The sequence below is a fragment of the Anguilla anguilla genome, chromosome 4 (genome assembly GCF_013347855.1).
Source record: "Anguilla anguilla isolate fAngAng1 chromosome 4, fAngAng1.pri, whole genome shotgun sequence".
Lineage (NCBI taxonomy): Eukaryota > Metazoa > Chordata > Actinopteri > Anguilliformes > Anguillidae > Anguilla > Anguilla anguilla.
The window spans coordinates 65,512,744-65,582,363 of NC_049204.1; the positions used below are offsets into that span (position 1 = coordinate 65,512,744).

The window sequence follows — 69,620 nt, forward strand, 5'->3', positions numbered from 1 at the left end:
CATACCAATTATCAATCTGGAAGGACTTGTTCTTGGAGCAATAGCTGCCAACCTCAGGTTTAAACCATATTAAACCTCCACACCACAGAACTACACTGCAACTGGAACACCACCTTATCCTGCAAATCCGGAGGAGCTGTTCCAGTTTTGTGGTCTTGTGTTTTAAATTGCTAAGTTGGTGGGCTTGGGCCCTTGATTCCAAAATGAATCGTGGGTTTTTTTTTTTTTTTTTGTGCTCTGTTTTTAAACACAATGGCACAGAACTTTGTAGTTCAGTTGAGGGAAGTGAAAATCGAATCTCCAAAAAGCAGTATGATTTAGCAATGCTAAATTTATCAATGCTATATATATATATATATATATATATAGGCTGCTATTTATGAACTGAAAGGTGATGCAATAGACGGCATGAGTATAATTGCAGGGTCCGCCTGTTTTTGGGTTTATTAAAACAACAAAATTATTTTCAGTCTCCTAGCCTTGTAGCTACCCCATTCGCGGGACAGACACTACGCCAAGTTCTGGTGCCGGGGATATTTTTGGTACGTCTGCAGCGTCCTGGCGCGCTCCGACTAAACGACGGGTAAGGTAACGATCGCAGATCACCCCGACTGTGACACTATGAGACCAATGGAAGAGCAACAGCGCCTCCCAGTGGTGTGCGGTGGTGCGTGCTTGTCGAGGAATCGCTGTTCTACACGGAGACTTCAATCGAGGTTGAGAAGTTTTAATACATGATATCTAATATCATGGAGAGAAATACAGAGTCTGAAATTCTCTGAAGAATGCTCAGTTTATTCAACATGCTTTATGCTTTATACCTTCAATACTGGCAGAGAAACTTACAGTTCTTTGAAAGATAAGGAACAACATTAAATCGTTCTCTGAGGGAACTAAGTTAAAATGTGAGGTTACATATTTGGCAACATGCCCGAACTATATGTTGGGCAGCTCATAAACTGAGATAAGGAGCGAAACATAAAGATATACACTCGAAAAACAGTCCACAAAAGAAAAGACACGGTATGTTAAATGAATCCGCAGTGTTCCAGGAACACTCCTCTATCTGACAGTCACTGATGGTGAGGCATCTCTTTGTGTACTGTAATATCCTTCACATGTTCGTTTATTTATTCCCAACCTTCTCATGCTTCTTTTTTCTTCTTCTTCTTCCTTTGACATAATGTTTTTGTGTTTTTATGAAAAGAAAAAAAAGGCATTTATAGATCAATATAAGTGGATAAACTTTGAAAGGTTATTACACTCATTATTCACTCCTTTGCCCTTGTGTTCATATTCTTTCCCCCTCTCGCTCTCCTCCTCTCCTCTCGTTCGCTCTCTCTCTTAGGTCCCTTATTACCCTAACTGCCCCCAGGGGCAGGGGTAGCAGTATGCGGGCTACAGATGCCCCCCCCCCCCCCCCCAGGGCCAGCAGCAGCGGTCCTCTGGCTACGGCCAGGTACGACCGGACAGTTTGGGGGAGGGGAAGCCAGTGATGTGTAGTATAAAAAAAGTCAAATAAATTATTGTGATTTTTTTCATACAGCGTTGTGGTTTTGGTGCTTAATACTAGACATGTTAAACTTCGCACTGGGGTTTTTTTTTTTTTTTTTTTTTTTTGGTCGTGCTGTGCTGTCTTCATTGGGATGGCCACTAGAGGGAGTTACCTGGCCATTCAGGTTGACACCGGCTGATAAAATAACCAGACAGGGGGCGGCTCATTCCAGTCACTTATTTTGTCTGTCCCTGTCTCCTCTGTCCTCGCCTGACCCGGAAATTGATCGAGGTCCGCCATCTTTAAGGACATTCCAACTCGCTAAATGCTCCTTGACAGCTAGGAGCTAGGAGGCACCCCAGGGGGATACTTGAACAAGGAGGCACGAGTGCATCCTTTGCAGAAATATTTTTTTCGGAATGCGGGATCTGTAAGTGATCCGACCTTGTGTCCTTTCCTCGCATCCTTTCCTTGTGTCCTCTGTGGGGCGGAGCTAAGGTGCAGGAGAGGATGCTGGGAGTGAGGAAGTAAGAGGTGGGGTTGAGCAGTGGCTAAGAGACAGCCTTGGAAATGCCTAATCCATATTACACTTTCTGTTTTTGCAATGAATCCGGTTTCTCTGTGGGTGACCTGTCCTTGAGTAACTGTCTTTCTGTCGCTCTGTTGGTCTGTCTCAGTGAGGGCTGCAAATGGCATGTCGTGAAAGTTTTCACCAATTGCTGCCAGCGCTCTCTTGTACTGTGCGGACAGTAGGGTGCCACTGGCATGGAGAACGCCAGTGGGGAGTTCGGTTCTGCTTTTACAACACCACGGTCTCACAGCAAACCCGTGCGCACACACACACACACACACACACACACAATAACACCATGTTTAATTGTGTAACACGCTACACATATTTATGGTCTGTAAATGATATCTAGGTTGGGCCTGAGAGGAACAGGAAGTGAGAATCATACTAAAGGGAGCTGGACTCTCGTAACAGACATGCACACGCATAGACACCTGTCACACACGCATGGCTCCCGCATGGCGACTCTTCCTCTCCATCATCATCCTCACACTTCCCCCTGTATTACCAGGTAGGACTCGTTTCTCACACTGTATACTGAATACTGGTGCATTGTAGCAGTCTGTGCCATAAACTTCAATGAAGGAGTTATACTGAAGTCTCTAATTTACACGACTAAAATATGAGTATGATGTGATTGATAAATTATTAATTTTATTTATTTATTTATTTGCAATCAGAATATAACTCATAAACATAAACAGACCATATTTGGAATTCAGGTGCTTCTCTATTTGCTTACTCTTGGAGGGGGGGGGGGTTATTTTATTTTAATTTTTCAGACTTAAAAAAAATGCATTTTTCAAGAAACTTTGCAAAAAATGAACGATAAAAGCATGCCCACCTGCTGGAAGTGAGGACTTAGCCACAGGCAGTGAAGCTCTACTAAAATAATAATAAAACTGGAAGGAAACCTCAGGACGCTTGTTTGCATTCCACATTTTCTGCTGCTCCCCCTCAGAAATTGCTGCATTTTAAAGCCTCCACCTGTGACGGTCGTCCAGAGAGCGGGTTCTAAAATATCTTGGTGTCAGGTCGGGCGTCAAACTGTAATTTAATATTCATATTTAGCTGCCTTCCTAAGTTAGAGGGTCTGCTAGTTGACTGTAATGTAAAACTTCAACTGCAGAAAGCTGCTTTCAGTTACTAGAATCCGTGGTATTGGAACACAGTCCTGAACAAACTGGATCACTCATCTCAGTGAATGATTTAGAAAGCAGGGTAACTGCAATACAGGAACTGAAGTGTAAATGCTTTTAATCTCTGTTTTTTTGTACCATTGCTTTTACGCTGTAGCGCTTTACTGTCGTGTGTGTCTGCAGTGATACTGAGTGTCTGACTTCTGCTTCTTTATCTGGCCTCTGTTATAAATAGATTTTAATTTTACCCGGAAACACGTATCAAAAAAGGAAACCGCGACCGCTTTTCAGGGTTCCGCTCGCAGCTGGCAAACTTTTCCTCGGACCAGCTCCTTCGACTGTTCAGTGGCAGTTTACTCCGTCCCTCACAAGTCACGGCGAACAAAACTGAAACTGAACTAGACGAAAATCGAAACTCGGTGTGTGCTCCCAATGGCTTGAGCCAATTAACTCAGGGTAGCCATTTTGAGGCGACCATTTTAGCTGTGTTTGCGTGGGTGTGGATGAGACCGCCCTTCTTCATGACTTTCCACATAGGAGACATGGCCAGTTAGCATATATTTTTTTGGTGTATTAGAATGAATGAAAGGGGTAACTAACTAAATGTGGAAACATTGAGCAGTTTTTCAGAGTGTGCAACTTTTTACACATGGCACCCCACATGATGAAGTGTGTGTTTCTGTCTGCAGGTGCTGATGCTGACGCTGTGTCCACAGTGAGTAATGTAGCAGTACAGAGCGGAAGATCTGTCACCATCCCATGTCACTATGATAGGAAATATGAAAAGCATGTGAAATACTGGTGTTGGGGGAAAAATTGGAATTTCTGTCGTATTGTAGTGCGCACTGACTCTCCAAAAGTTAAAGGTGAAACGTCAATCACTGATGACCCCGACAATCATGTGTTCACTGTTACCATGGCGAAGCTGAAGACAGAGGACTCTGGATATTACTGGTGTGCTGTAGAGATCAGGAATAATTTGACTCCAGATAAGCGCAAATATCTGTATCTGTCTGTCACCGCAGGTAAGATGGCTGCCGCACACCCTGCGCTCAGCGAGGCCGTCTTCCTCTTAATGACACCTCCTTCATCTTCACTTTTCCCAGTGTGTTCAGACCATAAGCTGCACCATGCTTTCTAATGTAGACTGAGATACATTTTCTTTTTTCAAATCTTGTGAAAGTGCAGGCCTGTAAGATTAAAAATATCATTGTTGCTCTGCCAAACCCTTGGTTGACTACACGTAAAAAATGACAGTGTGGTGCCAACATTATTTGCCATTTTTTGAAGCCTGACTCCCAGTATATATCCATGAGAGCATGAAATTTATTTTAGTCTGCAAATTACTTTTTACTTTGGATTTGGGGATTTCGGGGGTAAATTCAGAGATGCAATGCTTTATATTTTTGTTTTTATTCTGTGGTGTTCAGGCACTCCTGGACTCTGGGTTGACCAGCAGGAGGTGACCGGTGTGGAAGGGGGCTGTGTCAGTGTGCAGTGCCACTATAATGAATCGAGCAGCATGAAGAAGTGGTGCAGGGCTGAGGGCTCCTGTGTGGAAGTGAATTCTAATAAATCTGAAAGAGCAGAGATCAAAGATGACCTCTTTAAAAATGTCTTCAATGTGACGATGAGGGAGCTGAACAGGGAGGACGCAGGCTGGTATTGGTGTGCTGCTGGAGAACTACAGATCCCTGTTCACATCAATGTCACTGAGGAGACTACAACTCCCACTGTCACCAGACGTAAGGAACTCAAAACAAGCCTGTATAAGGATGCATTCTGTCATAGAATTTTAAATGTCTGTTCTGCCACTCTCTCTGAGAGTTGAAAAGCAGAGGGAAGTAGATTGCATGTTGTGGAGTTTTTTTCACCAACTGCTGCTAGTGCTGTCTTGCAGTGCTGTGCAGACTGTGGAGTGCCACTAGTGCGTAGAGAGCAAGTGGGGAGTTCTGTTCTCCTTTTGCATTACCACAGTGCTACAGCACACACTGTCATACACGTACACACACGCGCACACACACGCACACACACGCACACACACACACACAAATTAATGCCATAAAATATGGAGAACAACTCCATTGAAACATTCATTGTTTAATATACTGATTCCAACGATAGGTTGCAACCATCAGAATTTTAAATGCAAGAAACGAAAATGATTTTTTTCTCCGCACTGCATCTGCAGCGCCGTGCACATCTCTTCCGGTTGGCTCAGCAGTCACACCAGCAACATCCACTGAGCTCTCATCTTCTAAGCGGACCACAGCCACAGGGTCTCTCTCATCTTCACCACCAACGGCCGCTAACGATAACAAGTAACGTTCATGTAAAGGAAGCGGCTAAATGCTCAACTTCACGGAAAAAAATAGTTGAAACTACAACAACAACAATAATAATAATAATAATAATAGATTGTAATAAGCCTTCTTCATCATCTTTAACTTATTATTGTTATTGTTGTTGTTGTTGTTGTTGTTAGTAGTAACATGTGACATGGTTACAATTTTTTTCTATTGCTAAGACACATTTTATGAAACAATTCCCCCTTTTCTCAAAACTATTAACACAATCCCAAAACTACACATCAGCCAGTACAAACCTCACACATCCATGCCAAACTCAAATTCTCTTCTCAAAAACATATACTCTTCCATCAAAATTAAACTTTGACTTCATATGGCACACTTAAGCCATCAAAATTACAGACAATGTAGATTACCCATAACACACCAATGAGTCAAATTCAAAGCACTACTGCAAAACCATTTATAGCAGTGAGTCTGGAGTTGCAACTTTCCAAATATTTTATTTGCAGTACTGAAAAGTGAAATACTGTACAGTATACAGTACACATCACAGTTGAAGGAACAAAAAAAGTAGTAATTTCAAGAGAGTAGTATTCAAAAAAAGGAACTCAAAAGTATGTGCAGCACAAAAAAACAAACTGCAATTTAGAGAAGTTGACGCACTACTCAGCATTGTCAGCTTGATCACCGTCTCGTCTCTGGGCTGGGTCAGGCCACAAAATTTCATCCACAAATGATGTTAGCTTGTGCAAGGCAGCGTGGGAAATATGCCCTGGTATGCCTAATCCACCTTGGATGGATTCAAGTGCAATATCTCCACAGGCCTCCTCCATGGCCTGCAGTGTTTGGACCTTGAGAAAGGTGTGCTACCTGAGTTTAGGTTGTGATGACTTGAGTTAAATGTTTTGAGTGCTAGTGTTTGTTGCATGAGCACAGTGTGTAACCAGTGATTCATGAGGGCATTTGTTTGTAGAGATTTGCAGAAAAAGTTTGACAATTTGCAGCATGTGTTAAAACAAGTGAAAAGTGTTTTTGCTAAAAGATCCAGTTTTAGTGTGTTAGCAATCGAGAAAAACTGTAAGAAATAATGCAGTTTTGGACCACCATTATTATTTTTTATTTAAAAAAGTAATGTATCGGCATCAGTAATGCTGGCATGCTGTGGCGTGCTGATGTGACAGAGAAACATCCCGCTCCGTTTAAATCCCCCCCCCCCCCCCCCCCCACCCCCCCCCCCCCCATCCCCCCCCCTGCTGTTGTTGCTGCTGTTGTAAGTTATTCTGAACTCACAGTGGTCCTGATGACATCCGAGGCACTGTTGCTGCTGGTGGTGGCTGTTGCCGTGGTCATCTGGAGGCTGTGGAAGAAACACGGTGAGCATCCACACAAAGCATGCTGGGTGTCAAGGAACGCTGTGGGTGCTGCATGCGTGATCAGTCAGCACAGCGTTAGCGAATCGCGGTACGCAGAGTCACAAGAATTTCACAGGAAGTAGGGGATCTCGTGTGTGTGTGGGGGGGCGGGGGGCGGCGTTGTCTTACACCTCTTGTCACGATCGAGTGCTCTTGTCACGGCTCGTTGTTCGTCTCCTTCGCAGGAGAGAGCGCCCAGGCGAACGCACGAGCGAGAGAGGGCGGGACGAACGAGCTGACGGTGCGTGGCTTGAGAAGGCCGGCGGTCGAAGGCAGTCACTGTCCGCCAGTCTAAAGTCAATCGGGAACGCGAGCCGAACCACAAAACAAGCTGCAGAGCTGCATAATGGACAAGGCTGAGCGCTGACTCTGATCGTGTGGAAGAAATTACTGCCCACAATAAAACGTCTAAGTTGTGTATTCAGGTGAAAGAAGCCCATGTACAAACATTCTGCACTTACCAAGCTGAACTCAATTCTGACACTAACTTGTTCCCCATGACCTCAGTTTTCCAACAATACAAAACATCACTACATTGTATTATGGAGAACCGAAGTTTCACATAATGCTGACACAATCTGATATTTTGCAACCGACTTACTACCTCTTCTTCACACTTGTTGACTTCTGTGAACAGTAGCTTGATGCTGCTTCACGATTACGTGGAAATGAGCTCGCTTGCATGTTCCTGGTCCACCAGTCGAATGGCCCTACTGTACGATGTGAAAGGTCTTTGCAGATGGACCAGCCATTATGATGAGTTCCACGTTGTGTCTCTCTCCTGGCAGACCGTCCACCCTGAAGAGGAAGTGACCTACAGCACAGTGTTGTGTCAGTCATGTACTGCTCAGTCATCCTGCAAAATCCACAGGTGAGGCTGTTCACCGTATTTCAGCATCAGGACACATAGCCAGCAGGTGTCTGTAGATTAGCTGGCGCCCACTGGGAAAGGTGAACACGTGCGTATGATCACCAGTAGCTCAATGTTGATTTCCTGCTTTTCCGTGCACACCCGAAACACACGGTATGCTTACCCAGAGTTTCAGCATCCACAGAACTGCATTGCACCTGGAACAGCTATCTAAACCCGCGAAATAAGGATTAGCCGCTCAAGTTGCAATGCAGTTCTGCGGTCCATGCGTTTGAACCCAAAGTTTCGACTCACTAAGTCGAAACTTTGGGTTTCGACTTAGCTAAGCACACTGCTGTCGAGAACGTCAGTCGTATTAATCTGTTACAGAAATGCTCCTTTTAGTGTTACTGAAATGTTGTGTTCTATATAAATAGTATATATGTCCTGTTCTGTACAGGCCGCACGTCCTCTACAGTAATATTGTGAGTCCTCCAACAGGCCGCACGTCCTCTACAGTAATATTGTGAGTCCTCCAACAGGCCGCACGTCCTCTACAGTAATATTGTGAGTCCTCCAACAGGCCGCACGTCCTCTACAGTAATATTGTGAGCAGAAAATACTGCCATACTCAACTTTTACCGTGCTTTACCCCAAACCTTTCAGCACAGACTGGCACGGAGTGGCTTCAGTAAAGGGTTTGCAACTGCCGTCTAACAAAGAAGGATGTTAGTCTGTTACTCTGGGTCTGGTTCCTGAGTATCGGAACTACAGTAAAGCGGGAACTTCTTGCATGGCAGACTCTCTCTACATCCTCATATTCCACAGATGGGTCACACAGAAAATTAAATTAATCATTCAGTGATTATACACTGAATACACTTGAATCACGTATGCTATTATTACAGGAATAATGTGTCGGGGAGTACAGAAACGGTTGATCTGGATGCTTTTGGGTGCTGATATGGGGGCATTTATTCTTCATGCCATTCATGGGCATTTCTGACATAATGCGGCCTCAGGATAAATCATTCCTCAAAAGACAACTGAAGTTTCCAGTTAAGAGTAATTAACGGCCTGTTGTGGGATTAAAACAAATTCTGGGTGAAATGCCTTGCAGTTTTGCCCTTCACCCAAGAAATATCAACCCCCTGAATGGAATGGAATACATATCTTAGGACTCCTGCGTTTATGTTCAGTCCGTCATATCTTTACATACTTCTCTTTATTTCTCTTTTTATAATTCGTTTTTTTTTTTTAGTTGTTGCCTTGAATGGTGCTCATATGAGGACTGAAATTATCTTGGATGTCTATGTGTGAGTGTTCCATATCTGTTCAGTAGGGGGCAGCCACGCGACTAAAGATGATAGTCCCAACAGGAATTCTGTCGACGCGCACAAGGAAAAATGGGCCGTGTTCCAGAACGTCAAGCCCTTGCCCCCCAATTCAAATGTTTGACTCTGCTGACCTCTGCTGGACGAAAAAGACACCTTCAGTTTCATCAATAGATGATATACATTGATGCCCTCTGCTGGACCTCTGCTCAAATCTTTGCTAGGAGCAAAAAAAAAAACAAAAAAAAAAAACATGGTGTATGTTACTGGAACTAAAGAGAAAAACAGGAGAGATCAATATTTACGATGTACGTTACATTACATTCCATTGCAATAATTTGCTGGACACGGATGTGCGTCGCCCTCAGGAATACAAGAATGTGGTTTCCCCAAAATGGTACCGGGGCCCATTCATAATCACAAAATGTAATGTAAACCCAGAAGACAATAATTTGTGTCGTAGCAGTTAATATATTTTTATTTAAAAAATAATAAAAGCATGACCATGTCCCAAATCTGTCTGCGTGGTATTCATTGACCTGTTCGTGTTTCACATACTTTCCGTGATCAGAATAGCTCCAGGTTTCACCAGAAAGAGAGGTTGCTATAAAATTGTAATGTACAGTATGTGTACAGTAATGCTTTCACAGAAATGGCTTCAAACCGTCAGTACAATTTACTGTGTTCTTTGCTGTGTTTAGGAGAGGACTTAACCTAGGGGTGGAAGGAGAGGCCAGTATTTATTATATTTATTTGTATCTGAATTTGTTCAAACGAAAAAATTATTTGCATTTGTCTTTGTATTCGGACGTGGGTGGAGTTTAACACAGAAGCTGTATTAAATGCCGAAAATCCAATATTTTCACCATTACAATCACTGGCACTGCTATTGCTGAGATATTAAGGCACATTAAAGTCATGGTTTAACAATGACATCAATAATAATCTAGTTTAACAACAGGTGATTTGCTTTTTAAAGCTGCATTTAACAAACAATGACTGATATGTGATTTTTTTTAAAGCATTTTATTACATCGCTTTTCTTATGGTGATTCTGAATGAGGGAATTACGGCAGATCTATCCAGGAATAATGGCAGAAATAATAACGTAATTCGGAAACTGAGAAAGGAAGAGTCGTATGCAGGATTTATAGGACTGGTGTATTATTTATGCTAGCTGATGTTTGTCAAACCTCAGCAATCGCAATAAACTAGTTTGTGGATATTTCCAAAAAAACTAAAGGAAGGCAATGGAGCCTTTGAAGCTATTAATTTTGCGTGGTATTGCGTACGTCAATGCTGACGAAAAATATCCCTTTAAAAGCGTTTGCGGATGACAAATTAATTAAATACATGTTCAATTAAATGCATTTTTGATCGTTGTTTCCCTGCAGCGAAGTAGCATCGAACACCACACAACACCACGATAGTTCATTCGTCGACCTTCCACTATAACTTATGAGCACGCTGATGTTCATCACACTTCAGCGGGAAAACAACGGTAGCACATGGAGTCATATTACAGTTTCGCACATTTGACCCTCTCACTGAGAAATCAAAAGCCTTTAAATTTGCTTTCTCAATATACGGTATGAAACTGTTTTTGAGTATAGTTTGTTTATGATTAACTGTTGCTCAGTAGAAATGATGCTGAAGATTCTATTTCAGACGTTAGCGTTCCACCATGCAGCGAGCCGTCCCTTATGACGTCATCTCTACCTGTGTGTGTATGGGCTTCGCTCTGTGACGTAACACTCCCAATGCCAGTATTCGTATATATGTGCCACGACGCAGGCCATTCCATTTAGATTGTTTTCTGAAGTCGCTTGGGATTGCATTACTGAACTACAATTGTACTGAAATACCTGAAATCCGGTTTTTGAGTTCACATCATGGACCCAAAAAATAACCCTCTCCATGGGGATTCGGAGGTAAATTCATAGAGTCCGGTGGTAACTTTTAAAGCTTGTAATATGTATTATATTAAATCACGAGTTTCCCACGAGTCTAGAATAACGGTGTTACAAGTTAAAAAATCTAGAAATAATATACGAATTCACAGCTGCAAGTAAGAACTAATTTATTGACACAACCTTAAAAAAGAAAAACCAACTTAATATAAAAGGTGTTTAAATCATAATGAATATTTTGCAACGATAAAACAAGGAACCCTCGGTATCTGCAAATTTTGTCATTTTCAATCAGTTTTAATTTAGGCCTGTGAAATATGTATATGTGGACATATGTGGATTCTTTGAAACTGAGCACTTGAAAAACTGACCAGCAGACACTGTGGCCCTCCAAGGTTTCAGTTTTGAGACCCATGGTCTTAAATCCTAATTTGCGTTTGTGTACCTGATGTAGGCTAGTCGAACGTTATGATTTCAGGATTTTGGGTGGAGTCGGGCAGAGGCGCAGTTGGAGCACGCTCTGACCCTGCAAGCACAGTCTCTGATGATGCTGGAGGCCTTCATCATTGGGATGGTGGAAAAGGAGGTTGAGGGAAAAATGGCCACCATCTTTGAGAGAAATTGTAAAACTGAAGACCTTGGGAGTTCTGAGGTAACTATGAAAGCTAAGCTTTACTATATATTCATAAATGCATCTTTGTGCCCATATTTCCCATCAGTCAGTATTGAGTTATGGTGTTACATAAATGAGTACAAATAGCCAAATTTCGATGTTGGAAATCAATGAGCTGAGCACTTGAAACAAGACCCAAAGACCAGCAGACACCGCGGCCCTCCGGGGTTCGAGTTTTGAGTTTGAGTTTTTTAATTTGCGTCCGTATGCCTGATGCAGTCAAACATTTCTGATTTCAGGAGCAGGATTTTATTGGCAGCTGGGAGGCGCAGCAGCGGGACCGCGCTCAGTCCCTGGCTGGACCATCGCCGAAAGCGCTGGTGGCCTTCATCAGGGCGCAGGTGGAGAGGGCCGTCGAGGCGAAACTGGCCAGCGTAAGCGCGCGAATTCAGGAAGCCGACTTCGGCTGGGAATCGCGGGCGTCCTCCTCGCTCGGGTCGCTCCTACCGCAGCGGTTCAGCTTCACGGAAGACGACATCATGTCGTCCGCGTCCGTCCGGACGCCTGCCCCCGCGGGGTTCGAGTCGCTCCTAGCGCAGCGCTACAGCTTCGCGGAAGACGACATCATGTCGTCCGCGTCCGTCCGGACGCCTGCCCCCGCGGGGCTCGCCCCGCCCCTGAGCGAGTTTGACCTGGTCTTCCCGCCGATCCCCTCCGCTGGGTCGCCGAGCGTCGCGCTAAGCGCGGGCTATTTCAGGGGCGCCCCCAAGTTCCCTCAGGCCCAGGTCCAGCCCTCCCCCCCCAGGCTGGCCCCCGCCCGGCCGCGTGCCAGCTCCAGCCTGTCGGACAGGTGGCTGAGCCCAGGCTCGGGCGGCTCCGTGAGCTCCTCCGTCTCCGCGGCGGACAGCTTGCGCGTGTTCTTCAGGGACCTGCTGTCGCACGGGAGCCGCGAGCGGGACGCGGAGCGGCGGGTGGGCGGAGACAGCCCGAGCACCAGGGAGCGGCGCGGCCGGATGCCCGGCCTGGCCCGGGCCACGGTGGTGCTGGACCGCTACAAGGTGATGCAGGCCGAGCGGGAGCAGTCGCGGCCGCGCCCTCCCGCCGAAATCGCGGCGGAGGGCCGCGGCGCGCCCGCGTCGGCGGGGGAGCGCTCCGCCACGCCCCTCCTGGAGAGCGCGGGGCCCGCCGAGGAGAGCCGGAGCACGCCCGTGCCCGAGCGGCGGTGCGCGAGCCCGTCCCCTCCGCCCAAAACCGGCCCCGTCCCGGAGACCAGGAAGCTCGCCGCGAAGCCGGCAGCGGGCCAGAAGAGCGGCTTCTTCCGCCGGATGAGGCTCGGGGCCGCGAAGGTGGCGCCCGGGGCCGCGAAGGTGGCGCCCTGCGCCGCGGCGGCGGAGAGCTCTGCTCGCGGTGAGTCCTCCCTACCTGGAATGCATTGTATTTATCGTCACGGTGACAGATCAAATATGTATATCTGTACCCATATCATCTCTTGTAATTGGTTAAAGAAACAAAAAAACAAAAAAAAAAACACCTATCGTCATGTAAAGGAAGGGGGGGGTCTCTCAAAAGAATTTTTCCATCCGTGTATACATTCAAAGATTTTCATCACCGTCTGCTCAAAAAAAAAAAACTAAATGTCCAATGAGCAGTTGCCAATGAAATTCTAAACAGCCAAATGAGCAGAAGATGACAAAGCAACACAGCCAATTAGCAGACAGGTACATACATGAAGATAACCAATAATCAGAAGATTAAACAAAGATATCCAATGAGCAGATGGTAATAAAAACTAAACAGCCAATGAACAGATGGCAAACAAGACAGCCAACGAGCAGACAGATTGAATCAATGTCAAAGAAAGGAAAAAGAAGCAGAGGCTCAAAAGGAAAAAAGATGACAAAGATTTTGAATGAGCAGATGGTGATGAATACAAAATGGCCAATGAGCAGAATGCATTTTAAAACGTACTAATAGAAGACTTGCAACATATATTCCATTCCAAAGGCAAATGGTACAGAGGGACTGGTTTAAGGCAACAGAAATGGTATGCTCAAGTCTTTTGTTTTCCTGGTGTGACATCACTCACTGGTCATGTGTCCCCCCAGATGAGCCGTCATTGGGCGCTCCTACTGAGATCAAGGAAAAGACATTCTTTCCCTTTGCCAACCCCGAAGCGGCCTTGGACCAAACTTTCCAGCTGCTCAGCTCAGACAACTGGTAGGCACATTAAAGTATATTTTCATGATATTCAGACATTTCACAATAATAATGGCATGTGCAAGTTAATCACACCTCCAGATATTGCAGTATGTGTGTTATGTGTGTTTAATGTTTTCAGTAACAGAAGCGTGATTTCTTTTATTTCTTTTGCAAGAGGATAAAAACACAACCACCGTTACAGAAATGAAATACAACAGTTTATTGAAAATGCGTGGAATGATTTAGGAAAATATAGCCGTATTTATTTAATGGGCAATTGAAACTCAGTGTCTACGGCTGCCAGTCAGCACTGCCATTGGAGGAGATTGTCGTGGTGCAGCTTGACATTTGGTGCCTGATTTTTCTCCGTGAGAATCCAGCACTGGAGCTGGTTATTCTGACTGGTGTGCCCTCCCCATGCAGGGAGAAGAGGGTAGAAGGACTCAACTCCATCCGTAGGCTGGCGCAGTGCCACCCCGAGATGCTGACCCCAAGGATGCACAACATCTGCCTGGTGGTGGTACAGGAGGTACGCGGGCTCTTCCATCTGACGCTGTCTGCTGTGTGTTTTGATTTTAGTTCTTCGTTGCGTCGTGTTTGTGGTTCTGAGTGACTTCAGTGCCCATGAGCCTTTGCGGTACATTCCTGCGGACGGAAGGTGTGTCGCGCCGGCTGAAACGTGTCCGCACACCTGCGCCCGCGTCTCCAGGTGCAGAACCTGCGGTCCCAGGTGTCCCGCGCTGCCGTGGCGACGCTGGGAGACCTGTACCGCCACCTGCCGCGCGCCATGGACCCGGAGCTGGACTGGACCGCCAAGGCGCTGCTGCAGAGGGCCGGGGAGACCAGCAAGTTCATCCGGCAGGACGTGGGCGTGGCCTTGGGCCACATGGTGCGCGGCTGCAACCCCGCCCGCTGCATGAAGGCGCTGCTCGGCGGGGGCCTGAGGTGGGCGCGGCAGGGGGGCGGGGCCTTACCTCACACACATTTCGGCGGGACACCGTAGAGGAAGTCTAACGCCGTTTTTTTGGCGTGCAAAAAGGATTTTAAAAAAAATAAATGTTTTAATGTGTTTTTTTCTCTCGCTAGTGACCGTAACGCGGCCATTAGGGACTGCAGTGCCCGCCAGCTGCTGGTCCTCATTGAGACTGTGGGGGTGACGCGCCTCCTGGACTTCAAAAAGGAACTGCTGAACAACTTCCTGTCCGCCGTCTGCCGACTCCCTCGCGACGCCTCACAGGAAGTCAGGTGGGCCGGGAGCATCCTTACCCCGCCGGCTGTCTCTGTCGGTTCTTCTGCCTCCGGCGAAGGTGCAGCAAAGGCTAACGCAGGAACCCCCGTCTGATGAATGTAACCCACCGTCTCTTCCCCCCAGGACCTGCGGCAAGGCGATTGTCCAGGCGCTGTCAGCCCACAAGGAGCTGAAGAAAAAGCTGGCGAAGTTTCAATAATGAATCCTCCTCTTCCTCTCCAGCCGTTTCAGACTTAAGGTACAGACCCGTTCCAGGCATTTAGCCGCCCTGTAGTCGATTCTGACTGTGAGTGGAGTAATAGTAGATGGGCATCGAGCTGTTGTCTAAGGTGCAATTTCCCTGAAGGGACTGGATTGTGGGTAATATTGTGAATATTTTTCTCCCTTTTCAGACAACATTCATTGACTGCACACACATGACGAAGACTCAATTGACTAACATTAATTTTTAATTGACCGCCCCTAAGCCCAACCCTTAAAACCAAAACCCAAGACATGCATAAATAATCACACCCTCCATAAAACAAGACAGCCAATGTTCAGGATATGACATTACCAAGACAGCCAATAAGTAGAATATGACATTACCAAGACAGCCAATATTCAGGATATGACATTACCAAGACAGCCAATAAGTAGAATATGACATTACCAAGACAGCCAATATTCAGGATATGACATTACCAAGACAGCCAATAAGTAGAATATGACATTACCAAGACAACCAATAGGCAGAATATGACATTAACGAGGCAGCCAATAAGCAAACAACTACATAAATGACAGAGGCGATAAGCAGATGTCAAATGAAAAAAGGAAAAAAAGATGAAAAATGAAATGAGCAAATTAACAAAAGATGACGAACAAGACAGCCAACGAGTGGGCAGTGACACGAGAAAGCTGTTTGGCCATTGGACGGAAGATGACAAGGAAGAGGGCCAATGAGCAGAGAGCGATGAACAAGAAAGCCAACAGGCAGATGACCAGGCAGTTATTTAGGAGATGAGGACATAAATGAGAAAACTAATGAGCGTACGTGGGACAGATCAACAGTTCTCCAAGCCCTGAGGGACGCTTACATTCTGAAGACATCCTAAATGATATCCTCTTTCATCAAGGGGTCCCCCCATGTTCCCAAACACCACACCTCGAAAAAAAGAAGAAAAAAAAAAAGAAAAAAAAAATTAAAAAAAGAAAAAGAAAAAAAGAAGCCAGCTTGGGGCCCAAGGCGAGGCTTGAAACCTCATGAAAAGAAAAGAGGGGGGCACCCCCCAAGCAGCCCGTCAACCCAAAGGGCACCCCTGGATCGGAGAGCCTCAGGACGCCCCCAGCAGGTCCACATCCCCAAACCCCCAAACCCTGCAGCAGCGCAGAAAGAAGGATGGATCTGCCAGAAGAGGCTCTCCCGTTTATGCCCTGGAACACAGACGCCAGGTCAGTCCGTCAAAAACATTTAACAAAAATATTTCTTCACTTTAATGATCTTTTCAAGTTAAAAACGTGAAGAATTCAATAACTATCTTGGCAGGATAAATATTCAAGCATTGCCGTAGATTGTAGTACATAATACAGGGAATCTTTAGTGTAAGCTTTAAAGCTTTCAGATACCTTTAAGGTGTGATTTAGCACTGGCAGTTAAAGGTTTCAAAAGCTCTTTATGTTTCGAGTTGTAAATCTTGATCATTGATAATTCAGAGAGCATCCTTACCCCGCCTGTCTCTGTCGGATCTTCTGCCCTGGAGAAGGTGCAGCAAAGGCTAACACAGAAACCCCCGTCTGATAAATGTACCCACCGTCTCTTCCCCCCAGGAACTGCGGCAAGACGATCGTCCAGACGATGTCAGCCCACAAAAAATAATCACACCCTCCATAAAATAAAATGACATGAACAAGACAGCCAATACACAGAATATGACATTCTAACACCACACCTCAAAAAAAAAAGAAAGAAAAAAAAAGGAAAAAAGAAAAAAAGAAAAAAAAGAAAAGAAGCCAGCTTGGGGCCCAATGCGAGGCTTGAAACCTCATGAAAAGAAAAAAGGGGGGCACCCCCCAAGCAGCCCGTCAACCCAAAGGGCACCCCTGGATCGGAGAGCCTCAGGACGCCCCCAGCAGGTCCACATCCCCAAACCCCCAAACCCTGCAGCAGCGCAGAAAGACGGATGGATCTGTCAGAAGAGGCTCTCCCGTTTATGCCCTGGAACACAGACGCCAGGTCAGTCCGTCAAAAACATTTAACAAAAATACTTCTTCACTTTAATGATCTTTTCAAGTTAAAACGTGAAGAATTCAATTACTATCTTGGCAAGATAAATATTCAAGCATTGCCGTATATTGCAATACATAATACAGGGAATCTTTAGTGTAAGCTTTAAAGCTTTTAGATACCTTTAAGGTGTGATTTAGCACTGGAAGTTAAAGGTTTCAAAAGCTCTTTATGTTTCGAGTTGTAAATCTTGATCATTGATAATTCAGAGAGCATCCTTACCCTGCCTGTCTCTGTCGGTTCTTCTGCCCTGGAGAAGGTGCAGCAAAGGCTAACGCAGGAACCCCCGTCTGATAAACGTACCCACCGTCTCTTCCCCCCAGGAACTGCGGCAAGACGATCGTCCAGACGATGTCAGCCCACAAAAAATAATCACACCCTCCATAAAATAAAATGACATGAACAAGACAGCCAATACACAGAATATGGCATTCTAACACCACACCTCAAAAAAAAAGAAAGAAAAAAAAAAAAGGAAAAAAGAAAAAAAAGAAAAAAGAAGCCAGCTTGGGGCCCAAGGTGAGGCTTGAAACCTCATGAAAAGAAAAAAGGGGGGCACCCCCCCAAGCAGCCCGTCAACCCAAAGGGCACCCCTGGATCGGAGAGCCTCAGGACGCCCCCAGCAGGTCCACATACCCAAACCCCAAACCCTGCAGCAGCGCAGAAAGAAGGATGGATCTGTCAGAAGAGGCTCTCCCGTTTATGCCCTGGAACACAGACGCCAGGTCAGTCCGTCAAAAACATTTAACAAAAATACTTCTTCACTTTAATGATCTTTTCAAGTTAAAAACGTGAAGAATTCAATTACTATCTTGGCAAGATAACTAATAAAAGCATTGCCATAGTTTGTAGTACACAATCTAGGGAGTCATTAGTTTAAGCTTTAAAGCTTTTAGATACCTTTAAGGTGTGATTTAACACTGGCAGTTAAAGGTTTCAAGAGATCTGTCTCCACTTATTACTCTTTATGTCCTGAGTTGTAAATCTTGGAGTTGTGAAAGGCCTGCTCGTACATGTTAACAGCAGTGATAATTCAGAGCAGGGTCTGCACATTCAAACCCACAGATTACTCATTAGCTGACCTCTGGCAAGTGCATTCGTGAGTATTATATATCCAAAAACGTACATAATTTGACCAAATGGCACTGTGTCCCTCTGTAGATTGACCAAAAACCTTCAGATATGGGAGTCCAGTGGCCAAATGTGTGTTTACATCGCCACCAGTAAATATTTTTAAAGTTGTGCGATACAGTTTGCTGTAGAAAGTCATCAGAGAACGCGATGACCTCACACACCTTTTCCACACAGGAAGCGAGATAACGATGGCCATGAAAACTGGACTATTGAACCTCGGAAGCCGCCGTGAAGATCGTCGGTAACGTGAATAATGTGCTGTCGCTCACTGTGTGTACGCTTACGTGGCTATGCAGCCAGATAAACACACTTCTAATAAAGGTCCAGAAGCAGGAGTTGAGTTTCTGAGTTTCCTTTACTGGAAGAAAATTTGTAAAACGGCCAAACCAGAATGGGACAGACACTGAGTTTAGCAACAATGGTCAAATGCTATAACATAAACAAACATCAGTGACTACACACAAACAGTACCACTGAATCACTAGGTCCCTCAAAGCAACGGAGTTGCTAATGTTTCTCACGCGTAAAACAAAACATAACACTTGGACAACTATGTAGCAAGTGTATCATTTGTGAGGTAAGTATTACTTCATTCCTTAATATGTCAGTCTAACGTAATATATATGCGCACATACTGTAACTCTTATTAATTGATTATTCCGAGATAGTGCTTCAAAAAGAGCTGTTACGGAGAGGAAGAAAGAAGGTAGACTTCGCTTGCTCTTTTTCATGTTTGACGAACAATTGCAAAACGACAATGCATGAAGCACCCGCTTAAGATGATAATAAACTTAACCAGCAGAGGGCGCCAACAACATGTAACGACAATTCAGTCCGTAGAAATGAAACTTAATGTTTGGGCAGAATACTCCCTGCCTGGCATCTGTAAGGTGTCGAAGTCCAAACGTAAGTACGAAGGTGTGTGCACTTGTGCGTTCTTTAAACAGTCACTTCTATTCATCTTTATGAAGCAGGAGAATGACCTCAGAAACCGGTCCAGTAGAAACTTAGGTGTACAGTCCCATTCTGTTTTTATTTCCACTTTTCAGACTTTTCTGTCATCACTGGGAAAGGCTTTGCTGACTAACCCAGCTGGCCAGTCATGTTGCTTGATTTAGTTGTCCCTGAGCAGGACAAGGTCTCCTACTGTCTTAGGCATACGCTTACCACAGAAACAAAATGAAATCCCTAAGGGGGGAAAAAAGCATTGGAAATCTGCTGAGGGAACTCATGACAGAAGAAATGTCCAGGTCGGTCTATAAAAAGACGTCATCACTGTAACAGTCTTTATAGGCCACGCCTTCATCGCCAAGGCCTCCCGTCTATTGAATGGTGAACAATTTACACGTTGGACATCAAATCTGATTGCGTGTAGCCAAACTGTCAAACTTGTCACTCCAAAGTAGGCTGGCCAGTAGAGACGCATCACCATCGGCTAAACGTAGATCCCCCCGAATGGATTACTACTCGCGAAAGAACTTAACCTCGCAAAAAAAAATTTTCCTAACTGCAAAAGCCTGACCTCACGAAACATTTCAACTCGCCAAAACTTGAACTCCATAACTTTATAGACTGAGAGCAGTGAACAGCAACACAGCCGTGCACTGAGAGAGGCTGTGTGTTTCACGAGCTGCTGAAAGTCTGCGCTTTGTCTACACTCCCTGATCTGCTCAGCCTGGTCTCAGTCCAACACCACACACCCTGTAGCTGTGGGAAGAACCAGAATGTCAATCCCACTCTCTCTGTCACGCAGTTTCAGAGAAACAAAACTTAACTCAGTCTCTGTCAGTGTGAGCAGTAAAATGGCCGATGCCAGAGTTTCACTGGATCAGGACCAGTTCAGCTGTCCGATCTGTCTGGATCTACTGAAGGATCCGGTGGCTATTCACTGTGGACACAGTTTCTGTATGGGCTGTATTAAGGGCTGCTGGGATCAGGATGATCATACTGGTGTCTACAGCTGTCCCCATTGCAGAGAGACTTTCACTCCAAGGCCCGCTTTGAGAAAAAACACTATACTGGCTGAAGTGGTGGAAAAACTGAAGAAGACAGGACTCCAAGCTGCTCCTCCTGCTCACTGTTACGCTGGACCTGGAGATGTGGCGTGTGATGTCTGCACTGGGAGAAAGCGCAAAGCCGTCAAGTCTTGTCTGGTGTGTCTGGCCTCTTACTGTGACACTCACCTCAAACTTCACGATGCACTCCACCCAGGAAAGAGACATAAGCTGATCGATGCTTCTGGAAACCTGCAGGAGAAGATCTGTTCTCACCATGACAAACTGCTGGAGGTTTACTGCCGGACAGATCAGCAGTGTATCTGTTATCTGTGTACGATGGATAAACACAGCGGGCATAAAACAGTTTCAGCTGCAGCAGAAAGGACTGAGAAACAGGTAAGCACTGAAACTGCTACACATTATTACATTACATTACATTACAGGCATTTAGCAGACGCTCTTATCCAGAGCGACTTACACAACTATTTTACATAGCATTTTACATTGTATCCATTTATACAGCTGGATATATACTGAAGCAATGCAGGTTAAGTACCTTGCTCAAGGGTACAACGGCAGTGTCCTTACCCGGGAATCGAACCTGCAACCTTTCGGTTACAAGTCTAGTTCCTTACCCACTGTGCTACACTCCGTCCTCACATAATACTCAAGCTTTTTTACAGTAATGATAGACATCATTTTGACTTATACCTCCAATATGTAGGTTTATGACACATGTTTTATATACTTTGTTTCAAATATTTATGAAGTGCATTTGAAATATTTTATATATTTTGAAAAATAATCGAACAGCACAGTTATTTTCAAGCAGAAGTCCACAGTGATAAAGCAGTAAGAGCAGGAAGTGAACCCAAGTCAGCTCTCTGTGACAGCTCTGTTCACACCCTTCACCCCCCTATTCACTCCCTGAATGGGAATCAACATGACTAGAGCAGCTAGTTCACTCACACAGTTTAGAAACATTAACTGTAAGGCCAGTTCACTTCTACACACTCACCAACAGCTGTCAGCATACAGCAAACATCATAGAATTAGTTTAATTTGGAGTAATTTGTGTAATGTGATATGAAAAAAAATTCTGTCTGTAGAAGCAGCTGGGGGCGACACAGAGTAAATTCCAGCAGAGAATCCAGGAGAGAGAGAAGGAGCTGCAGGATCTGAGACAGGCTATGCAGTCACTCAAGGTAGGTACTGACCAGAGGAGAAGACAGCAGCTGGCTGCTGGAAGAGCCATTTCAGGGATCAGTCTGGGCTCTCCTCCAGTCAGCCAGTGAGGAGTCCAGTGTTGGGCCACTTTTCAGCCCTGTGGGGCTCAATCCCCCTGAGCCACACTGTGGAGAACAGGCTGTCTGGGGTCCCAGTAAGAGCTGAGTGAAAGGCCTTGTTAAAATGTACAGCCCCCCTCTCTCTGTCTCCTAACAGCGCTCTGCACAGGCAGCAGAGGAGGACAGCGAGAGGATCTTTACTGAGCTGATCTGCTCCATTGAGAGAAGGCGCTCTGAGGTGAAAGAGCTGATCAGAGATCAGGAGAAGGCTGCAGTGAGCCAGACTGAAGGACTCCTGGAGCGACTGGAGCAGGAGATTGCTGAGCTGAGGAGGAGAGACGCTGAGATGGAGCAGCTTTCACACACAGAGGATCACATCCACTTCCTCCAGGTAAAATCATTTGCTCTCTGACAGTCTGCACTATGTACATTGCACATACAGTACATGGAGAAGTGTGTTCCTCAAGATCTAGCATCTGCACAGGAATCTGAATCTGAATTGTGATATTTGGAATAAATTCCCTGTGATCAACACTGTTTGATTGTACAAGTGTGACTCTAGCCCATAGTTAAACTAGCTTTTTTCGGGAGTTGATCTTTTAACTCTCTTGAAGAGACTTTTCAGGCAGCAGGCCCTGATGGCATATTCCCAAGAGTAATCAAAAAGTTAGGTGAGATCATCTTATACCACTGGCAGGTATTTTAGACAGTCTTTAGAATCTGGGAAATACCTGAGGACTGGAAGCAATGTAGTATAATACCAATATATAAGAAAGGCGACCATACTGGTCCAGGAAACCACAGGCTTGTCAATTTAACTTGCATCACATGTACAATATTGGAATCTATAATTAGAGACAAGTTAGAAGTGTTTCTTGAAAATAACAACATCATAAGGGATAGCCTGCATGGTTTTTGCAAGGGAAGATGCCTGACAAACCTTCAGGTATTCTTTGAAGATGCTACCAAGTCTTTTCATTATAACAATACTTATGATATTATTTACATAGGTTTCCAAAAGCCATTTGATAACGTACCGCATGACAGACTTCAAGACAGTAGGATATTAGAGGAGGTATTTCAGAGTGGATTTGAAACAGAACACAAACAGTAGTGGTAGGAGTAATAGTAGCTGAGTAGGGAACTGTGGGAAGTGGAGTCCCACAAGGATCAGTGCTGGGACCACAGCTGTTCCTCATTTAAATCACCTTGACAGGGACATAGAAAGTACATTAGTCGAATTTGCAGATGATACAAAACTAGGAGGCCCAGCCAATAGTTAGGAATCTACCAAAGTCATCCAAGAAGATTTAAAATCCAGAATTTGGCAGAAAACTGGCAAATTAAATTCAGCATAGCTAAATGTAAAGTTCTGCATGTGGGAAATAAAAACATTATGCAGTATTATTTTATGGGAGGAAGAAAACTGGAATGTGCTCAATTTGAAAAAGACTTGGAAGTAATACTTGATCAAAGCCTTTTAGGTTTTAGGCACTGTGCTGTATATAGCCAAAAACACTGAGTATAAACCAAGAAAGTTATACTCACCTTATACAATACATTTGTTAGACCACACTTGAAGCATTGTGTGCGGCACTGGGGGCCGCACTAAAGATATAGGGGCTCTGGAAAAGGTTCAAAGAAGGGCAACCAAATTTCTTCCTGGTATGAAAGATAAAGCTATGAGAAAAGATTTAGGATGCTTAATCTCTTCAAGATTAGTAAAAGGAGACTTGATTAAAAAGGATGATTTGATTGAGGTCTATAAATTCATAAAGGGGATCAACAAAGCGATCTACTAGAGATCTTTCAGATTGAGTTCTGCCCTGTTGATTAGGTCAAGAGTTTACAGTGAATCCAATGAAAATGAGGTAGTTTCAGAAAGTATCGCGATAAAGCTAATATAACATCTAAGTGCATATACTGTTTATGTATGAAAACAAGGGTTTCTGAGCAATACAGGGTTAAATGTTATGCAAATTGGCATAATTGTGTGCCTGACATTGTAAAGTATACAACTATAAAATGGACAGCTAATTGGTCAAAGACAAATTTTCAAGTCTTACTTGCCTAACCACACAAAAACCCATTGAAATTTACTGGCCACAGCATAGCACCAAGTGTGTAATCAACACCGGTGTGGAGTTGAATCAGCCTCCTATATACCTAATAAATCAACACTAAAATAATTGATTGAAAAAGATTAACCCTGAACACACAGGTACAGGTCTGAAAATACCCTTTTCGCATGTCTCACTCCAGATTTTTTAATCCCAGTAATTTTCTGTGTTGAGACTGTTCTCTGTCTGTCTGTCTGCAGACCTTTCAGTCTCTCTGTGCCCCTCCTGGACCTGGAAACGTACCCAGCATCACTGTCAGGCCACACGTCTCTTTTGAGACTCTGAAGAAATCTTTCTCTGAACTGAAAGAGCAGCTGGAGGATATCTTCAAGGTGGAACTGGTCAAAATATCTAAATCAGGTAGTTAAAAGCTTTATGGAGCAAAATAATTTTTTTTCTAGTTTTTATTCCATCAAAAACAATGGTCACATACAGCAAAGTGATTATAATTATCTGTTAGACTCTACAGTACATACTGAGAATATCTGAAATCCATCTCAATGTAGACATTATCCTCAGTCTCCATCCTGAAATTTCTCTTTGTCCCTCTCTATATATGCATGTATCTTTCTTTTTGACATTTTCTCTCACTCTGTCTCTCCAGTGAAAGAAGTCTATACTGTAGAGCCCAGCACCAGAGAGGATTTCTTACAGTGTGAGTACTCACTCTCAAACTCAGCTGAGACACACACACAGGAAGAGTGATCACTGCCATGCAAACACACACACACACACACACACAACACACACACACACACACACAAAAACACACATGCACACACACACATACACACACACACACACACGCACACTCACACGCACACACACACACGCACACACACGCACTCACAAAAAGAGACATGCACACACACACATACACACACACACTGATCAGCCTGGTTGCCTTTCATTACCTTGCATGGTGGGGGAACCATATTTTATTTCAGGAAAATACGGTCTGAAATGTTTCAGAAAATTCAAAACCAAGTGTGTGAGTTTCAGTTACATGTGTATGGAGATTAAACTAAAATCACACTGTCTTGTATGAATGGAGAAAATAATGAATTACAGACGGACCCTAGGTGGACCTGTCCTCATAATAATTCATAACCTTCTTATCCATCAGATTCCTGTCAGCTCACTCTGGACCCTAACACAGTGAATCAACACCTCTGTCTGTCTGAGGGGAACAGAAAGGTGACCCATGTGGCACAGATCCAGTCACATCCTGGTCATCCAGAGAGATTTGAGTGCTTGCAGAACACTTCATATCCCCTGACATGGGATCCAAATGCTGGATCATACATAGAACCCTATACAGGTTATAATAGCTACAGAATGAGTGGGGATCAGAAGAAGTTACAAATGGAGAGATTAAAAATGTATGCCCAAGTGCTGTGCAGAGAGGGTCTGTCTGGATGCTGTTACTGGGAGACTGAGTGGAGCAGGACTGGGGAGGTTTCTATAGCAGTCTCATATAAAGAGATCAGCAGGCAAGGGCAGGGTGATGAGGGCATAATGGGAAATAATGACAAGTCCTGGAGTTTGCGCTTCTCTAACAGCAATGGCTCTTTCTGGTACAATAATGTGAGCACTAGAATCCCTGTTCCCCGCTCCTCCAGAATAGGAGTGTACCTGGATCACAGGGCAGGAACTCTGTCCTTCTACAGCGTCTCTGACACAATGACCCTCCTGCACAGAGTCCAGACCAAATTCACTCAGCCCCTCTATCCTGGGTTTTGGGTCTGGGGAGTTGGATCTTCAGTAAAACTGCGTAATCTGGAAAGAGAGAAAGGGAAGATCAGCTGTAATTAGAATGAGAGATAAACACACTACATTGAGACAGAGAGGAGAAGTAAATAAAATATAAGATTAAATTTTAGGTTCTGATGAGGTGCTCAGTCAGTAAAGGCCCCCACCATGAACACAACTTTACACCTCTACCAGCACTGGGGTCAGAGGGGCACATTTTACACAGTTCTACACCTCTACCAGCACTGGGGTCAGAGGGGCACATTTTACACAGTTCTACACCTCTACCAGCACTGGGGTCAGAGAGGCACATTTTACACAGTTCTACACCTCTACCAGCCCTGGGGTCAGATGGGCACATTTTACACAGTTCTACACCTCTACCAGCACTGGGGTCAGAGGGGCACATTTTACACAGTTCTGAGAGAAGCCAAGGAGTGTGTGGAGGTCTCTTCTCCATAGACTGTCCCAAAATCACTGTGCAGGATCCCATCTTGGGAGGTGCAGTGAGTAGCACTGTCACCTGACAGCAAGAAGGTTACGGGTTCGAATCCAGCCTGTGCCCTTCTTCTCTTTGAGTTTGCAGCAAATGTTTTTTTTTTTGTTTTCTTCACTTTATCTTTATCTTTTTCTGCAACATTTACACTTGATTTTCATGATTTATAAAATGTGTACACGCTCTTAAACACGAGATAAAGTAACGCTTACAGTACTGATGCTTCTTGTCTGTAACCTGCAAGAGAGCCTCCCGAATGGGAAGATGTAAATGCTGGTGTAGAAACTTAGAGGCTCAGAGAAACCCTCTTCACTTCAAGAGAACAGAGTGAACACTGAGCTCTAACCGTATGATACTCGTACTATCATAGTTAGTATTTACATTAATCAAACTATTAATTCTTTTATTTTCAGTTTCTCCAGTTTCCTCTTTTTTGATTATCTATTTTCACCTGTACACAAAGCAGTGACATAGCTTATATTACAATCATAGAAATCATGCCATATATTCTTTCAGATCAATAGGGTCAGCATCTGTGTGATCAGTAGAGGTCACTTGTAAGAATCTTTTATTTTTTGCTTATGTTATGGAAACACCATATTATAGACCACCCAGACTATTTTTATTGAAAAAAACTGTGTAACAATCCATTGGGCACTGATGACTTTATTTGTGGGTTTGTGGATTCAATAAAATGTGCAAATGCTTCATTAAGAACTGTGGCCTGGTTTTGGTGTCTGTTAGAAATAGAACCTTATTGGTGTAGGGCATCAGGCAATAACCTGCATCTCGTCATCATCATCATCATCATCATCATCATCATAAAACCTTTATTTAAATCTCAAAAGATCAGTGCCCATCATTTACAGTGATGTTCAGCTTAAACATACCAAACACAAACATAAACATCTCGCACAAACCTACCAAACATCCCTGCTTACCTGGGGAAACAGGTGGTGGCTGCTTGAGATTCACCTCTGATAGATGCTGACAGAATTCCTCAATGTAAGAGATGATTGGCTGAGTCGCAGTATGAATAACTGCCACCATTTCTTTTTTATTTTTTCTCACCACTCTTTGAGTGTTTTTTTTCTTCTCTTTTCTTTCACAGACACCTCCTGCTCTGTATTAATGCAGTGCAAAAAAGTTTTTTTATTAAACAAATTTATCACAATTAAGAAAAAAAAAACAGAATTCCTGGACTTGCTGATGGCTGCACTCTAGTTAAAAGTAAAGCAAACATTTGCAAGCTGGATCAGGAATAATTACACTTCCATTTGCTAGACGCTAGATAAACTAGCTTCCTGGCTCCTGTGAATGCTGCAGGAGACAGCCACGGAGACAGTTAATCAGCCCAGTGCTAGCCAGGAACTGTGATTGGGGTGGCTAGCGGCATTAGCCCCGCAAGTTGGCTAGCTGGCGAGCCATATTATGTTCTTAATCGCAGGTGTGCTTAACAAGCTAGCGTTAGCTAATTAGCATGCTATGTGGCTAATGGCACAATCACCGGCTGAAAAATGAATAGAAAGTTAGGCGAACTTTTGCAGGCTGGATCAAAACAATCACGCTTGAAAGTTGGTAGTTGCCTGTTAAACCGAATGCCGTATTTGGAAATGCACAGAAATTGTCTCGTGTGCAGCTGTTTTTTTCGTCCTGACAAAAAAAAAAATTCCTAACTCCAAAAGCCTGACCTCACAAAACATTTCAACACGCCAAAACTTGAACTCCATAACTTTATAGACTGAGAGCAGTGAACAGCAACACAGCCGTGCAGTGAGAGAGGCTGTGTGTTTCACGAGCTGCTGAAAGTCTGCACTTTCTCCACACTCCCTGATCTGCTCAGCCTGGTCTCAGTCCAACACCACACACCCTGTAGCTGTGGGAAGAACCAGAATGTCAATCCCACTCTCTCTGTCACGCAGTTTCAGAGAAAGAAAACGTAACTCTGTTTCTGTCACTGTGAGCAGTAAAATGGCTGAAGGTGGAGTTTCACTGGATCAGGATCAGTTCAGCTGTCCAATCTGTTTGGATCTACTGAAGGATCCGGTGGCTATTCACTGTGGACACAGTTTCTGTATGGGTTGTATTCAGGGCTGCTGGGATCAGGATGATCATACTGGTGTCTACAGCTGTCCCCATTGCAGAGAGACTTTCACCCCAAGGCCTGTTTTAAGAAAAAACACCATGCTGGCTGAAGTGGTGGAGAAACTTAAGAAGACAGGACTCCAAGCTGCTCCTCCTGCTCACTGTTACGCTGGACCTGGAGATGTAGAGTGTGATTCCTGCACTGGGAGAAAGCGCAAAGCTGTCAAGTCCTGTCTGATGTGTCTGGCCTCTTACTGTGACACTCACCTCAAACTTCACAATGCACTCCACCCAGGAAAGAGACATAAGCTGATCGATGCTTCTGAAAACCTGCAGGAGAAGATCTGCTCTCACCATGACAAACTGCTGGAGGTTTACTGCCAGACAGATCAGCAGTGTATCTGCTATCTGTGTACGATGGATAAACACAAAGGGCATAAAAAAGTTTCAGCTGCAGCAGCAAGGACTGAGAAACAGGTAAGCACTGAAACTCCTACACAAAACACTCAAAGCTTTTTTACAGTAATGATATACATCATTTTGACTTATACCTCCAATATGTAGGTTTATGACACATGTTTTATATACTTTGTTTAAAATATTTATGAAATGCATTTGAAATATTTTATATATTTTGAAAAATAATCGAACAGCACAGTTAATTCCAAGCAGAAGTACACAGTAATTAAGAAGTAAGAGCAGGAAGTGAACTCAAGTCAGCTCTCTGTGACAGCTCTGTTCACACCCCTCACCCCCCTATTCACTCCATGAACGGGAATCAACATGACTGGAGCAGCTAGTTCACTCACGTATTTTAGAAGCTTGAACTGTAAGGCCAGGGCACTTCAACACACTGACGTGCTATACAGACAACATCATAGAATTTGTTTAATTTGGAGTAATTCTTGTAATGTGATATGAAAAAAAAATTCTGTCCACAGAAGCAGCTGGGTGTAACACAGAGTAAATTCCAGCAGAGAATCCAGGAGAGAGAGAAGAAGCTGCAGGATCTGAGACAGGCTGTGCAGTCACTCAAGGTGGGTACTGACCAGAGGAGAAGACAAGAGCTACCTGCTGGAAGAGCCATTTCAGGGCTCAGTCAGGGCTCTCCTCCAGTCAGCCAGTGAGGAGCCCAGTGTTGGGTCACTTTCCAGCCCTGTGGGGCTCAATCCCACTGAGCCACACTGTGGGGAACAGGCTGTCTGGGGTCCCAGTAAGAGCTGAGTGAAAGGCCTAGTTAAAATGTACAGCCCTCCTCTCTCTGTGTCTCCTCACATGCTCTGCACAGGCAGCACTGGAGGACAGCGAGAGGATCTTTACTGAGCTGATCCACTCCATTGAGAGAAGGAGCTCTGAGGTGAAAGAGCTGATCAGAAATCAGGAGAATGTTGCGGAGAGTCAGGCTGAAGGACTCCTGGAGCGACTGGAGCAGGAGATTGCTGAGCTGAGGAGGAGAGACGCTGAGCTGGAGCAGTTTTCACACACAGAGGATCACATCCAGTTCCTCCAGGTAACATCACTGGCTCTCTGACAGTCTGCACCATGTACATTGTACATACATGGAAAAGTGTGTTCCTCATTTACAAAGAGCAATACAGGGTTAAATGTTATGCAAATTGGCATAATTGTGTGCCTGACATTGTAAAGTATCCAGCTATAAAATGGACAGCTAATTGGTCAAATACAAATTTTCACTCTTGCTTGTCTAACCACACAAACACCCATTCAAGTTTACTGGGCACAGCACAGCACCAAGTGTGTAATCAACACTGGTGTGGAGTTGAATCAGCCTCCTATATACCTAATAAATCAACACTAAAATAATTGATTGAAAAAGACGAACCCTGAACACAGGTACAGGTCTGAAAATACCCTTTTCGCACGTTCATCTCACTCCAGATTTTTTAATCCCAGTAATTTTCTGTGTTGAGACTGTTCTCTGTCTGTCTGTCTGTCTTTCTGCAGAGCTTTCAGTCTTTCTGTGTACCTCCTGGACCTGGAGACATACCCAGCATCACTGTCAGTCCACACGACTCTTTTGAGACTCTGAAGAAATCTTTCTCTGAACTGAAAGAGCAGCTGGAGGACATCTTCAAGGTGGAACTGGTCAAAATATCTAAATCAGGTATTTAAAAGCTTTATGGAGCAAAATAATTTTTTTCTAGTTTTTATTCCATCAAAAACAATGGTCACATACAGCAAAGTGATTATAATTATCTGTTAGACTCTACAGTACATACTGAGAATAGTTGAAATCCATCTCAATGTAGACCTTATCCTCAGACAGTCTCCATCCTGAAATTTCTCTTTGTCCCTCTCTATATATGCATATATCTTTCTTTTTGACATTTTCTCTCACTCTGTCTCTGCAGTGAAAGAAGTCTATACTGTAGAGCCCAGCACCAGAGAGGATTTCTTACAGTGTGAGTGCTCGCTCTGAAACTCAGCTGAGAAACACACACAGGAAGAGTGATCACTGCCATGCAAACACACACACACACACACTCACACACACACACAAAAACACACATGCACACGGACACACACACTCACACAAACACACACTCACGGACACACACACTCACACAAACACACACTCACGCACACACACACACACACACGCGCATACACACACATACTCATGCACACGGACACACACACTCATACAAACACACACACATACACACACACACACACTCACACACACACACACACACACAAAAACACACACGCACACTCACACACACACAAAAACAGACATGCACACACACACTCACACCTATGCACACACACACACACTCTCTCACACACACACATGCACACACACACACACACACACTCTCTCACACAAACACATGCACACACACAGACACACTCTCTCACACACACACACACACACACACACACACACACACACACTCACACACTGATCAGCCTGGTTGCCTTTCATTACCTTGCAGGGTGGGGGAACCATTTTTTATTTCAGGAAAATACGGTCTGAAATGTTTCAGAAAATTCAAAACCAAGTGTGTGAGTTTCAGTGACATGTGTATGGAGATTAAACTAAAATCACGATGTCTTGTATGAATGGAGAAAATAATTAATTACAAATGGACCCTAGGTGGACCTGTCCTCATAGTAATTCATAACCTTCTTATCCATCAGATTCCTGTCAGCTCACTCTGGACCCCAACACAGTGAATAAACACCTCGATCTGTCTGAGGGGAACAGACAGGTGACCCATGTGGCACAGATCCAGTCACATCCTGGTCATCCAGAGAGATTTGAGTGCTTGCAGAAAAATTCATATCCCCTGACATGGGATCGAAATACTGGATCATACATAGAATCCTATTCATCTTCAGGTTATAACAGCTATCAAATGAACGGGAATGAGAAGAAGTTACAAATGGAGAGATTAAAAATGTATGCCCAAGTGCTGTGCAGTGAGGGTCTGTCTGGACGCTGTTACTGGGAGGCTGAGTGGAGCAGGACTGGGGAGGTTTCTATAGCAGTGTCTTATAAAGAGATCAGCAGGAAAGGGCAGGGCGATGAGGGTATAATGGGAAATAATGACAAGTCCTGGAGTTTGCGCTTCTCTCCCTCCAGATACCAATTCTGGCACAATAATGTGGGCACTGGAATACGTGTTACCTCATCCTCCACAATAGGAGTATACCTGGATCACAGGGCAGGAACTCTGTCCTTCTACAGTGTCTCTGACACAATGACCCTCCTGCACAGAGTCCACACCACATTCACTCAGCCCCTCTATCCTGGGTTTTGGGTTTGGGGAGTTGGATCTTCAGTAAAACTGTGTGATCTGGAAAGAGAGAAAGGGAAGATCAGCTGTAATTAGAATGAGAGAAAAAAAAACACTACAGTGAGACAGAGAGGAGAAGTAAATAAAATATAAGATTAAATTTTAGGTTCTGATGAGGTGCTCAGTCAGTAAAGGCCCCCACCATGAACACAACTTTACACCTCTACCTGCACTGGGGTCAGAGGGGCACATTTTACACAGTTCTGAAAGGAGCAAAGGAGTGTGTGGAGGTCTCTTCTCCATAGACTGTCCCAAAATCACTGTGCAGGATCCTATCTTGGGAGGTGCAGTGAGTAGCACTGTCACCTGACAGCAAGAAGGTTCCGGGTTCAAATCCAGCCTGTGCCCTTCTGTCTTTGAGTTTGCAGCAAATGGTTTTTTTTTGTTTTCTTCACTTTATCTTTATCTTTTTCTGCAACATTTACACTTGATTTTCATGATTTATAAAATGTGTACACGGTCTTAAACACGAGATAAAGTAACGCTTACAGTACTGATGCTTCTTGTCTGTAACCTGCAAGAGAGCCTCCTGAATGGGAAGATGTAAATGCTGGCGTAGAAACTTAGAGGCTCAGAGAAACCCTCTTCACTTCAAGAGAACAGAGTGAACACTGAGCTCTAACCGTATGATACTCGTACTATCATAGTTAGTATTTACATTAATCAAACTATTAATTCTTTTATTTTCAGTTTCTCCAGTTTCCTCTTTTTTGATTGTCTATTTTCACCTGTACACAAAGCAGTGACATAGCTTATATTACAATCATAGAAATCATGCCATACATTCTTTCAGATCAATAGGGTCAGCATCTGTGTGATCAGTAGAGGTCATTTGTAAGAATCTTTTATTTTTAGCTTATGTTATGGAAACACCATATTATAGACCACCCAGACTATTTTTATTGAAAAAAACTGTAACAATCCATTGGGCACTGATGATTTTATTTGTGAGTTTGTGGATTCAATAAAATGTGCAAATGCTTCATTAAGAACTGTGGCCTGGTTTTGGTGTCTGTTAGAAATAGAACCTTATTGGTGTAGGGCATCAGGCAATAACCTGCATCTCGTCATCATCATCATCATCATCATCATAAAACCTTTATTTAAATCTCAAAAGATCATTGCCCATCATTTACAGTGATGTTCAGCTTAAACATACCAAACACAAACAAACATCTCGCACAAACCTACCAAACATCCCTGCTTTACCTGGGGAAACAGGTGGTGGCTGCTTGAGATTCACCTCTGATAGATGCTGCCAGAATTCCTCAATGTAAGAGATGATTGGCTGAGTCTCAGTATGAATAACTGTGCCACCATTTCTTTTAGATTTTTTTCTCACCACTCTTCGAGTGCTTTTTTTATTTTTTATTTTTAGCTTACTTGCTAGTTTTTGGGAGTTCAAGCTCAGTCTTTCCCAATTTCCTATATCCTGAATAGTGTCTTTGTAAAAATGCTCTACTCAGTTTTGGCAGTCTGAGAGGTGCATTGGTCTCGGCTGGTGGAGAGAGCACACACACCTGGGCTGCGTTACCTAATCAGCCCAGGTGCTTAAAGGTGTGCTGCTCTCCACAGTTCGGCACCGAGACTGGGAGCTAACACCGAGAGTGTGGGTATGATTTTCGTTTTGTATTATTTTGAGCACGAAAGAGAAAGGAAGGAATCCTCAGCTGGGAGGCTGGAGGAGCTGGACCTGGCCAGGAAGGCGGGTCAGCTACAGAGTGGGCGAACTGAGAAGTGGCTGCTCTGTTTTACTTTCTTTTGTCTTTTGTTATTTTAGCTTGTTGTTTTAGTTTATTGTTTTTGCCAGGAACCCGTGAGGTGGAATGATGAAGTGGGCCGTTTATTTTATTTAATGTTTGTGGGTGTGCGCTCTCTCTCTCCATGCGATAGACAACGGTGTTCCCCGGTACTGTCGCATCTTCCTGCCTGGTGTGTCACGCTTGGCGTGTGACATCAGTATATAGGCTACATCACAGGATTATATGGCCAGTGCTTAATACTGTGCAGAATTCAGGACCTCTCAGATTTGGACTGCCTGCAGTCCAGGAACCATTTCAATGGATCCAGTAACCTCCTGCTGTCTATTAATGCACAGGCACCTAGTGCTCTGCATTAATGCACGGGCACCTCCTGCTCTGCATTAATGCACAGACACCTCCTGCTCTGTATAAATGCACAGGCACCTCCTGCTCTGCATTAATGCACAGGGACCTCCTGCTCTGCATTAATGCATAGGCACCTCCTGCTGTCTATTAATGCACAGGCACCTCCTGCTCTGCATTAATGCATAGGCACCTCCTGCTGTCTATTAATGCACAGGCACCTCCTGCTATCTATTAATGCACAGGCACCTCCTGCTCTGCATTAATGCACAGGCACCTCCTGCTCAGCATTAATGCACGGGCACCTCCTGCTCTGTATAAATGCACAGGCACCTCCTGCTCTGCATTAATGCACAGGCACCTCCTGCTGTCTATTAATGCACAGGCACATCCTGCTCTGCATTAATGCACAGGCACATCCTGCTCTGCATTAATGCACAGGCACCTCCTGCTCTGCATTAATGCACAGACACCTCCTGCTCTGTATAAATGCACAGGCACCTCCTGCTCTGCATTAATGCACAGGCACCTCCTGCTCTGCATTAATGCACAGGCACCTCCTGCTGTCTATTAATGCACAAGCACCTCCTGCTCTGCATTAATGCACAGGCACCTCCTGCTCTGCATTAATGCACAGGCACCTCCTTCTATCTATTAAAGCACAGGCACCTCCTGCTCTGTATTAATACACAGGCACCTCCTGCTCTGCATTAATGCACAGGCACCTCCTGCTCTGTATTAATACACAGGCACCTCCTGCTCTGCATTAATGCACAGGCACCTCCTGCTCTGTATTAATACACAGGCACCTCCTGCTCGCTTAATGCACAGCAAAAAAAAAAAACGTTATTAAACACATTTATCACAATGAATAAAAATAATTAATAAAAAAAACAGAATTCCTGTGCTTGCTGATGGCTGCACTCTGGTTAAAAGTAAAGCAAACATTTGCAAGCTGGATCAGGAATAATTACACTTCCATTTGCTAGACGCTAGATAAACTAGCTTCCTGGCTCCTGTGAATGCTGCAGGAGACAGCCACGGAGACACTTAATCAGCCCAGTGCTAGCCAGGAACTGTGACTGGGATGGCTAGCGGCATTAGCCCCACAAGTTGGCTAGCTGGCGAGCCATATTATGTTCTTAATCGCAGGTGTGCTTAACAAGCTGGCGTTAGCTAATTAGCATGCTATGTGGCTAATGGCACAATCACTGGCTGAAAAATTAATAGAAAGTTAGGCGAACTTTTGCAGGCTGGATCAAAACAATCAAACTTTAAAGTTGGTAGTTGCCTGTTAGACCGAATGCCGTATTTGGAAATGCACAGAAAATGTCTCGTGTGCAGCTGTTTTTTTCCTCCTGACAAAAAAAAAATTCCTAACTCCAAAAGCCTGACCTCACAAAACATTTCAACACGCCAAAACTTGAACTCCATAACTTTATAGACTGAGAGCTGTGAACAGCAACACAGTCGTGCAGTGAGAGAGGCTGTGTGTTTCACAAGCTGCTGTAAGTCTGCACTTTCTCCACACTCCCTGATCTGCTCAGCCTGGTCTCAGTCCAACACCACACACCCTGTAGCTGTGGGAAGAACCAGAATGTCAATCCCACTCTCTCTGTCACGCAGTTTCAGAGAAAGAAAACGTAACTCTGTTTCTGTCACTGTGAGCAGTAAAATGGCTGAAGGTGGAGTTTCACTGGATCAGGATCAGTTCAGCTGTCCAATCTGTTTGGATCTACTGAAGGATCCGGTGGCTATTCACTGTGGACACAGTTTCTGTATGGGTTGTATTCAGGGCTGCTGGGATCAGGATGATCATACTGGTGTCTACAGCTGTCCCCATTGCAGAGAGACTTTCACCCCAAGGCCTGTTTTAAGAAAAAACACCATGCTGGCTGAAGTGGTGGAGAAACTTAAGAAGACAGGACTCCAAGCTGCTCCTCCTGCTCACTGTTACGCTGGACCTGGAGATGTAGAGTGTGATTCCTGCACTGGGAGAAAGCGCAAAGCTGTCAAGTCCTGTCTGATGTGTCTGGCCTCTTACTGTGACACTCACCTCAAACTTCACAATGCACTCCACCCAGGAAAGAGACATAAGCTGATCGATGCTTCTGAAAACCTGCAGGAGAAGATCTGCTCTCACCATGACAAACTGCTGGAGGTTTACTGCCAGACAGATCAGCAGTGTATCTGCTATCTGTGTACGATGGATAAACACAAAGGGCATAAAAAAGTTTCAGCTGCAGCAGCAAGGACTGAGAAACAGGTAAGCACTGAAACTCCTACACAAAACACTCAAAGCTTTTTTACAGTAATGATATACATCATTTTGACTTATACCTCCAATATGTAGGTTTATGACACATGTTTTATATACTTTGTTTAAAATATTTATGAAATGCATTTGAAATATTTTATATATTTTGAAAAATAATCGAACAGCACAGTTAATTCCAAGCAGAAGTACACAGTAATTAAGAAGTAAGAGCAGGAAGTGAACTCAAGTCAGCTCTCTGTGACAGCTCTGTTCACACCCCTCACCCCCCTATTCACTCCATGAACGGGAATCAACATGACTGGAGCAGCTAGTTCACTCACGTATTTTAGAAGCTTGAACTGTAAGGCCAGGGCACTTCAACACACTGACGTGCTATACAGACAACATCATAGAATTTGTTTAATTTGGAGTAATTCTTGTAATGTGATATGAAAAAAAAATTCTGTCCACAGAAGCAGCTGGGTGTAACACAGAGTAAATTCCAGCAGAGAATCCAGGAGAGAGAGAAGAAGCTGCAGGATCTGAGACAGGCTGTGCAGTCACTCAAGGTGGGTACTGACCAGAGGAGAAGACAAGAGCTACCTGCTGGAAGAGCCATTTCAGGGCTCAGTCAGGGCTCTCCTCCAGTCAGCCAGTGAGGAGCCCAGTGTTGGGTCACTTTCCAGCCCTGTGGGGCTCAATCCCACTGAGCCACACTGTGGGGAACAGGCTGTCTGGGGTCCCAGTAAGAGCTGAGTGAAAGGCCTAGTTAAAATGTACAGCCCTCCTCTCTCTGTGTCTCCTCACATGCTCTGCACAGGCAGCACTGGAGGACAGCGAGAGGATCTTTACTGAGCTGATCCACTCCATTGAGAGAAGGAGCTCTGAGGTGAAAGAGCTGATCAGAAATCAGGAGAATGTTGCGGAGAGTCAGGCTGAAGGACTCCTGGAGCGACTGGAGCAGGAGATTGCTGAGCTGAGGAGGAGAGACGCTGAGCTGGAGCAGTTTTCACACACAGAGGATCACATCCAGTTCCTCCAGGTAACATCACTGGCTCTCTGACAGTCTGCACCATGTACATTGTACATACATGGAAAAGTGTGTTCCTCATTTACAAAGAGCAATACAGGGTTAAATGTTATGCAAATTGGCATAATTGTGTGCCTGACATTGTAAAGTATCCAGCTATAAAATGGACAGCTAATTGGTCAAATACAAATTTTCACTCTTGCTTGTCTAACCACACAAACACCCATTCAAGTTTACTGGGCACAGCACAGCACCAAGTGTGTAATCAACACTGGTGTGGAGTTGAATCAGCCTCCTATATACCTAATAAATCAACACTAAAATAATTGATTGAAAAAGACGAACCCTGAACACAGGTACAGGTCTGAAAATACCCTTTTCGCACGTTCATCTCACTCCAGATTTTTTAATCCCAGTAATTTTCTGTGTTGAGACTGTTCTCTGTCTGTCTGTCTGTCTTTCTGCAGAGCTTTCAGTCTTTCTGTGTACCTCCTGGACCTGGAGACATACCCAGCATCACTGTCAGTCCACACGACTCTTTTGAGACTCTGAAGAAATCTTTCTCTGAACTGAAAGAGCAGCTGGAGGACATCTTCAAGGTGGAACTGGTCAAAATATCTAAATCAGGTATTTAAAAGCTTTATGGAGCAAAATAATTTTTTTCTAGTTTTTATTCCATCAAAAACAATGGTCACATACAGCAAAGTGATTATAATTATCTGTTAGACTCTACAGTACATACTGAGAATAGTTGAAATCCATCTCAATGTAGACCTTATCCTCAGACAGTCTCCATCCTGAAATTTCTCTTTGTCCCTCTCTATATATGCATATATCTTTCTTTTTGACATTTTCTCTCACTCTGTCTCTGCAGTGAAAGAAGTCTATACTGTAGAGCCCAGCACCAGAGAGGATTTCTTACAGTGTGAGTGCTCGCTCTGAAACTCAGCTGAGAAACACACACAGGAAGAGTGATCACTGCCATGCAAACACACACACACACACACTCACACACACACACAAAAACACACATGCACACGGACACACACACTCACACAAACACACACTCACGCACACGGACACACACACTCACACAAACACACACTCACGCACACACACACACACACACGCGCATACACACACATACTCATGCACACGGACACACACACTCATACAAACACACACACATACACACACACACACACTCACACGCACACACACACACACAAAAACACACACGCACACTCACACACACACAAAAACAGACATGCACACACACACTCACACCTATGCACACACACACACACTCTCTCACACACACACATGCACACACACACACACACACACTCTCTCACACAAACACATGCACACACACAGACACACTCTCTCACACACACACACACACACACACACACACACACACACACACACTCACACACTGATCAGCCTGGTTGCCTTTCATTACCTTGCAGGGTGGGGGAACCATTTTTTATTTCAGGAAAATACGGTCTGAAATGTTTCAGAAAATTCAAAACCAAGTGTGTGAGTTTCAGTGACATGTGTATGGAGATTAAACTAAAATCACGCTGTCTTGTATGAATGGAGAAAATAATTAATTACAAATGGACCCTAGGTGGACCTGTCCTCATAGTAATTCATAACCTTCTTATCCATCAGATTCCTGTCAGCTCACTCTGGACCCCAACACAGTGAATAAACACCTCGATCTGTCTGAGGGGAACAGACAGGTGACCCATGTGGCACAGATCCAGTCACATCCTGGTCATCCAGAGAGATTTGAGTGCTTGCAGAAAAATTCATATCCCCTGACATGGGATCGAAATACTGGATCATACATAGAATCCTATTCATCTTCAGGTTATAACAGCTATCAAATGAACGGGAATGAGAAGAAGTTACAAATGGAGAGATTAAAAATGTATGCCCAAGTGCTGTGCAGTGAGGGTCTGTCTGGACGCTGTTACTGGGAGGCTGAGTGGAGCAGGACTGGGGAGGTTTCTATAGCAGTGTCTTATAAAGAGATCAGCAGGAAAGGGCAGGGCGATGAGGGTATAATGGGAAATAATGACAAGTCCTGGAGTTTGCGCTTCTCTCCCTCCAGATACCAATTCTGGCACAATAATGTGGGCACTGGAATACGTGTTACCTCATCCTCCACAATAGGAGTATACCTGGATCACAGGGCAGGAACTCTGTCCTTCTACAGTGTCTCTGACACAATGACCCTCCTGCACAGAGTCCACACCACATTCACTCAGCCCCTCTATCCTGGGTTTTGGGTTTGGGGAGTTGGATCTTCAGTAAAACTGTGTGATCTGGAAAGAGAGAAAGGGAAGATCAGCTGTAATTAGAATGAGAGAAAAAAAAACACTACAGTGAGACAGAGAGGAGAAGTAAATAAAATATAAGATTAAATTTTAGGTTCTGATGAGGTGCTCAGTCAGTAAAGGCCCCCACCATGAACACAACTTTACACCTCTACCTGCACTGGGGTCAGAGGGGCACATTTTACACAGTTCTGAAAGAAGCAAAGGAGTGTGTGGAGGTCTCTTCTCCATAGACTGTCCCAAAATCACTGTGCAGGATCCTATCTTGGGAGGTGCAGTGAGTAGCACTGTCACCTGACAGCAAGAAGGTTCCGGGTTCAAATCCAGCCTGTGCCCTTCTGTCTTTGAGTTTGCAGCAAATGGTTTTTTTTTTGTTTTCTTCACTTTATCTTTATCTTTTTCTGCAACATTTACACTTGATTTTCATGATTTATAAAATGTGTACACGGTCTTAAACACGAGATAAAGTAACGCTTACAGTACTGATGCTTCTTGTCTGTAACCTGCAAGAGAGCCTCCTGAATGGGAAGATGTAAATGCTGGCGTAGAAACTTAGAGGCTCAGAGAAACCCTCTTCACTTCATGAGAACAGAGTGAACACTGAGCTCTAACCGTATGATACTCGTACTATCATAGTTAGTATTTACATTAATCAAACTATTAATTCTTTTATTTTCAGTTTCTCCAGTTTCCTCTTTTTTGATTGTCTATTTTCACCTGTACACAAAGCAGTGACATAGCTTATATTACAATCATAGAAATCATGCCATATATTCTTTCAGATCAATAGGGTCAGCATCTGTGTGATCAGTAGAGGTCATTTGTAAGAATCTTTTATTTTTAGCTTATGTTATGGAAACACCATATTATAGACCACCCAGACTATTTTTATTGAAAAAAACTGTGTAACAATCCATTGGGCACTGATGATTTTATTTGTGGGTTTGTGGATTCAATAAAATGTGCAAATGCTTCATTAAGAACTGTGGCCTGGTTTTGGTGTCTGTTAGAAATAGAACCTTATTGGTGTAGGGCATCAGGCAATAACCTGCATCTCGTCATCATCATCATCATCATCATCATAAAACCTTTATTTAAATCTCAAAAGATCATTGCCCATCATTTACAGTGATGTTCAGCTTAAACATACCAAACACAAACAAACATCTCGCACAAACCTACCAAACATCCCTGCTTTACCTGGGGAAACAGGTGGTGGCTGCTTGAGATTCACCTCTGATAGATGCTGCCAGAATTCCTCAATGTAAGAGATGATTGGCTGAGTCTCAGTATGAATAACTGTGCCACCATTTCTTTTAGATTTTTTTCTCACCACTCTTCGAGTGCTTTTTTTATTTTTTATTTTTAGCTTACTTGCTAGTTTTTGGGAGTTCAAGCTCAGTCTTTCCCAATTTCCTATATCCTGAATAGTGTCTTTGTAAAAATGCTCTACTCAGTTTTGGCAGTCTGAGAGGTGCATTGGTCTCGGCTGGTGGAGAGAGCACACACACCTGGGCTGCGTTACCTAATCAGCCCAGGTGCTTAAAGGTGTGCTGCTCTCCACAGTTCGGCACCGAGACTGGGAGCTAACACCGAGAGTGTGGGTATGATTTTCGTTTTGTATTATTTTGAGCACGAAAGAGAAAGGAAGGAATCCTCAGCTGGGAGGCTGGAGGAGCTGGACCTGGCCAGGAAGGCGGGTCAGCTACAGAGTGGGCGAACTGAGAAGTGGCTGCTCTGTTTTACTTTCTTTTGTCTTTTGTTATTTTAGCTTGTTGTTTTAGTTTATTGTTTTTGCCAGGAACCCGTGAGGTGGAATGATGAAGTGGGCCGTTTATTTTATTTAATGTTTGTGGGTGTGCGCTCTCTCTCTCTCCATGCGATAGACAACGGTGTTCCCCGGTACTGTCGCATCTTCCTGCCTGGTGTGTCACGCTTGGCGTGTGACATCAGTATATAGGCTACATCACAGGATTATATGGCCAGTGCTTAATACTGTGCAGAATTCAGGACCTCTCAGATTTGGACTGCCTGCAGTCCAGGAACCATTTCAATGGATCCAGTAACCTCCTGCTGTCTATTAATGCACAGGCACCTCCTGCTCTGTATAAATGCACAGGCACCTCCTGCTCTGCATTAATGCACAGACACCTCCTGCTCTGTATAAATGCACAGGCACCTCCTGCTCTGCATTAATGCACAGGGACCTCCTGCTCTGCATTAATGCATAGGCACCTCCTGCTGTCTATTAATGCACAGGCACCTCCTGCTCTGCATTAATGCATAGGCACCTCCTGCTGTCTATTAATGCACAGGCACCTCCTGCTATCTATTAATGCACAGGCACCTCCTGCTCTGCATTAATGCACAGGCACCTCCTGCTCAGCATTAATGCACGGGCACCTCCTGCTCTGTATAAATGCACAGGCACCTCCTGCTCTGCATTAATGCACAGGCACCTCCTGCTGTCTATTAATGCACAGGCACATCCTGCTCTGCATTAATGCACAGGCACATCCTGCTCTGCATTAATGCACAGGCACCTCCTGCTCTGCATTAATGCACAGACACCTCCTGCTCTGTATAAATGCACAGGCACCTCCTGCTCTGCATTAATGCACAGGCACCTCCTGCTCTGCATTAATGCACAGGCACCTCCTGCTGTCTATTAATGCACAAGCACCTCCTGCTCTGCATTAATGCACAGGCACCTCCTGCTCTGCATTAATGCACAGGCACCTCCTTCTATCTATTAAAGCACAGGCACCTCCTGCTCTGTATTAATACACAGGCACCTCCTGCTCTGCATTAATGCACAGGCACCTCCTGCTCTGTATTAATACACAGGCACCTCCTGCTCTGCATTAATGCACAGGCACCTCCTGCTCTGTATTAATACACAGGCACCTCCTGCTCGCTTAATGCACAGCAAAAAAAAAAAACGTTATTAAACACATTTATCACAATGAATAAAAATAATTAATAAAAAAAACAGAATTCCTGTGCTTGCTGATGGCTGCACTCTGGTTAAAAGTAAAGCAAACATTCGCAAGCTGGATCAGGAATAATTACACTTTGCTAAACGCTAGATAAGCTTCCTGGCTCCTGTGAATGCTGCAGGAGACAGCCACGGAGACAGTTAATCAGCCCAGTGCTAGCCAGGAACTGTGATTGGGGTGGCTAGCGGCATTAGCCCCACAAGTTGGCTAGCTGCCGAGCCATATTATGTTCTTAATCGCAGGTGTGCTTAACAAGCTGGCGTTAGCTAATTAGCATGCTATGTGGCTAATGGCACAATCACTGGCTGAAAAATTAATAGAAAGTTAGGCGAACTTTTGCAGGCTGGATCAAAACAATCAAACTTTAAAGTTGGTAGTTGCCTGTTAGACCGAATGCCGTATTTGGAAATGCACAGAAAATGTCTCGTGTGCAGCTGTTTTTTTCCTCCTGACAAAAAAAAAATTCCTAACTCCAAAAGCCTGACCTCACAAAACATTTCAACACGCCAAAACTTGAACTCCATAACTTTATAGACTGAGAGCTGTGAACAGCAACACAGTCGTGCAGTGAGAGAGGCTGTGTGTTTCACAAGCTGCTGTAAGTCTGCACTTTCTCCACACTCCCTGATCTGCTCAGCCTGGTCTCAGTCCAACACCACACACCCTGTAGCTGTGGGAAGAACCAGAATGTCAATCCCACTCTCTCTGTCACGCAGTTTCAGAGAAAGAAAACGTAACTCTGTTTCTGTCACTGTGAGCAGTAAAATGGCTGAAGGTGGAGTTTCACTGGATCAGGATCAGTTCAGCTGTCCAATCTGTTTGGATCTACTGAAGGATCCGGTGGCTATTCACTGTGGACACAGTTTCTGTATGGGTTGTATTCAGGGCTGCTGGGATCAGGATGATCATACTGGTGTCTACAGCTGTCCCCATTGCAGAGAGACTTTCACCCCAAGGCCTGTTTTAAGAAAAAACACCATGCTGGCTGAAGTGGTGGAGAAACTTAAGAAGACAGGACTCCAAGCTGCTCCTCCTGCTCACTGTTACGCTGGACCTGGAGATGTAGAGTGTGATTCCTGCACTGGGAGAAAGCGCAAAGCTGTCAAGTCCTGTCTGATGTGTCTGGCCTCTTACTGTGACACTCACCTCAAACTTCACAATGCACTCCACCCAGGAAAGAGACATAAGCTGATCGATGCTTCTGAAAACCTGCAGGAGAAGATCTGCTCTCACCATGACAAACTGCTGGAGGTTTACTGCCAGACAGATCAGCAGTGTATCTGCTATCTGTGTACGATGGATAAACACAAAGGGCATAAAAAAGTTTCAGCTGCAGCAGCAAGGACTGAGAAACAGGTAAGGACTGAAACTCTTACACAAAACACTCAAGCTTTTTTACAGTAATGATATACATCATTTTGACTTATACCTCCAATATGTAGGTTTATGACACATGTTTTATATACTTTGTTTAAAATATTTATGAAATGCATTTGAAATATTTTATATATTTTGAAAAATAATCGAACAGCACAGTTAATTCCAAGCAGAAGTACACAGTAATTAAGAAGTAAGAGCAGGAAGTGAACTCAAGTCAGCTCTCTGTGACAGCTCTGTTCACACCCCTCACCCCCCTATTCACTCCATGAATGGGAATCAACATGACTGGAGCAGCTAGTTCACTCACGTATTTTAGAAGCTTGAACTGTAAGGCCAGGGCACTTCAACACACTGACGTGCTATACAGACAACATCATAGAATTTGTTTAATTTGGAGTAATTCTTGTAATGTGATATGAAAAAAAAATTCTGTCCACAGAAGCAGCTGGGTGTAACACAGAGTAAATTCCAGCAGAGAATCCAGGAGAGAGAGAAGAAGCTGCAGGATCTGAGACAGGCTGTGCAGTCACTCAAGGTGGGTACTGACCAGAGGAGAAGACAAGAGCTACCTGCTGGAAGAGCCATTTCAGGGCTCAGTCAGGGCTCTCCTCCAGTCAGCCAGTGAGGAGCCCAGTGTTGGGTCACTTTCCAGCCCTGTGGGGCTCAATCCCACTGAGCCACACTGTGGGGAACAGGCTGTCTGGGGTCCCAGTAAGAGCTGAGTGAAAGGCCTAGTTAAAATGTACAGCCCTCCTCTCTCTGTGTCTCCTCACATGCTCTGCACAGGCAGCAATGGAGGACAGCGAGAGGATCTTTACTGAGCTGATCCACTCCATTGAGAGAAGGAGCTCTGAGGTGAAAGAGCTGATCAAAAATCAGGAGAATGTTGCGGAGAGTCAGGCTGAAGGACTCCTGGAGCGACTGGAGCAGGAGATTGCTGAGCTGAGGAGGAGAGACGCTGAGCTGGAGCAGTTTTCACACACAGAGGATCACATCCAGTTCCTCCAGGTAACATCACTGGCTCTCTGACAGTCTGCACCATGTACATTGTACATACATGGAAAAGTGTGTTCCTCATTTACAAAGAGCAATACAGGGTTAAATGTTATGCAAATTGGCATAATTGTGTGCCTGACATTGTAAAGTATCCAGCTATAAAATGGACAGCTAATTGGTCAAATACAAATTTTCACTCTTGCTTGTCTAACCACACAAACACCCATTCAAGTTTACTGGGCACAGCACAGCACCAAGTGTGTAATCAACACTGGTGTGGAGTTGAATCAGCCTCCTATATACCTAATAAATCAACACTAAAATAATTGATTGAAAAAGACGAACCCTGAACACAGGTACAGGTCTGAAAATACCCTTTTCGCACGTTCATCTCACTCCAGATTTTTTAATCCCAGTAATTTTCTGTGTTGAGACTGTTCTCTGTCTGTCTGTCTGTCTTTCTGCAGAGCTTTCAGTCTTTCTGTGTACCTCCTGGACCTGGAGACATACCCAGCATCACTGTCAGTCCACACGACTCTTTTGAGACTCTGAAGAAATCTTTCTCTGAACTGAAAGAGCAGCTGGAGGACATCTTCAAGGTGGAACTGGTCAAAATATCTAAATCAGGTATTTAAAAGCTTTATGGAGCAAAATAATTTTTTTCTAGTTTTTATTCCATCAAAAACAATGGTCACATACAGCAAAGTGATTATAATTATCTGTTAGACTCTACAGTACATACTGAGAATAGTTGAAATCCATCTCAATGTAGACCTTATCCTCAGACAGTCTCCATCCTGAAATTTCTCTTTGTCCCTCTCTATATATGCATATATCTTTCTTTTTGACATTTTCTCTCACTCTGTCTCTGCAGTGAAAGAAGTCTATACTGTAGAGCCCAGCACCAGAGAGGATTTCTTACAGTGTGAGTGCTCGCTCTGAAACTCAGCTGAGAAACACACACAGGAAGAGTGATCACTGCCATGCAAACACACACACACACACACTCACACACACACACAAAAACACACATGCACACGGACACACACACTCACACAAACACACACTCACGCACACGGACACACACACTCACACAAACACACACTCACGCACACACACACACACACACACGCGCATACACACACATACTCATGCACACGGACACACACACTCATACAAACACACACATACACACACACACACACTCACACGCACACACACACACACAAAAACACACACGCACACTCACACACACACAAAAACAGACATGCACACACACACTCACACCTATGCACACACACACACACTCTCTCACACACACACATGCACACACACACACACACACACACTCTCTCACACAAACACATGCACACACACAGACACACTCTCTCACACACACACACACACACACACACACACACACACACACACACACACTCACACACTGATCAGCCTGGTTGCCTTTCATTACCTTGCAGGGTGGGGGAACCATTTTTTATTTCAGGGAAATACGGTCTGAAATGTTTCAGAAAATTCAAAACCAAGTGTGTGAGTTTCAGTGACATGTGTATGGAGATTAAACTAAAATCACGCTGTCTTGTATGAATGGAGAAAATAATTAATTACAAATGGACCCTAGGTGGACCTGTCCTCATAGTAATTCATAACCTTCTTATCCATCAGATTCCTGTCAGCTCACTCTGGACCCCAACACAGTGAATAAACACCTCGATCTGTCTGAGGGGAACAGACAGGTGACCCATGTGGCACAGATCCAGTCACATCCTGGTCATCCAGAGAGATTTGAGTGCTTGCAGAAAAATTCATATCCCCTGACATGGGGTCGAAATACTGGATCATACATAGAATCCTATTCATCTTCAGGTTATAACAGCTATCAAATGAACGGGAATGAGAAGAAGTTACAAATGGAGAGATTAAAAATGTATGCCCAAGTGCTGTGCAGTGAGGGTCTGTCTGGACGCTGTTACTGGGAGGCTGAGTGGAGCAGGACTGGGGAGGTTTCTATAGCAGTGTCTTATAAAGAGATCAGCAGGAAAGGGCAGGGCGATGAGGGTATAATGGGAAATAATGACAAGTCCTGGAGTTTGCGCTTCTCTCCCTCCAGATACCAATTCTGGCACAATAATGTGGGCACTGGAATACGTGTTACCTCATCCTCCACAATAGGAGTATACCTGGATCACAGGGCAGGAACTCTGTCCTTCTACAGTGTCTCTGACACAATGACCCTCCTGCACAGAGTCCAGACCACATTCACTCAGCCCCTCTATCCTGGGTTTTGGGTTTGGGGAGTTGGATCTTCAGTAAAACTGTGTGATCTGGAAAGAGAGAAAGGGAAGATCAGCTGTAATTAGAATGAGAGAAAAAAAAACACTACAGTGAGACAGAGAGGAGAAGTAAATAAAATATAAGATTAAATTTTAGGTTCTGATGAGGTGCTCAGTCAGTAAAGGCCCCCACCATGAACACAACTTTACACCTCTACCTGCACTGGGGTCAGAGGGGCACATTTTACACAGTTCTGAAAGAAGCAAAGGAGTGTGTGGAGGTCTCTTCTCCATAGACTGTCCCAAAATCACTGTGCAGGATCCTATCTTGGGAGGTGCAGTGAGTAGCACTGTCACCTGACAGCAAGAAGGTTCCGGGTTCAAATCCAGCCTGTGCCCTTCTGTCTTTGAGTTTGCAGCAAATGGTTTTTTTTTGTTTTCTTCACTTTATCTTTATCTTTTCTGCAACATTTACACTTGATTTTCATGATTTATAAAATGTGTACACGGTCTTAAACACGAGATAAAGTAACGCTTACAGTACTGATGCTTCTTGTCTGTAACCTGCAAGAGAGCCTCCTGAATGGGAAGATGTAAATGCTGGCATAGAAACTTAAGAGACTCAGAGAAACCCTCTTCTCTTCCTGAGAACAGAGTGAACACTGAGCTCTAACCGTATGATACTCGTACAATCATAGTTAGTATTTACATTAATCAAACTATTAATTCTTTTATTTTCAGTTTCTCCAGTTTCTCCTTTTTTATCATTGTCTATTTTCACCTATACACAAAGCAGTGACATAGCTTATATTACAATCATAGAAATCATGCCATATATTCTTTCAGATCAATAGGGTCAGCATCTGTGTAATCAGTAGAGGTCACCTGTAAGAATCTTTTATTTTTTGCTTATGTTATGGAAACACCATATTATAGACCACCCAAACTATTTTTATTGAAAAAAACTGTGTAACAATCCATTGGGCGCTGGTGACTTTATTTGTGGGTTTGTGGATTCAATAAAATGTGCAAATGCTTCATTAAGAACTGTGGCCTGGTTTTGGTGTCTGTTAGAAATAGAACCTTATTGGTGTAGGGCATCAGGCAATAACCTGCATCTCGTCATCATCATCATCATCATCATCATCATCATAAAACCTTTATTTAAATCTCAAAAGATCATTGCCCATCATTTACAGTGATGTTCAGCTTAAACATACCAAACACAAACATAAACATCTCGCATAAACCTACCAAACATCCCTGCTTTACCTGGGGAAACAGGTGGTGGCTGCTTGAGATTCACCTCTGATAGATGTTGACAGAATTCCTCAATGTAAGAGATGATTGGCTGAGTCTCAGTATGAATAATTGTGCCGCCATTTCTTTTAGATTTTTTTCTCACCACTCTTTGAGTACTTTTTTTATTTTTTATTTTTAGCTTACTAGCTAGTTTTTGGGAGTTCAAGCTCAGCCTTTCCCAATTTCCTATATCCTGAATAGTGTCTTTGTGAAAATGCTCTACTCAGTTGTGGCAGTCTGAGAAGTGCATTGGTTTCGGCTGCACCGGGAGGTGGAGAGAGCACACACACCTGGGCTGCATTGGCTAATCAGCCCAGGTGCTTAAAGGTGTGCTGCTCTCCACAGTTCAGCGCCAAGACTGGGAGCTAACACCGAGAGCGCGGGTATGATTTTCGTTTTGTATTATTTTGAGCACGAAAGAGAACGGAAGGAATCCTCAGCTGGGATTCTGGAGGAGCTGGACCTGGCCAGGAAGGCGGGTCAGCTACAGAGTGGGCGAACTGAGAAGTGGCTGCTCTGTTTTACTTTCTTTTGTCTTTGTTATTTTAGCTTGTTGTTTTAGTTTATTGTTTTCGCCTGGAACCCGTGAGGTGGAATGATGAAGTGGTCCGTTTATTTTATTTAATGTTTGTGGGTGCGCGCTCTTTCTCCATAAACACATTTATCACAATGAATAAAAATAATTAATAAAAAAAATAGAATTCCTGGCCTTGCTGATGGCTGCACTCTGGTTAAAAGTAAAGCTGTTGCGTTCAGAGTAAGGACCCACACGCAGACCAGGGAAATCCAAGAAAACGTCGTCTTTAATCAGTGCGAAGTTCGAAGCCAGGTGATCAGAGAGAGTGCGGTACAGAATCGAGTTTCCAAAAGAAAAGTAAAAGACAGGCAAAAAGTCAAAAACCAGGAGATCAGAAATAGCGAAGGTACAAAGGGGCAGGCAAAAGAGAAGTCAAAGAAAAGCGAAGGTCGAACCAGATCAAACAAAACCAAAAGGGGCAGGCAAACTCGAAGTCGGGCAAAGGGGTGTCGCAAGAATCTCAATAAACAAAGGCTTACAAATAATCGGCACAATGAATATGATCAACGTTCTGACACGAAACAAGTGTAAAAGACTGACATTTATACACTGGGGAAGATAACAATCAAGGAGGGGTTAAGTGAGTGAGGGAGGAGTAACAAACAACATCCAGGTGAAGAACATTAGGAAAACTAATTCAATGACAGGGGACTGACAAAACGCGGACTGGAATCACATAGACAACAATGATAATAGACGGCCTGGGTGAAGCAGGTAAAACACGTGCAGAGAGAGAGAGGTGCCGTCAGAGCAAGAGACAGGTGCAGGCAATTGCAGAACTCAGCGTTAGAGCTGGCTAGAAAGAAAAGGGGCGGAGCTACAGCGCAGCATGGAAAAGGGGAGACTGGTTAATGTATTAGTATAGTGATCTAAACTATCAAAAACCCAAAACTAGTGTGTGTTAGTCCATTAGTAATATTCACATGTTAGTATATTAGTGAGGTTAGTACTTTACAATCTATAAGTTAGTAGGGATTAGTAGAAATTAGTAAAACTAGAAATCAGCAGGAAGAAAGTAAAGCGAGACTGGAAAGAAGGGGGGAAACCACGAAAACCCGGAACCACCCGAATAGTGAAATCACACAAGTACAGGGGAGTGAAGCAGCTCAGGGAACACAGACACAGAGACAGTACTGGGGAGACAAGTGACCGGAAATACAGACTACAACAAAAGCAAACATTTGCAAGCTGGATCAGGAATAATTACACTTCCATTTGCTAGACGCTAGATAAACTAGCTTCCTGGCTCCTGTGAATGCTGCAGGAGACAGCCACGGAGACAGTTAATCAGCCCAGTGCTAGCCAGGAACTGTGATTGGGGTGGCTAGCGGCATTAGCCCCGCAAGTTGGCTAGCTGGCGAGCCATATTATGTTCTTAATCGCAGGTGTGCTTAACACGCTAGCGTTAGCTAATTAGCATGCTATGTGGCTAATGGCACAATCAACGGCTGAAAAATGAATAGAAAGTTAGGCGAACTTTTGCAGGCTGGATCAAAACAATCACGCTTTTAAGTTGCTAGTTGCCAGTCAAAACTGCCTTCCAAGCACCGCCACTGCGCTTCGATGCGGAAATTAATTATTTTTTAGCGTTGCGGTAGGCTACCTCTTAAGACCCTCACCTGGTCACTTCCTGCTCTCTCGGTTTACGTAAGAAGCGCTGAGCATAACCTTGCTATTGTATCATGTCTTGCATTGCTACCCTGTAAAGTGTCTTTGTGACAGTTCTTTGTAAAAAGCTCTATACAAACAAAATTGAATTGAATATATAAAGTAAAATCCTTCGCATACGGTACATCATAGATATCTATTACTGTGAACTCAGTCCGACGTGTAGCCTGCGGTTACTTGGAAGGAAATAGATGCGTGTCCTAAACCGAATGCTGTATTTGGAAATGCACAGAAAATGTCTCGTGCGGACATGTTTTTTCCTCCTGAACTTGACCAGTGACATTGGTAAGATATTGCGAAGATTCGAGGGAAAACGTGTGCAATAAACAACAAAAAAAAAGGGCTTGTAATTTTTTTTGCGCGTTATAACACATTTGTATAATGCATTTCTCCACACAGCAGTAACCAGACTGTGAAATATTCTGTATTTCGTACTGAAAAGGATAATAATAATAAAAGGTATAAGTAGCAGTTTGCGAGTGACTGCAGTGCAGGTACAGTTCCCATTCTCTTTGTACTCTGGGTTGACTCCATCACCAGACCTACTGTCAGAAACAGGTACGACCAGACAGATCACTTCTTTCTCTCTACAATCCCTGATCTGCTCAGCCTGGCATCAGTCCAGCACCACACCTCCTGCGGCTGTGGGCAGAACCAGGAAGTCACTCCCACTCTCTCTTTCGTGCCCTCAGTTTCAGAAAAACGATACTTAACTCTGTCACTGTGAGCAGTACAATAGCAGAGGCCAGTATCTAGGTGGATTTGCTCAGAACCAAGTATCTCCTGCTCTTTCTCACACGGATTCAGATAAACTATTCTACATTCTGAACTAAAACTGATCTTCGTTAGTTGAGCAGTAAAATGGCACAGGCTGCAGGCAATCTGGATGAGGACCATTTGAGCTGTTCGATCTGTCTTGATCTGCTGAAGGATCCGGTGACTATTCCCTGTGGACACAGTTACTGTATGGGCTGTATTAAGGGCTACTGGGATCAGGATGATAATGCTGGTGTCTACTGCTGTCCCCAGTGCAGAGAGACCTTCACCCCAAGGCCTGTTTTAAGAAAAAACACCATGTTTGCTGAAGTGGTGGAGAAACTGAAGTCAAGACTACAAGCTGCTCCTCCTGCTCACTGTTACACTGGACCTGGAGATGTGGCGTGTGATGTCTGCACTGGGAGAAAGCGCAAATCCGCAATGTCCTGTCTGGTGTGTCTGGCCTCTTACTGCGAAACTCACCTGCAGCCTCACTATGAATCTCCTCCTCTTAAGAAGCACAAACTGGTCAAAGCCACTGGAAACCTGCAGGAGAAGATCTGCTCTCATCATGACAAACTGCTGGAGTTTTACTGTCGTACTGATCAGCAGTGTATTTGTTATTTGTGTACAATGGATGAACACAGAGGCCATAAAACAGTCTCAATTGCAACAGAAAGGACTAAGAAAGAGGTAAGAACTGAAACCCTTACACATAACACTCACTCTCTGTTACAATGATGACACACATCATCTTGGCTTATACTGTAACTACAAGAAAACATGACTTATTTAATTTATTTGATTTACAAAAAAAAAAGAAACTCAACTGTGTCTTGAATACGGAAATAAACATAGACAACATGGCTTGACCTTACAACGGGACAATGTCACACACACAGCTGGAGTGGTCACAGATGCACTTCGGGATGCAGGTGTACGGGCGCTGCCTTGGCCTTCCTACTCCCCTGATCCGAACCCAATAGAACACGTGTGGGATGTGCTGAATCGCAGCGTCAGAAGACACGATCCTCCAATTAATACCCAGCATCTGCGTGATGCACTTCTGCGGGAAGTGGGAAAACATCCCACAACAACAGACACAGTCACTTAGTGATTCTATGCAACAAAGATACCAAAAAGTAGTGGCTGCAAGAGATGGCCACACACATTATTTAAGTGTGACTGTGGTAAAATTTAAGAATTGTTACTGGTTTTCTAGTGTTTTACAGTCTTTTGCTTACTTGTTGTTCATTTACATTGTTTATGTTAATGATATTGTTTACATTCCTTAATCTTTGTTCATCATTAAATGAATGATCAAATATCACAAAGAGACTGTTGTGTTATTTTTTCCCTCTGTATATTTATGTAGAACATTTCGAAATGTTTTAATGCATTTTAAATAGTAGTAAAAAGGCAGATTTTCACCTTTGAAGTCTTCAATGTACTGAACAAAGCTGTGATTTCCAGGCCTGAAGTCCACAGTGATAAAGCTGTAAGAGCAGGAAGTGAAGCCAAGTCAGCTCTCTGTGACAGCTCTGTTCACACCCCTCACCCCCCTATTCATTTCTTGAATGGGAATCAACACAGCTGGAGCAGCTAGTTCACTCACACAGTTTAGAAGCTCTATCTATAAGGCCAGTACACGTCTACACCCTGACCTGCTATAGATCAAACATGATTGGTTGTCTTGTTCCATTTGGACTATGCAAATGTATGAAAAGACTATGAAAAGTTCATTGTAATATTATCTATTTATAGAAGCAGCTAGGGGTGACAAAGAGGAAATTCCAGCAGAGAATCCAGAAGAGAGAGAAGAAGCTTCAGGATCTGAGACAGGCTGTGCAGTCACTCAAGGTGGGTACTGACCAGAGGAGAAGACAGCAGCTGGCTGCTGGAAGAGCCATTTCAGGGCTCAGTCAGGGCTCTCCTCCAGTCAGCCAATGAGGAGCCCAGTGTTGGGTCACTTTCCAGCCCTGTGGGGCTCAATCCCACTAAGCCACACTGTGGGGAACAGGCTGTCTGGGGTCCCAGTAAGAGCTGAGTGAAAGGCCTAGTTAAAATGTACAGCCCCCCTCTCTCTGTGTCTCCTAACAGCGCTTTGCACAAGCAGCAGTGGAGGACAGCGAGAGGATCTTTACTGAGCTGATCGGCTCCATTGAGAGAAGATGCTCTGAGGTGAAAGAGCTGATCAGAGATCAGGAGAAGGCTGAGGTGAGTCGGGCTGAAGGACTCCTGGAGCGACTGGAGAAGGAGATTGCTGAGCTGAGGAGGAGAGACGCTGAGCTGGAGCAGCTTTCACACACAGAGGATCACATCCAGTTCCTCCAGGTAATATTACTGGCTCTCTGACAACCTGCACAATGTCCATTGTACATACATGGTGAGGTGTGATCCTCATTTACAAAGATCTGCTCCTGACAGCTGTACAGAAATCAGATTTGGGACGGTTCTCTGTCTGTCTGTCTGTCTGCAGAGCTGTCAGTCTCTCTGTGCCCCTCCTGGACCTGGAGACATACCCAGCATCGCTGTCAGTCCACACGTCTCTTTTGAGGCTCTGACGAAATCTGTCTCTGAACTGAAAGAGCGACTGGAGGATGTCTGCAAGGAGGAACTGGTAAAAATCTCTGAATCAGGTAGTTAGAGACTTTAAAGACTTCTTTTCCCATCAAAAATCATTGGTCAGATTCAGTGGCAAGAGTGGTTGTAAAATGCATTGACAGGGTGGCCATTTTGAAATATCAAACTTGGGCTTCCTTTTCAAATATAACGAACATACTTCATGCATCAATTTAAAACTAGCTAATGATCACACTACAACAAAATACACCTGTTGCCACCTTGACACTCTTCAAACTCTCAAAAGCTACAGGGGGCAGTGAGCAAACAATATTCCCCCCAAATCAGGATTACACCCTGGGAAGACATTTTTTCAAAGCCATCCATCCCTCTGTTTTCCCTTTTCTCTTCTGCGATCCAATTTTGTGTTTATGAGGCATTTTAATTCGCTTTATTCGTTTTTCACTAGATTACTAGCTGACCTTAAAATTTCAATGCCAAAACTAGCAGTTACATTGTTCAGCATCATCACATGATAAAACTTGACACTTGATATTGGACAACAACATGCACAGGCATATTTTCCCACAATCTTTGCATTTCAGAAAACAAGACAATGCTGCTGTCAAAGAAAGTACCACAAATAATTTCATTAATAATGTTTGCTATACATTGTGCACGTAAGTGACTTTCTAGGCTATTATAAAGCTTGAAAGGTGAGTAAGCATGAAGCTGATACATTTATTATATATATATATTATTTATAACTCAGCTTATATAAAGCAAATGACATTAACAATTTGCGTTTTGAGTTATTATCCTTTCTTGTGCCATATTTGCATTTGGCTGTGGAGAACCTGTGCAGGACGAAAATTAATTTATTATTATTATTGCCGGCTGTTTGCGTTGTTCATTTTCTGATTGGCCGGGCAAAATGGAAGCTAGGGTAGGCCATGCCCAACCCTGGACCCCTGTCTACTCTCCTGTGCAATAGAGTGAATATAATTATCATTTACACTGTAAATATGCAGAATATTTGAAATCCATCTCAGTGTTGACATTATCCTCAATCCTCATCGTTCATCAAATATCTCTCTCTGCCCCACTAAACACATACATATCTATTTGTGTCCTGTTCTCTCACTCTGTCCCTGCAGTGAAAGAAGTCCATGCTGTAGAGCCCAGGGCCAGAGAGGATTTCTTACAGTGTGAGTTCTCACTCTGAAACTCTCATCTGAGACACCCACACACACACACGCTTTTTCTCTGTGGGACAAATACTGTTTTTAAAAACTACTCTGAAACTAAACATTGACAATTACTGCTCTTTCCTAAAAAAGGCTATACTCCTTTTTAATATAACTTCTCGTTCTCCATCATGGTGAGTTTTTCCTTGGGAACAATCAGAAACACACAGGTGCACACGCATATGGAGATGATCAAACTTAAATCATGCTGTGTTGTATGTATGGAGAAAAGAATGGATTACAGACAGACCTCATATGACCTGTCCTCTTAGTAATTCATAACCTTCAATAAAGTTCAGTAAAAATATTGAATTTACTTTCTCTAAAACAAAAATGAATTCAGTAGAAAAACTAGAAGTATGAATTAACAAAAGAGTGAATTATCAACAAACCTATGATAGACCTGTCCTCATATTAAATCTTTACCTTCTCCTCCATCAGATTCTTCTCAGCTCACACTGGACCCCAACACAGCACACATAGTCCTCCGTCTGTCTGAGGGGAACAGGGAGGTGACCAATATGGGAGAGATCCATTCATATCCTGATCATCCAGAGAGATTTGAGTTCTGGGCCCAAGTGCTGTGCAGAGAGGGTCTGTCTGGATGCTGTTACTGGGAGGCTGAGTGGAGTGGGAATGATGGGGTTTCTATAGCAGTGTCATATAAAGAGATCAGCAGGAAAGGGCAGATTAATGACTGTGGTCTGGGTAATAACAAGTCCTGGGCTTTGCGCTGCTCTCCTTCCAGTTACTCTTTCTTACACAACAACAGGACCACTGAAATCCCTGTTCCCTCCTCCTCCAGAATTGGAGTGTACCTGGATCACAGGGCAGGAACTCTGTCCTTCTACAGCGTCTCTGACACAATGACCCTCCTGCACAGAGTCCAGACCACATTCACCCAGCCCCTCTATCCTGGGTTTAGGATTCGTACTGTCGGATCTTCTGTAAAACTGTGTGATTTGGGATGAGAGAGAGAGAAAAACGTTGTGGTGAGACAAGAAAGGAGAGGAGAGATGAGTATTGTTATTCCCCTGGAGAATAAGAACACAGTTCTGAACTTCGCTCAGTCATTTGCATTTTATGGACCAGCACCAACACAGGGGACATCCTCTGCTCTCAAATCAAGAAAGCCCAACAGAGGATCTTTGTCCTTCTGCGTCTGAGGAATTCCAATGTCTCAATTGTACCTCCGAGAATTTAAATAAAGGTTCTGACTGACTGACTGACAGTCTGTACTGGTCCAATCCTACCGGTCAGTCAGTGAAAGCGTCTACTCTTCACCCAGTCTGGTTCCCCTCCAACTCCAAAAGTGATTCTGATTCTGAGGCAAAAAAAACTAACAAAAAAACCCAAAACAATGTTTTATTGTTTAGTCGGTAAAGGTGCTCACCATGAGCACAACTTTACACCTCTACCAGCACTGGGGTCAGAGAGGCAAATTTTACACAGTTCTGAGAGAAACTGTAACTGACTGGAGTTCAAAAAACGTTTCTGTCACTATGAAAATGTTTTATAAAATATTTTGAAATATTTTTTACACTGTGCAAAAAAAGAATGATCAATGGGTGGCTGAAAAAATGAAATTGTCCTTATCAATCATGACTTTCAAACCTGCGTTATTTTGTGCATTTGTGCGTGTGTGTGTGTGTCTGGCAGTGTGCTTCAATCACCCCTCTAATATGAGTGGAGACATTATCTTTGGTAGCCTAAATGAAATCATGGCTTTATTTGTGTTGTGAAAAAATAACCGCATCAGATGGTAAGTTTATGTAGACCTCACGCTACAGCAAAGGCTGTTCCTTCCATGCAGCTCACATCTGCCCTCTGGTGGATATGGGGATAAATGTACCAGTAGGCTAGAAGAGAAATTGAAAGTGTTGAGACTGTTTTAGTTCTATTTCTCTCTTTTCCAGAGTCGCACAGAGCTTTCACGCGCTTGTTTTTTTGTGCCATGATGTCGTAAGTAATTTAGTTATGTTTTTCGCTGTAAAATCAAATACGTGTTCATTCGTTCAGTTGCTTTCACATTATTGTTATTCCAGACAAGACCGTTAACCTTTTCTCGCTTGTCCAGTTATGATACTAGCCTATATATAATTGCTAGACTACTTCAGAAAGTTATCTAACTAACAGGCTAACCAATGTAGTGTGCAGGAAAGGACAGAATTTCCTTAATTTTCATAAACTGAACTGTGCTGTATTAGTCTACCTCTGTTTGAAGGACGCTATTGCTGTGGCTTCGGAAATTACTATTTTCTACGTTTTGCCACCGATTATTACACGTGAAATGTGTCGATTGTTTATGTTCGCTACTGCCCGGCACCGCCTCCAAGCCGGGAACAAACATAAGCCTATCTAATCTTCCGGATTTTCTTTATTAGCCCGTTGTAATTGGCTCAAAACGTTTGATACAGTTATGTGAGGTATGCGGTAGTTCTGCGTAATTCAAATTGGTGATACAGTAAAAGCAAACTGGAAGTCACCTTCCGCACTTTTTGTCAGGGTAAAATAACAGGTTAATTCTAGTAATCGTCCCTTTTGTTTTTTCAGACTGCCGTAATTTTACTCTGCCATTCTACAATTCCACAAAAAGACCAGGAAGACTATGGACTAATTTATGGTGCATGGTTCGCATCTGGAGGGCACACTTCGCTGCTCGGCTAGCAGTAACTTCGAAGGAAAGCAAACGGTGGCTGTACCACTGCTAATTTAAATTTTCACGCAAGTCCGAGTTTTCGTTCTATTCTTGTCATTTTGCGATTAGCCTATAAGGAATTGACGATGAGAAAGTAATCAAACAGCAAATTGTTTACAACGTGTGCATGTTTTCTGCTGTTGTTGCCAGTTATATTGGAAATGTGAATGCATTCTGTCGCCTCGGATGTCAAGACATGAAAGTGAATGTTCGCATAAAAACATAATTAATGTGCTTGAGAGGATATATAAAACCGTTACAATCTGACTATTGGCCTGTTATATCCTATTTGTTGCATAACAACGGTCCAAGTTCAACTACCAACGACAGTTTTGCTTGACAACGGTAAAATATGCCCAGACGGCTGCAGAAGAATATTTCAATTCCAGGTGATTAAATCGATAAAAATCAATAAATACAAAAGTAACCATATATAGTCATTGTTGCTAACCCATTGTATATAAGTGGAATAAACCCCTCCGGGCTGTCCCGGTTATTAGAAAATAATGTAGGCTACTTCGGTGGTAGTATGGGGTTACAGAAGAAATCATAGGACAGATGGACGTCAGTGGGCTAATTTGCCTAATCTTCGCGCGACTTTAGACCGCGGTGGAAACGCAGACAACCATGGGCTGAAGGAACCTTTTAGTTCCTTGAAAAGTAGTTCCTGGGACTAAAAGTTCCGGGTACATTTGGTGGAAACGCGGCTTAAAAGTTAGAAAAATGTTGCAGAATGAATAAGAGCACGAGGGCGCGTGGACAGAGTATGACGTTTAAAAAAAAAAAAAAAAAAAATTTTTAAATAAGGGTTAATAATATTTGAATATATTTTGTTGTCCTGCTGAAATCAGGAAGTGTTGAGACGTTTTCTGTGTTTTAGTTCTATTTCTCTCTTTTACAGGGTCTCCCAGAGCTTCTACGCGCTTGTTTTTTGTGCTGTAATATGGTCAGTAATTTAGTTATGTTTTTCGCTGTAAAATCATATACGTGTTCATTCGTTCAGTTACTTTCACATTATTATTATCCCAGACAAGAATGTTAACTGTTAACAGAATTTCCTTAATTTTCATAAACTGAACTGTGCAGGAGGAGAGCGTGTGTCTGAGCATGAAATGACGTAGGAGAACCTGAGTTAAATTGTTTTCCCCGCGGCGCGCAGGAACTGCTGCCGTTGGCTATGCATGGCAAATTGTGGTCGCTCACTCACTCACGGACAACCTTTGAGGGACGCTTTGTGGGACGCATGCGCCAGATAAAATGTGTCTGCGGAAGTGAGTTGCGCCGTGGGTCTGGACGGTTACGTGCTTGTTATTATTAAGTCACGAATTATGACCAAATATCGCCCGAGCTGGATTCCAGAGTCCACGTATAAAACAAGCACCCTGGCTTAGTTTTGTAAATCGTAGGTTGGCTCCTGTAGTGAAATGCTTCGGATTAATGTGCAGTTTACAGCTGCAGCTGATGCTTAAACAGACATCAGGTCAAGATGCAACTGACCTAATTAAATAATTAAGAGCATGAATTTCAGCAACGCCCCCTTGGTGTGGGCACTCGGATAAAAAAGGTGCATGTTTACCCAGCAGAAACAAAAGCTCAGAGGTTGCTGATATATGATTAATTTTTAATGGCATTGAAGGAGAAAGTGACACACAGTCAGTTTGCTAGGCTTGAGAAGCATGGGCAGCAGTTGACCCACCATTTTCACCTGCTGTGTCATCAATTAGGTTAACAATGTTTGAACAGTTAATATAGACCCCATTAAGGTTTGTTCTCCCTTTCAAATGCAATAACCACTGCAAGTATGTTATTTCAGTCTCAGTTGCGGCTAAAGCGGTTGTCTATAATGCAGTTGTCTGTCTGATGCAGTTACCTGTGTGTGGCATATTATTTTGCGAACATGCTGATTAAATCTGAAGCAGTTTGTGGGGCAATATAGAGAAAAGGCCCAACATGGATGACTTCATCCCCCTGATGAATTATGGAAGCTGTAACACTAGACAGCCAGCAGGGGGCAGCGTGGTGGTGTGCCACTACGAAGTGTGGCTCCAGGCTTTAACACAGAGACGTCCTTTACATGCAGGTGTCCTCACCTGGAAGTTGTCGTGGGAGACGTAATGACTTATGTGGCCAACGCCTCTGGCGGACCCCTGCGAGTGTTCTACAGCACAGACAGGATGACTCTGGAGGAGATCGAGGTCGTCTACGGGATCAGTGCTGGCGGCTCCCTCTTCTCAGTGTCCACGGAAACCAGGATGCGAATGAAACGCGACACCCGCATCCGCTACATACGCATCCCGACCTGGGACTTCGGCAAGATCCTGGGTGAGGGAAACATCTACGTCACCGTGTGCGTGGAGTACTGCTCCAACTGCGGTGACTATGGGATGATCTCCGAGAACTTCTTCATCCCCAGCGACAGGTCCTTCATCGTCGCCAGAAACCACAACATCAAGTTCCAGAAGTATGCAGCCAACATTTGGGAGGACGAGGGCGGCTACAACCACTGGAAATAGCATTCCACAGGCCATAATCAAATGGTTTTATTTTAAATTTAAAGAAGTGTTTAAATAATTTAGAAACCTTTTGAGAAGGTTTCTTTGTTAAAAGACAAATAATTTACATTTAATTCCTGCTGCTGTTCTTGACGTCAGATCGTTTCTACAGTATTACACTGGTGCTACAGTATTACACTGGTGCTACGGTATTACACTGGTGTTACGGTATTACACTGGTGCTACAGTATTACACTGGTGCTACGGTATTACACTGGTGTTACGGTATTACACTGGTGCTACAGTATTACACTGGTGTTACGGTATTACACTGGTGCTACGGTATTACACTGGTGTTACGGTATTACACTGGTGCTACAGTATTACACTGGTGCTACGGTATTACACTGGTGCTACGGTATTACACTGGTGTTACGGTATTACACTGGTGTTACAGTATTACACTGGTGTTACAGTATTACACTGGTGTTACGGTATTACACTGGTGTTACGGTATTACACTGGTGCTACAGTATTACACTGGTGTTACGGTATTACACTGGTGTTACGGTATTACACTGGTTGACCGCTCCAGCCTGTTTCCTCGGCCTGAATCCACGGGATCGCTCCAGTCCTCTTCCTTTGCTCCATGGTCATGGACTGCTTCAGCCCTGTTCCTCCCCTGCCCATGCCTTGACGCTGTCTGGACCCCCAGATCCATCATCCGGCTCCTCTAAACTGCACTATTCTGAACTATACCATTTGGTCTTCTACTGATCCTGTTAGTTTTCACCTCAGCTGTAACTTGTTCAACCCATTTTATCTGCTGTCTGCTACTTTACACCAGGCTGGCCAGTGGAGGATGCTCTCTCCCAAATCATTACCTCAATTAATTACCTCAACACCGTTACATTGTTCATACTTGCGATGTTACAATATATCCATTGTTAAAATCAAGTGCATTACACTACATAGGTGTGTGTTCTTTTACAATGAAAAAAAATATATATACAACATCAATAAATATATGCAACTCAGCCTAAATCTCATTTTTTATTTTATTTTTATTTTTTTTTAGCAGACTGCATTGTGAGGCTCTGGGCTTCTTGCTGCTGACTCACTAGGGCAACAATTTTATTCTGTATATTGGTCATTACAGGTTCCATTCATATCTATACACAGGATTTGTCCATTGCATTCATTTAACAGATTTGGATATACAATGCACACAGACTTAAATAACATTACATTACATTACAGGTATTTCACACATGCACCTACGTTACATTTATTTGGCAGATGCTCTTCTTCAAAGCGATGTACAATAAGTGCATACCGAAGGTCACTGGAACAACTACAAAACACAGGTCCGATAAGGTACAATACTCATTTTGTGACAGTTATTCATTACCATGCACACATTGAGTCCAGTTCACACAGTAATGATTACTCTGACATATGCCAAGTCAAACCTAGGATGCATGACAAGCTAAAACATCAAGATAATGATACAAAGTACAATATTGTGCTGGATGGATAACATAGCATTACATAACATAAGGTAACATAACATAATGATGAGAACAGGCCATTCAACCCAACAATGCTCGCCATTTTCCTGACTAATTTAGTGCCCTGATTACCTACAGAGTAGGTAGCATCTAACACCAATTCAAGGCTGGTCTTGAAAATCCCCAGAGTTTCTGCCTCTACTGTGTGACCTGGCAGGCTGTTCCACACAGTGACCATCTCTCATCATTTTTTTTTGTTCTTGTTGGTTTTTGTGGAAAATAGCTCTGCAACTGTAACTTAAGAAATTGGCATTTTGGAGAGGCTGCGGGGTTCTGCATCCTGTTGGTACTGCTCAAGTATATCAAGGGATGCCACAGTCAAATATCAAATCTCAACTATACTGGTCTCAACTGTGGCTTCCACGTCCCACATTTTCCACTAACTTAAGATGGATCATGGAACAATATACTATATATATATATATTATACAATATATATATATTATTCCTGTTTTTGGTCGAGGCCTTTGATGCTCTTCTAATAGGAAAGTATTGCCATTAGTGGGTAGGACCATCCATCTGTACCTTATTTATGCGATGTGAATTCCATCCAGGACACAGTCCATGGCGCATGTCCAAACCGAATTTATGTAGCATACTGCTTGTATGGTTTCCAAGGTCACAATCATGGATCTGAATTATAGGTTCAGTTACTATTAGTCAATTCCAAATTAGAGTAAAAATAAAAAATCTGGGTTAATAACTTTTAACTACGAAAGGAAAAAAAATACTACTCATCTTGATCATTCCTCATCTCATCATGACAGTAATTTGCTTACGGATCATTTATATATTTTATGTCATAAGCAACAGGTCCTTCCATGGAGAAACCAAGGTAAAAAGAAACTTTCTCCATACTGCATCCACTGCGGACACCACCGAGGTAAACTGGACGTACTGGAATTTTGAGATTTCCAGGATAATGGACATAGATGGCTTCATTCTCTGTGATACCTGTCACACGCAGAAGCAGGCTTTCGGCTGTCGGTTCTTTCCATATTGTTCCACTCTGCCAGAGGTGGTGTGGGTTGGAGTGTTGTTCTCTATTCACGTGTTGGTCGAGCTTCCCTTTGTGAACAATCCTCTTCAGACCTCTGGACTTCCCCAGGTAGAAGTGAGCCATAGCACTTTTTGCATATAACAGGCGTGAGTACCTTCGGTGGAAGGATTTTTAAATTGATGAGACGTAAATGCAGATGTTTTTCGATGTTTTAATGTCTTCCATTGTGTTTTCTCTTCTTGGCCAAAGCAGCAACATTGGCAGGAAGTAGAGCTCTGTGCTTTTAGATTGGGTTCCTTCCTCTTGTAAAATATAATTCAAAAGTGTGATTAACTCCTCGTACTTCTTTACCACTTTAGAGCTTGGCTTAATGCAGTGGAGAACAATGTTTGCCAAGATAAAATTTGTGTTCATCAATGTTTTCTGTGTGGAATCCCTCTAAACACAAAAAGCGCCAAATTTAGAAAAATTTGCAGCTTGTTATAATGATGGGATTGTAATTGTGGTTGGAACGAAAACCAGCATAAAGTGGGGGGGGGGGGGGGGGGGGGGTGGGGGGTGGGGCTTCAGGAGTCTGGGAACACTGCTTGGTTCAGTCTCATATTAAATCTAAACCTTCTCCAACATCAGATTCCTGTCAGCTCACACTGGACCCCAACACAGTGAATCAACACCTTCTGTCTGAGGGGAACAGAGAGGTGACCCATGGGAATGAGATCCAGTCATATCCTGATCATCCAGAGAGATTTGACTACTGGTTCCAAGTGCTGTGCAGAGAGGGTCTGTCTGGACGCTGTTACTGAGAGACTGAGTGGAGTGGGGATGGGGAGATTTTTATAGCGGTCTCATATAAAGAGATTTGCAGGAAAAGAAGTGGTGAAGACTGTATAATGGGATATAATACAAATTATTGGTGTTTGCGCTGCTCTCCCTCCAGTCACTCTTTCCTTCCCTTCAGAAACTCTTTCTCTCCCTCCAGTCACTCTTTCCTTCCCTTCAGAAACTCTTTCTCTCCCTCCAGTCACTCTTTCCTTCCCTTCAGAAACTCTTTCTCTCCCTCCAGTCACTCTTTCCTTCCCTTCAGAAACTCTTTCTCTTCCTCCAGTTACTCTTTCCTTCCCTTCAGAAACTCTTTCTCTTCCTCCAGTTGCTCTTTCTGGCACAATAATGAGAGCACAGGTTTTTTTTTTATTTAGTTAATTTTTTACTTTTTGTACCCTGGCTTGAGTCCACCACCAAACCTCCTGCCAGAAAACAGGTACGACCAGACAGATCACATCTTTCTCTGTACAGTCCCAGCTCTGCTCAGCCTGGCCTCAGTTCAGCACCATACCTCGTGCAGCTATTGGTATAAACAAGAAGTCACTCTCACTCCCTCTGTCACACAGTTTCAGAAAAACGAAACTTAACTCTGTCGCTGTCAGTAAAATGAGCAGTAAAATAGCAGAGGGCAGTATCTAGGTGAGTCTGCTCAGAATCAGGAAATATCTTCTGCTAATTCTCACAGAGACTGAAAGGAACTACAGTACACTCTGAAATAAAACTATTTTGTCAATTTGTGCAGGAAAATGGCAGAGGTCAGTATCTCAGTGGATCAGGACCAGTTCAGCTGTACAATTTGTCTGGATCTACTGAAGGATCCGGTGGCTATTCACTGTGGACACAGTTTCTGTATGGGCTGTATTAAGGGCTGCTGGGATCAGGATGATCATACTGGTGTCTACAGCTGTCCCCAGTGCAGACAGATCTTCACCCCAAGACCTGATTTAAGAAAAAACACCATGCTGGCTGAAGTGGTGGAGAAACTGAAGAAGACAGGACTCCAAGCTGCTCCTCCTGCTCACTGTTACGCTGGACCTGGAGATGTGGCGTGTGATGTCTGTACTGGGAGAAAGCACAAAGCTGTCAAGTCCTGTCTGGTGTGTCTGGCCTCTTACTGTGTAACTCACCTCCAGCCTCACTATGAATCTCCTGCCTTTAAGAAGCACAAACTGGTCGAAGCCACTGGAAACCTGCAGGAGAAGATCTGCTCTCATCATGACAAACTGCTGGAGGTTTACTGTCGTACTGATCAGCAGTGTATCTGTTTTCTGTGTGTGATGGATCAACACAGAGGTCATAAAATAGTCTCCGCTACAGCAGAAAGGACTAAGAAACAGGTAAGGACTGAAACTCTGACACATAACACTTATATTCAATGGCTACAGTAAGTAGGTTTAAGACCTCTAACGCATTGAATTTGTTTAATATATTTATGAAGTACATTTTATTTTGAAAAAGTACTGAATGTACTGAACAAAGCAGTGATTTCCAGGTCTGATGTCCACAGTGATAAAGCAGTAAGAGCAGGAAGTGAACCCAAGTCAGCTCTCTGTGACAGCTCTGTTCACACCCCTTACCCCCCTATTCACTCCCTGAATGGGAATCAACACGGCTGGAGCAGCTAGTTCACTCACACAGTTTAGAAGCTTTACCTATAAGGCCAGTACATTTTACACACTGACCCATGGGTGTCATTAATTTTACGCATAATTACCGAGCGCTTGATTCAAAATGACTTATAATTTAACTGAGATGTTTACCAATTTACAACTCATTTTGACAGTTAGATAGAACTACTATGACCTTGCCTGTATACAATTTAGTGTCATATAATGTTGTGCTTTTTTTTTGTTTAGTTTTAAGCACGATGCTTGTCTTTAACAAAAGTGAACAAAATGCACAATAATGTGGGAAATCATTTTATCCCCAGATGCAGTTGGGAGTGACACAGTGTAAATTCCAGCAGAGCATCCAGGAGAGAGAGAAGGGGCTGCAGGATCTGAGACAGGCTGTGCAGTCACTCAAGGTGAGTACTGAGCAGAGGAGAAGACAACAGCTGGCTGCTGGAAGAGCCATTTCAGGGCTCTCCTCCAGTCAGCCAGTGAGGAGCCCAGTGTTGGGCCACTTTCCAGCCCTGTGGGGCTCAATCCCACTGAGCCACACAGTGGGGAACAGGCTGTCTGGGGTCCCAGTAAGAGCTGAGTGAAATGCCTAGTTAAAATGTACAGCCCTCCTCTCTCTGTGTCTCCTAACAGCACTCTGCACAGGCAGCAGTGAAGGACAGCGAGAGGATCTTTACTGAGCTGATCAGCTCCATTGAGAAAAGGCACTCTGAGGAGAATGAGCTGATCAGAGATCAGGAGAAGGCTGAAGTGAGTCGGGCTGAAGGACTCCTGGAGCGACTGGAGCAGGAAATTGCTGAGCTGAGGAGGAGAGATGCTGAGCTGGAGCAGCTTTCACACACAGAGGATCACATCCAGTTCCTCCAGGTAACATCACTGGCTCTCTGACAGTCTGCACTATGTACATTGTACAAACATGATGAGGTATATTCCTCATTTACAAAGATGACATTTTCACAGGAATCTGATTTGAGACTGTTCTTTGTCTGTCTGTCTGTCTGCAGAACTGTCAGTCTCTCTCTGTCCCTCCTGGACCTGGAGACTTACCCAGCATCACTGGCAGTCCACACATCTCTTTTGAGGCTGTGAGGAAATCTGTCTCTGAACTGAAAGAGCGACTGGAGCACATCAGCAACCTGAAACTGATCAAAATCTCCGAATCAGGTGGTTTAATACTTTAAGGAGCAAATACATTTTTCCAGTTTGTATTCCATACAAAACCCATGTCAAAATAGATCCCCAACCATGTCCCCTCGGTTCCTGCTCCGTGTCTTATCTTCAGGCTGTGCTGGCTGAGGCCTCTGAAGCCTCCTATGGCTGAGGACGGCCTATTGGTGAATTAAATGTCTGACATACATGTGTATCATTTAGATTTGTCTGTTTCTCTCTCTCTGTCCCTGCAGTGAAAAAAGTCTATATTCTACAGCCCAGGACCAGAGAGGATTTCTTACAGTGTGAGTGTTTGCAATGTAGCATAATATCAAAATGAGAATTTTATTCTTTATGGCATGCAGAGCTATTTTTAACATAAATATGTCTGAAGAGGGTAAATAATCCCTCTAAACACAAAAAGCACCTAATTAAGAAAAATGTGCAGCTTGTTAAAATGATGGGATTGCGACTGTGGTTGGAACGAAAACCAGCATAAAGTGGGGGGGGGGGGGGGGGGGGGGGGGGGCTCCAGGAGTTTGGGAACACTGCTTGGTCCAGTCTCATATTAAATCTAAACCTTCTCCAACATCAGATTCCTGTCAGCTCACACTGGACCCCAACACAGTGAATCAACACCTCCGTCTGTCTGAGGGGAACAGAGAGGTGACCCATGGGAATGAGATCCAGTCATATCCTGATCATCCAGAGAGATTTGACTACTGGTTCCAAGTGCTGTGCAGAGAGGGTCTGTCTGGACGCTGTTACTGGGAGGCTGAGTGGAGTGGGTATGAGCTAGAAATAGTAGTGTCATATAAAGATATCAGCAGGAAAGGGGATGATTATGTCTGTAATTCGGGATGTAATGATAAGTCTTGGAGTTTGCGCTGCTCTCGCTCCAGTTACTCTTTCTGGCACAATTATAAGAGCACTAAAATCCCTGTTCCCCCCTCCTCCAGAATAGGAGTGTACCTGGATCACTGGGCAGGAACTCTGTCCTTCTACAGCGTCTCTGACACAATGACCCTCCTGCACAGAGTCCAGACCACATTCACTCAGCCCCTCTATCCTGGGTTTTGGGTTGATGTTGGATCTTCAGTAAAACTGTGTGATCAAAGTGAATAAAATGTAAAAGATGAAATTTGAGGGTCTAGTGAGGGACTCGGACACCTCTACCAGCACTGGGGTCAGAGGGGCACATTTTACACAGTTCTACACCTCTACCAGCACTGGGGTCAGAGGGGCACATTTTACACAGTTCTACACCTCTACCAGCACTGGGGTCAGAGGGGCACATTTTACACAGTTCTACACCTCTACCAGCACTGGGGTCAGAGGGGCACATTTTACACAGTTCTACACCTCTACCAGCACTGGGGTCAGAGAGGCACATTTTACACAGTTCTGAGAGAAGCCAAGGAGTGTGTGGAGGTCTCTTCTCCATAGACTGTCCCAAAATCACTGTGCAGGGTCTTATCCACAGGTACTATGGGACAAAGGCAGAAAGGAGGGGGGGGGGGGGATCATAAATGTACAACGTGTGGAGTTAGCAGAGCGCATTTATATATTTTTTTTTCTGTGCATTAACGGCTTCATATTTCTCTGCAGATGTAATGTCTGTGTTCATTTTGATAAGCGTTTACAGTGCTCTTGATTTCCATGTGAGTTATGAAATGTGCACAAGCTTTTAAACATGTGATAACGTAAGTCTGTAACCTGCAAAACAGCCAAGATAGCAAGATATAAATGCTAGCGTAGAAACTTAGAGGCTTAGGGTGAAATCCTTCTTACTTCAAGAGCAATCAGAGTGACCACTGAGCTCTAATCAGTTATTATACATACACTATCATAGTTCAGGTGTTTTCATTTATCAAACTTAGGGTTTTTAATCTATGTATTTCTCATTTTTATTTCTCCTTTGTTTAAGATCATTTATTTTCTCCTATACAGTGAGTCATAACAGCTTATATCATAAACAGAGAAATCATATCATGTATTCTTTTTTTTTGGGAAATAGGGTCATGTGATCATCTTTGTATTTGGCACAGATGTTGGCACTTGAATGAATCTTTTATTTTTAATTTATATGCTGAAAACACCACATTGTACACCTGCAAAACATTATTCTAATTGAAAAGAACTGTATGACGATCGATTGGGGTGCTGACAATTTTTTTTATTATGTAACGTTTTTTTGGATTCAATAAAATTTGCTAATGCTTTCAGGATTGTTGTCTGGATTTTGCGTCTGGTTAGAAACAGAACCTTATTTCTGAAGGCTATCGGGTAATAACCTGTACCTCACATAAACCAGCCAAATAGATTAGTCAGAATAAGGTCGGAAACATAACCTATGTCAGTACGCGAATGCAGCTCGAATCGAGCTACGCAAAGTCTGTTTCACGCGTCGCTGCGTTCTAAAATGCGTCACCTGAAATTCTTGACGCAACGCGAGCTGCAGTTTCTAGCGTCGCAGCGAGGGGGCGCTATAGCAGGTAACAACAGGATGAAGTCTTCTTTCATTTGTGTTTTTTTCCGCTCAGTCTTTTGCAGCTGGATCGCCCCCTTGAGGACTCGGGGTTTATTACCTCCACAGGGACATAAGAGCGCATGCTGAGTTTGAGTATGTGCAGCTGAGCCGTGCGTTAGCAGTGTGTGGGCCTGGCGTTGTCATTTGCCGTTCGCGTACTTGCGTAGGGAATGT

General features: G+C 43.8%; 7 protein-coding genes across 8 annotated transcripts in view; all 7 read left to right on the forward strand.

Moving 5' to 3' along the window:
- Positions 1-2,334: 2,334 nt before the first annotated feature.
- Positions 2,335-9,628, forward strand: LOC118225127 (polymeric immunoglobulin receptor-like). Its single transcript, XM_035413180.1, has 7 exons — positions 2,335-2,577; positions 3,895-4,230; positions 4,636-4,950; positions 6,810-6,890; positions 7,115-7,170; positions 7,718-7,800; positions 9,119-9,628. Exons 1-7 carry the CDS (start codon positions 2,514-2,516, stop codon positions 9,138-9,140), a joined length of 957 nt encoding a protein of 318 aa, XP_035269071.1. The 5' UTR covers positions 2,335-2,513; the 3' UTR covers positions 9,141-9,628.
- Positions 9,629-20,284: 10,656 nt separating this feature from the next.
- On the forward strand, positions 20,285-26,040 carry LOC118225961 (tripartite motif-containing protein 16-like). The gene is made up of 6 exons (XM_035415123.1): positions 20,285-20,877; positions 21,591-21,686; positions 21,925-22,158; positions 24,088-24,247; positions 24,492-24,542; positions 25,014-26,040. Exons 1-6 carry the CDS (start codon positions 20,287-20,289, stop codon positions 25,700-25,702), a joined length of 1,821 nt encoding a protein of 606 aa, XP_035271014.1. The 5' UTR covers positions 20,285-20,286; the 3' UTR covers positions 25,703-26,040.
- Positions 26,041-27,792: 1,752 nt separating this feature from the next.
- On the forward strand, positions 27,793-32,083 carry LOC118225957 (tripartite motif-containing protein 16-like). The gene is made up of 6 exons (XM_035415113.1): positions 27,793-28,697; positions 29,162-29,257; positions 29,509-29,730; positions 30,186-30,345; positions 30,593-30,643; positions 31,386-32,083. The coding sequence occupies exons 1-6, from the start codon at positions 28,029-28,031 to the stop codon at positions 32,078-32,080; spliced, it is 1,893 nt and encodes a 630-aa protein (XP_035271004.1). The 5' UTR covers positions 27,793-28,028; the 3' UTR covers positions 32,081-32,083.
- A 2,953-nt stretch (positions 32,084-35,036) lies between these two features.
- LOC118225956 (tripartite motif-containing protein 16-like) lies at positions 35,037-40,767 on the forward strand. The gene is made up of 6 exons (XM_035415112.1): positions 35,037-36,415; positions 36,880-36,975; positions 37,227-37,448; positions 37,904-38,063; positions 38,311-38,361; positions 39,114-40,767. Exons 1-6 carry the CDS (start codon positions 35,747-35,749, stop codon positions 39,806-39,808), a joined length of 1,893 nt encoding a protein of 630 aa, XP_035271003.1. The 5' UTR covers positions 35,037-35,746; the 3' UTR covers positions 39,809-40,767.
- A 2,004-nt stretch (positions 40,768-42,771) lies between these two features.
- On the forward strand, positions 42,772-48,502 carry LOC118225958 (tripartite motif-containing protein 16-like). The gene is made up of 6 exons (XM_035415114.1): positions 42,772-44,139; positions 44,603-44,698; positions 44,950-45,171; positions 45,627-45,786; positions 46,034-46,084; positions 46,843-48,502. The coding sequence occupies exons 1-6, from the start codon at positions 43,471-43,473 to the stop codon at positions 47,535-47,537; spliced, it is 1,893 nt and encodes a 630-aa protein (XP_035271005.1). The 5' UTR covers positions 42,772-43,470; the 3' UTR covers positions 47,538-48,502.
- A 609-nt stretch (positions 48,503-49,111) lies between these two features.
- Positions 49,112-56,788, forward strand: LOC118225983 (tripartite motif-containing protein 16-like). Of its 2 annotated transcripts, XM_035415175.1 has the most exons (7): positions 49,112-49,135; positions 52,027-52,446; positions 53,518-53,613; positions 53,854-54,087; positions 54,233-54,392; positions 55,473-55,523; positions 56,004-56,788. In XM_035415175.1, exons 2-7 carry the CDS (start codon positions 52,072-52,074, stop codon positions 56,531-56,533), a joined length of 1,446 nt encoding a protein of 481 aa, XP_035271066.1. In that variant the 5' UTR covers positions 49,112-49,135; positions 52,027-52,071; the 3' UTR covers positions 56,534-56,788. The 2 variants fall into 2 exon arrangements, with proteins under 2 accessions (XP_035271066.1, XP_035271065.1); XM_035415174.1 differs by lacking the exon at positions 49,112-49,135 and having other exon boundaries at positions 50,509-52,446.
- A 7,924-nt stretch (positions 56,789-64,712) lies between these two features.
- LOC118225781 (E3 ubiquitin/ISG15 ligase TRIM25-like) overlaps positions 64,713-69,620 on the forward strand; it is a 9,717-nt gene continuing 4,809 nt past the window's right edge. Inside the window, exons 1-6 of the mRNA XM_035414683.1 lie at positions 64,713-65,482; positions 66,076-66,171; positions 66,401-66,634; positions 66,772-66,931; positions 67,171-67,221; positions 67,512-68,033. Of these exons, the coding sequence (XP_035270574.1) occupies positions 64,892-65,482; positions 66,076-66,171; positions 66,401-66,634; positions 66,772-66,931; positions 67,171-67,221; positions 67,512-68,033 (1,654 nt within the window). The 5' untranslated portion in view covers positions 64,713-64,891. The remainder of the gene's footprint in view (positions 65,483-66,075; positions 66,172-66,400; positions 66,635-66,771; positions 66,932-67,170; positions 67,222-67,511; positions 68,034-69,620) is intronic.

What these genes read in the sequence shown, in the direction of transcription:
- LOC118225127 (XM_035413180.1), top strand. Translation starts at nt 2,514, where the DNA reads ATGGCTCCCGCATGGCGACTCTTCCTCTCCATCATCATCCTCACACTT. An exon ending in AACTCCCACTGTCACCAGAC is followed by an intron (nt 4,951 to 6,809) that starts GTAAGGAACTCA and finishes CTGAACTCACAG; the next exon opens with TGGTCCTGATGACATCCGAG. An exon ending in GAGGCTGTGGAAGAAACACG is followed by an intron (nt 6,891 to 7,114) that starts GTGAGCATCCAC and finishes TCTCCTTCGCAG; the next exon opens with GAGAGAGCGCCCAGGCGAAC.
- LOC118225961 (XM_035415123.1), top strand. Translation starts at nt 20,287, where the DNA reads ATGGCCGATGCCAGAGTTTCACTGGATCAGGACCAGTTCAGCTGTCCG. An exon ending in CAGAAAGGACTGAGAAACAG is followed by an intron (nt 20,878 to 21,590) that starts GTAAGCACTGAA and finishes TTCTGTCTGTAG; the next exon opens with AAGCAGCTGGGGGCGACACA. An exon ending in CAGAGAGGATTTCTTACAGT is followed by an intron (nt 24,543 to 25,013) that starts GTGAGTACTCAC and finishes CTTATCCATCAG; the next exon opens with ATTCCTGTCAGCTCACTCTG.
- LOC118225957 (XM_035415113.1), top strand. Translation starts at nt 28,029, where the DNA reads ATGTCAATCCCACTCTCTCTGTCACGCAGTTTCAGAGAAAGAAAACGT. An exon ending in GGTCAAAATATCTAAATCAG is followed by an intron (nt 30,346 to 30,592) that starts GTATTTAAAAGC and finishes CTGTCTCTGCAG; the next exon opens with TGAAAGAAGTCTATACTGTA. An exon ending in CAGAGAGGATTTCTTACAGT is followed by an intron (nt 30,644 to 31,385) that starts GTGAGTGCTCGC and finishes CTTATCCATCAG; the next exon opens with ATTCCTGTCAGCTCACTCTG.
- LOC118225956 (XM_035415112.1), top strand. Translation starts at nt 35,747, where the DNA reads ATGTCAATCCCACTCTCTCTGTCACGCAGTTTCAGAGAAAGAAAACGT. An exon ending in AGGCTGTGCAGTCACTCAAG is followed by an intron (nt 36,976 to 37,226) that starts GTGGGTACTGAC and finishes TGCTCTGCACAG; the next exon opens with GCAGCACTGGAGGACAGCGA. An exon ending in GGTCAAAATATCTAAATCAG is followed by an intron (nt 38,064 to 38,310) that starts GTATTTAAAAGC and finishes CTGTCTCTGCAG; the next exon opens with TGAAAGAAGTCTATACTGTA.
- LOC118225958 (XM_035415114.1), top strand. Translation starts at nt 43,471, where the DNA reads ATGTCAATCCCACTCTCTCTGTCACGCAGTTTCAGAGAAAGAAAACGT. An exon ending in AGGCTGTGCAGTCACTCAAG is followed by an intron (nt 44,699 to 44,949) that starts GTGGGTACTGAC and finishes TGCTCTGCACAG; the next exon opens with GCAGCAATGGAGGACAGCGA. An exon ending in GGTCAAAATATCTAAATCAG is followed by an intron (nt 45,787 to 46,033) that starts GTATTTAAAAGC and finishes CTGTCTCTGCAG; the next exon opens with TGAAAGAAGTCTATACTGTA.
- LOC118225983 (XM_035415174.1), top strand. Translation starts at nt 51,859, where the DNA reads ATGGCACAGGCTGCAGGCAATCTGGATGAGGACCATTTGAGCTGTTCG. An exon ending in ATCACATCCAGTTCCTCCAG is followed by an intron (nt 54,088 to 54,232) that starts GTAATATTACTG and finishes GTCTGTCTGCAG; the next exon opens with AGCTGTCAGTCTCTCTGTGC. An exon ending in CAGAGAGGATTTCTTACAGT is followed by an intron (nt 55,524 to 56,003) that starts GTGAGTTCTCAC and finishes CTCCTCCATCAG; the next exon opens with ATTCTTCTCAGCTCACACTG.